The sequence below is a fragment of the Cynocephalus volans genome, chromosome 7, assembly GCF_027409185.1.
Source record: "Cynocephalus volans isolate mCynVol1 chromosome 7, mCynVol1.pri, whole genome shotgun sequence".
NCBI lineage: Eukaryota > Metazoa > Chordata > Mammalia > Dermoptera > Cynocephalidae > Cynocephalus > Cynocephalus volans.
This window is the reverse complement of record NC_084466.1, coordinates 126,753,431-126,818,172: the sequence shown is the minus strand read 5'-3', so window position 1 is coordinate 126,818,172 and position 64,742 is coordinate 126,753,431. Positions and strand designations below refer to the sequence as shown.

The window sequence follows — 64,742 nt, the reverse complement described above, 5'->3', positions numbered from 1 at the left end:
TTTGATGTGTTACTGGATTGTGCTTGCTAATATTTTGCTGAGGATTATTGTGTCTGTATTCATGATGAATGTTGGCCTGTGGTTTTCTTTTTTCTGTTGTATCTTTGGTTTTGTTATCAAGGTGATACTTGCTTCAGAAATTAGTCTGGGAGAATGGCCTGTGTTTTATTTTTCTGGAATACTTTTAAGAGAATTGGTACTAATTATTCTTTAAATGTTTGGTAGAATTCATCAGTAAAGCCATCTGGTCCTGGGCTTTTCTTTGTTGGGAGACTGGTGATTACTGCTTCAATCTCTTTTCTTGTTATTGTTCATGTTTTGTATTTCTCTTTGTTCAGTCTTGGTAGTTTTATCTGTCCAGAAATTTATCTATTTCCACCAGGTTTTGAAATTTGTTTGCATATAGTCATTCATGTTAGTCTGAAATGATTCTTTGTATTTCTGTGGTATTTGTTGTTATGTCTCCATTTTCATTTCTAATTTTTGTTATTTGGGTTTTATCTCTTCTTTTTTAGTTACTCTGGCTAATGCTTTGTCTATTTTACTTACTTTCACAGAAAAAGCTTTCTTTTGCATTAATTTTTTTTGGTATTTTTCTTTGGTTTTCTGTTTCATTTAGTTCTACTCTGATCTTTATTATTTCTTTTCGTCTACTACATTTGGGATTGGATTGTTCTTGTTTTTCTAATTCTTCAAAGTGTAATTTTAGGTTGTTAATTTGAAAACTTTCTATTCTTTCAATGCAAGGATTTATTGCAATAAACTTTCCTCTCAGACCTGCTTTTGCAGCATCCCACATGTTTTGGTATAGTGTTTCATTATTGTCAATAGCCTTGAGAAATTTTTTGATTTTCTGTTTAATCTCTTCTTGGATACATATGTCATTCAGGAGCATGTTGTTTAATTTCCACGTGTTTGTATACCTTCCAGAGTTTTGCTTGTTATTGATATCTAGTTTTAATCTGTTGTTGTCTGAAAAGATACTTGAAATGATTTCACTTTTTAAAATTTGTTTAGGCTTAATTTGTGACCTAGCATGTGGTCTATCCTGGAGAAAATTCGATGAGCTGGTGAGAAGAAACTGTATTCTGCAGTTGTTGGATGAAATGTTCTGTAGATGTCTGCCAAGTCCAATTGGTCTAAAGTGTAGTTTAAATCCTGTGTTTCTTTGTTGATTTGTTGCCTCAATGATCTGCCCAGTGTGGAGAGAGGGAGGTTCAGGTCATTTAGCCTTATTGTTCAAAGTTATCATTTCAGTTTTCTCATTTTATTGATTTTCATGTGGACGTTTTAAATATCTTTTGTTTCTTTCTTCCCATTTTGTTGTTCGTCTTTAGTGTTGTCAGTTTTTTGAGGTAGTAAGATACAGTTTCTCTTTCATTTTTGTTCTACCAGTGGGTTTTCTTCTTTCTCATTTATTCTTGGTAGTGATTATCATTTTTTGCATTCCAGATGCAGGACTCCCTTGAGGATTTCTTGTAGGGTTGGTTGTGTGCTGGTGTACTCTTGTAGTTTTTGTTCATCTGGGAAATACACTATTTCTCCTTCATTTCTGAATAATGGCTTTGCTGGATATAGTATTCCTGTGTGGCAGTATTTTTCTTTTAGCGTTTTGAAAATATCATCCCTTTCCCTCCAGGTTTGTAGAGTTTCTGTGGAGAAGTCTGTTGTTAGTCTGATGGGTACTATTGTGTAGGTGACTTTATGCTTTTCTCTTGCTGTTTTTAGGATTTTCTCTTTGTCCTTGACTTTTCACAGTTTGACTACAATATGTCTCAGAGAGGAACTTTTTGGATTCAATCTGTTTGGGGATTTTTGAATGTCTTGTATCTGAAGGTCGTTGCTTGTCCTTATACTTGGAAAGTTTTCTGCTATTATTTCGATGAATATCTTCTCAATGCCTTTTCCTTTTTCCTCCCTTTCAGGAATACCCATCATTCAGATGATTGTGTGTTATCTGCTCTCTCTTAGATTTTCTTCATTCTTTAAAGTTCTTTTTTGTTTTTTATCTGCCTGAGTTCTTTCAAACTAATGTATGATCCATCAATCCCACTACATACATCCAGAGGATTGGAAATCACCATGTTGAAGGGATACTTGCCCTCCCATATTTATCACAGCTATATTTCAATAGCCAAGGTAAGGAAACAAACTAAATGTCCATTGATGGATGATTGGATAAGGAACATGTGGTATATACATAGAATGGAATATTACTCAGCTATAGAAAGTAATGAATTTCTGTGATTTGTAGCAAAATAGATGATCTTGGAGAAAATTATGCTAAATAAAACAACCCAGATGTAAAACAAGAAATACCACACATCTTCACTCATAACTTGGAGCTGAATCCATAAGTAAACAGATTAACAACAGAGACCGAGAGAGAGAAAGAAAGACACAACAATCACAATAATACATCGAACTTTTAGAAGGAGAGAAAAGACCTGCGGTTACTAGAGGTGGAAATGGGAAGGGGAATGAAAAGGGAGGGGATAACGAGATATTGGATAACAGACACAAAGAATGATTATGTATTTTGATGATGAATAGGCTAACTATCCTGTTCTTACCATCACACATCATGCATAACTATTGAAATTCAACTTTGAAACCCACATGTGTGTATAATAAATTATCATGGTAAATAGATACAAATTGCAACATTAAGAAAAAAATATGCCAGGAAAACTTCTAACGTAATATAGTAATATGGGCAAATGATTTGATTTGATTGCACAGATTACAGAAGAGGAAATCGAGATGGCTGTTAAACATATGAAATAGCTTAAAAATAAGAAGGATAAATTAAAACTATACTGTATTTCTTTAAACCTTCTTGATAGGCAAATAAAAACATTTAATATGTAGCAAAGCTTTGGGCAAAGAGGCAGTCTTGTCCATTTTTCTAATATCCTATAATCAATGTCATTGATTTCTGCTCTATTTTTTATTATTTCTTTTCTTGTACTTACTTCAGACTTAATTAGCTCTTTCTTTGGACTTAATCACCTCTTCATTTTTAGGTTTGTTATGGTGGATCTTTAGATTTTGATTTTATATATTTCTTCTCTAATGCATGTGTTCAATGCTGTAAATTTTCCTTTAAGCACAGCCTTTGCTCCAGAAATCTCTCCACCACTCAACAACTAGCATGAATCTACTTTTAAGTATGCTGACATTTATTAACTACCAGAAGTATCTTCTGCTTTTACTTACCACAGTGGTACACAGAACATTAAAAGAGGGAAGAGTGTTTTGATATTTCAAATGATTCTGGTGGCTGGATAACATAGAAAATATTGTATCTAGGGAAGAGTGGACTGACTTGTTGCAATAAAATTTAGTGCTTGTAGAAAAGTTTCATGACATTGTATTTAGCAATGATTTCTTGCATATGACACCAAAAGCACAGGATACAAAAGAAAAACTATATTCATTGTCCTTCACCAGAATGAACCTTTTTCATCAAAGTGAAATAAGAGTGCAGCGAAGTGAAAAGGCAACATCGAACGGCAGAAGATATTTGCAAATCATATAAATGATTATTTATTAAAAAATAGAGAAGGGATTGAATAAACCTTTCCCCAAAGAAGATATAGAGTGATCAATAAGCCCACAGAAATATGCGCAACATGAATAATCATTAAAATAATTCAAATTGTAATGCAACAAAATACCACCTTCTACTCATTACGGGTCTGTTGCAGGGAAAAAAAAAAAACCCCAGAAAATCATGAGTGTGGATGAGAATATGGAGAAATTGGAAGATTTGTGCACTGCTTTTGAAAGTGAAATATGATGCAGTCACTATGAAAAGTAGTATAGTGCTTCCTCAAAAAATTATAAGAAAATCATTGTATGATCCAGCAATTCCACTTCTTGGCACATAGTCAAAGAAAATGAAAGCAGGATATCAATGAGACGTTTATACACCCATGTTCATGGCAGGATTATTCATAACAAAAAGGTGAAAGCATTCTAAATGTTCTTTGAAGAAGGAATGAGTAAACAAAGTGTGACACATACATACAACGGAATGTTATTCAGGTTTAAAAAGAAAGAAATTGTGACACATGCTACAACATGGATGAAACTTGAAGACATTATGTGAAGGGAAATAAGCCAGTCACACACCCACAAAAATACTGTATGTTTCCACTTATATAAGAAACCTAGAGTAGGGACACTCACAGAGAAAGTCTGTCACTTACTGACTAATGCTTCTCAGGGAGAGGCAGAAGTTGAGAATGGGAAGTTATTATTTAATCATACAAAGTTCAGTTCTCCAAGATGAAAACAGTTCTGGAGACTTCTTTGAAAGACGAAAATAGTTCTCGCAGTTGTTGCATAATAATGTGAACGCACTTCATTCTACTGTACTATACATGGATAATGGTTGAAATAATAAATTTTATGTTAGGTAAATCTTACCGCAATTAAAAAATACTAGTTACATTCCAATAAATTACTATTTATATTGGCAGGATAGTGCAATAGAATGAGAATAAATTAAATAATATTTATTTAATGAAGCTTTCCTGAAAGCTATAATACAATCGAGATGCAGGAGAGTACTAGTGAAACCACTCACAGGGCATGTGGTTGAAAATCTGTGCACTCAGAAATTTTACTACTTATAGTTTTTTTTCAAAGCAATCCTCTCCAGAATCTGCCTCATGATATGACTCTCCAGTGACTTCTGTAAACTGTTTTCTTGTATTTGATGATTATAGCTCATGGATGAGTGAAATGAATGACAGTAATGGTGCAAGAAATTGGAGCAGAAACTAGCAGTACTGTGGTAGAGGTAGGTGCACTACCAATAAAGCAGTATGGTGTTATTTGAAGTGAGCTTGAATTCATTGTAAATATATGTTGCAAATGCTAGGGAAAAAGCAAAAAATATCTAAGAAATAGGTTAAGGAAGATGAGACAATGGAATCATATTACATGTGCAATTCAAATCACTGAAGGCAGGAAAAGAGTTGAAGATGAAAACAGAAACAAAGAATGAGAGCAAAGGGTAAAAAACAGCAACAAATAAATGGTAGATATTAAACCAACTACATCAAAATGAGTTTAAACCTCACTGAATATACCAGTTAAAAGACAGACACTGTCAGAGTATTTCAGAAAACAAGACCCCGCTATTTGTATGGTTTTTACACAAAACCCAGTTGAAATGTAAATTCACATATGTTAAAAGTAAAGGAATGGAGAAACATATACCATGCTAACACCAACCCAAAGAAAGGTGGAGAGCTACATATGCATCACACAAATCCATCTTCAGAACAAGGAAATTTACTAGGTCTATACATATAATGTAATCCAAATCAAAACGAAGGATAGTTCTTTTTCAGATATTGATAATCTGATCATAAAATTTATGTGGAGAGGACAATAACCTAGAATAGCTAATATTGAAGGAGAAGAAGAGGGCCGAGCCCGTGGCGCACTTGGTAGAGTGCTGCGCTGGGAGCGCGGCGACTCTCCCGCCGCGGGTTCGGATCCCATATAGGAATGACCAGTGCGCTCACTGGCTGAGTGCTGGTCACGAAAAAGACAAAAAAAAAAAAAAAAAAAAGAAGGAGAAGAAGAAAGTCAGAGACCTGAATCAACTTGGCACAATCTCAAGACTTATTATAAAGCTACAGTAATCAAGGTCATGTGATATTGGTGAAAAAATAAACAGATTAATTAATGGAAGAGAATAGAGCCTGTAATACGTCCACACAAATATAGTTAACAAATCTTTGAAAAAGAAGCAAATTGGGAAAGGGTGGGTTTTTCAACAAATGTTGCTGGATCTGGATTCTCACGTTCACTAAAATATTATTTGTTGCCAAGGACTTAGGGGAAAGGGAGGGATGAATAGTCAGAGCAGAGAGGATTTTCGGGGCAGTGAAACTATTCTGTGTAATACTGCAATGGTGGGTGCATGTCATTATACATTGCTCAACACCCATAGTATGTAAGCTATAAACTTTGGTTAATGATAATGTGTCAATGTTGGTTCATCAATTGTAAATAATGAACCTCATTGGTGAGGGTTGTTGATTGTGGGAGAGGCTATTGGTTGGTGTGAGGATGGGTTCTGGGGGAACTGTGTACTTTCCACTGATTTTTGTTGTGAACCTAAAACTGCCTTAAAAAATCTGTTAATTGGAAAGAAAAACTTGCTCTAATTTACAACCCTAGCCAGAATGGTGTTTGCATTATTAGTCTGTGACTGAAAAGGAATTAATACTGTTAACATCATGATTATTTGGACTGAGATCAGAATTCTATGGGATGGATGTGAGATATGACTGAACTGGGAGCAGTAAACCAGCATTTTAAGACAAAGTCTTGTAGTGATGCATTGGTGAGACTTTATGTCACCCAGTGTCCAACTGCTCATTCCTAAAGAACAAAGCAAAGATTAGACTAGCTAATATCAGAAATCTCTTCTATCTTTAAATTATTTATGATTATTTCATTCTATAAAAAGAAAGGTCCAGGCAGGAACCTCAGCTCAACAGAAGGAAGGAGAAATAGAACAGAGACATCTGTATCTCAAGGAATGAAATCATTGCTCTAGAGACAACAACTGAGTTTATTTTATCCAAAATTAGGTGGACTGCTTAATTTAGAGTTTACAGCTATGTGAGTCAGTCAGCAATTACTGCTGCTCTTTGCCCTGGATGAAGGTTCACCAAGACTTGGACTCACTCAAGTCCTAAGGGTTATAAAGTCCAACTTTTCTGACCCGCATTTTAGTCAAGCGGTGCTGTAATCATTAACTAAATTAAGGTTTATTTTGAAAGAGGCTGATTAGGCTTAATCCAGAAATACTGAAGCGCAGCACGCAATCAGTAAACTTGGGTGAACCTGGTTGAACTGAATGCTTTTCTTGGAGGGGAGGGTGCAAGAGGGAGAGGACACGGGTTCTTATCTCAGCTGTATCACCTGCAGTCTGTGTGGCCTTGACAAAGGCACTGAGTCTCCAAGACCCAGCTTTCCTTATCCATAAAATGGTATCTATTTTACCGTCGGCAAAGGGAAGTCAGAGAATCAAAAGTGATATGGTGGATGTGAAAATTCTCCATATATCTGTAAATTGTCAAAATCCATATAAACATGACCAATAAAACATGGTGTAACTATGTCTCAATTTTTATACTAAAATGGCTTAGAAATAATTGTACTAGTTTTGTAAAGATATTAGTGTAGAATACAAACACTTTTTTTACACAACATGCTTTTGCACAAGTATCGTCATTAATGATCTCCTAAAGTATATATTCCAGTTGTATTTAGATCCTCATAAACACTAAGTGTCATCTACAGTTCAAGTCTGCACATTATGGTGGTTCTGTGCTGTGGGTTCATTAAATGGTTTCCCTATCTCCCCTCCTCTATTGAATCCACAACTCTTGTTCAGTCTATAACTTCCCTGCCTTGATGTGTAGTACCAATTACTATTATTTCTCACAATGGCAGACCAAGAACAATTGTTGTGCGTAGCTGTGTTTGGAGGCAACTAGGAGACACCATCGTTTCTCAAGCCCTCCCCATTAAATTCTCTCGGAATGCCTCTTTCCTCAGTTACACTGGGTGGATTTCATCTCTGCATTGATGGAAAAGAGAGAATTATATCTTTTATTTCTTTTCTTGAGCACTTCTGACCTGTTACCCTTGGAATGAAATAAGGGGCTTCTATTTAATGTGAAGCCTGTTGCTTTATGAAGTGAGTCAGTGAGATGCACATTCAGAGTAACTAATGTTTTGGGGGTTTGGTTTTGCTAAAATTCTTCTTGAGGTAGCTGTGGTGTAAGCCACAGTGCAACACAAGGAGCATCAGATGATCTCAGTTCAGATCCTATTTCTGCCACCTGTGAGCTGTGTGACACTGACAGGTCTCCTCCCAGTCTCCCTTCCCCCATTTTAAAAATAAAATAATATCTGACTTCTGTTGTTTTGATTTTAGATTTACTGGTGAAAGGTGTGTAAATTTATTACCCAATATCTTCATATGTATTTGGTCACTTAAGATGGATGAGTTTTGTTATTTACTTTATATTCTAGGCAACTGTAATGTTAGAAGAATATACTAAACATTTGAAAGGCTTCCGTTGTCAAGGACAATATCTCCTAGTGTTTGTTGTAGCATTACAATGCACATTTTTTATATACAAGGCACAGAAAACACTGATTACCCTTCAAGTCATAAATCCCCAAGTAGTCACTCATCTGAGAATCCAAAATTCTGTGTCATTTTCTTGCATAAACCAACTTACAACAGAGCTTCTCAATCATGTCTGCACATTGGAACTATCTGGGTTTGGGGACTTTTAAGTTTGCTTATCAATTACTGATATGTGGGTTCCAGCTCAGTACGGTTAAGCTGGAATGTCTAGGTTGAGCACTGATAAGGACAAGAAGAGTAAAGAACATTCTATTTTTATCTCTCATCGAATCAAGGTCCACTCATCAGCGTGCAAGTGGATCTAGCTTACTGATCACTTTATGTGCCAAAGAGGCACGTACTAAGTTAGAAGGGAGCATTATAAAAGCTTTGCATTGCAAGCACCCAGTGTCGTAGTAAGAAAAGAAGGCATCAATGGATCCAGTCGTGGTTCTGGTGCTCTGTCTCTCCTGTTGGCTTCTGCTTTCACTCTGGAGACAGAGCTCTGTGAGAAGGAAGTTCCCACCTGGCCCTACTCCCCTGCCAATTATTGGAAATATGCTGTATTTAGGTGTTAAGAACCTGAAAACATCCTTCAACAATGTAAGTACACTTTATGATTCTGCAGCATCTTGCAAAGGGTAAGTACATTTACCCATATTTTTAAGCAAAATACATTTTTGGAAGCACAGTATTATATCATTGTAAAGCATATTACTCCCTATAAATGCTGATGTTTCTTTCACCAATGTGTTATTGTCAGAAATAGCAGAGTGGCGTAATATATTCTGTGGGCAGAAGGCATTTAGGTCTTTGTATGGTAGAATTAAAATACCAAACTGGCAAACTTTGGGAGTGCTGCTTTCCTTACTTGTTTTATAGCCATTTGCTATGATTTTTTTTTTCTGAAGGTAAATGGTAAGGGAAGTTTGTGGTTAGAGATTTCACTCAAAAAGTCATCTATTATATTAGCCATGTGTTTTATTCAGTGTAGCCATGAAAATTGAACTGCTCTGAAGAACCAATTTATATGTGATGTCAAGGAAATAGCTCTGGGCTCAGAACCAGCTTAAGTGAATGAATTGGTGGTATCAGGATTCTTTTTAGTTCTGCACAAAGTGGCTGTCTGTGGCCAAAAATGCTGGAGGATGTTAGAAATTGTTCTTCCAGGAGATACTGCATGTCCTGGTGCTGCCTGTGTGGTGCTCACTCTTTCGGTGCTAGTAATACCAGCAGGTCCCAGAGTGGGCTGGGAATCAGAATCACCTGGAGTGACTTTATAAGTGTTCATCACAGGAATACTGAGTCAGGATACATATGCGGAGAGGTTTACAGGGGATTCTGAAGCCATCAGTTGTGCATTGGTCTCAACAAAATGTGTGGGGCTGATTAATTGCTCAAGCATCAGAGGTTGAATAAGCAGAGGTTCAAATTTGAGTCTTCTGTATATAAGTGTGTGGCACCTAAAATGAATTTGGACTTCTTTGGTCTCCGTTTCTCTGCTTGTAAAACAGGGCAAATAATCCCGCTGAATGTATCGGTGTGAATATTAATTGTTACCTGTATACCAATTGCCTGGGCATTGTGTGGCACATCATAGGCCATCCATAAGTGGCAGCTACAACAGTCACCTTTCTATTAATGAATGAATTTGACAAATATTTGAAGTTTTATGTGCCAAATAAAGATAAAAAATCACAATGATAATATCAGTTTGAATCAGGTACAATATTTGGACCAAATAGCATCTTGTTTTGCTATTATCTGCCTCTCCTTTTCTAGTTGTCAAAAGTCTATGGCCCTGTGTTCACTGTGCATTTTGGCATGAAGCCCATTGTGGTGTTGCATGGATATGAAGCAGTGAAGGAAGCCCTGATTGATATGGGAGAGGAGTTTTCTGGAAGAGGCAGTTTCCCAGTGGTTGAAAGAGTTAATAAAGGACATGGTAAGTGTGCACGTGTCTGTGTCAGTATTGGTAATGGGGGTGGGAGGATGTAAAACACAGACTCAATCATCTCCTCAGGCAGAGCTTGGCCCAACCATGTAGCTGCCAAGTGTCGGTTCACTCCTCCTTGCCTGGGATCTCCCTCCTAGTTTCTGCTCCCTGTCTGTTAGGGATTATTTTCAGCAATGGAAAGAGATGGAAGGAGACCCGGCGCTTTTCGCTCATGACCCTGCGGAATTTTGGGATGGGGAAGAGAAGCATTGAGGACCGTGTTCAAGAGGAAGCCCGCTGCCTTGTGGAGGAGCTGAGAAAAACCAACGGTGGGTGCCTCATTGCTCTGTAGTGCTGACTTTAACAGACTGCTCTCTCCTGCAACAACCCTCACATGGAGGAGGGCTGTTTTGAAGCAGAGACTAAGGGAGCTTTTGTGTATGTGTATTGTGTGTGCAGGTACAATTGTGTGTAGAGTGTGGTTTAATCGTATTTTCTTCCGAACTTTGTTTCTTTGACTTCAAATCAGAAATCATAAAATAGGTTTGATTTAATTTCTGAAAGAATTAATGAGAACTGTTTTCCCCGTAGCCTGCGTGTGGGTTACCTATTCCAGAATATTTCACCAGAAAATACTTGGAGACCAGACATGGTATGAATGACCCCATCACACCCTTATGTAACTGGAACAAAGTCACATATTATTTCATTCAATTGGGCTATATTTGTACCACCAGCATCACTGACATACCTGGGGGTTTCTTTCAGGGCGGTGCCTGTTCTGTCCACTAATGATGCTGTTTAGGGTTTTAATTGCTTAGGCATCTCTCACCACAATTCTCATCAGTTATTATTTCTCTGTGAACACCACACTATTTAAAAGCAGCCAGCATTAATTATTTCTTGTTACCCACTACTTACTGTACTGATTTATTTATCTTGAGCAAATATATGCTAGAACAGAATTCTCTAAAACATGCAAATGGGAATTTAAAAGACAGATTTATTCAACTTGATTTCTACTATTATCAATTACTCTTTACTCTGTCTTCCATAAGGATAGCTTATTTTCCATATTTCTTTGCTAATGTTCAGTGAATTTTGAGTTAGAAATTTGTGGTAATTCATGTTTATCACAGAAACTTTAGAAATACAGAAAGGATAAATAGCAAATAAACTCACCCCCCCCACCAAAAAATAACCATGGTTAGGACACTGTTTGATTATTTTTTAATGGCATGACATTTCCTTTATGAAAGAAGGATCATAGTTGTACAGAGAGAAATATTTAGTGACACAGAGATGAACACATGTTCTCTGCTATTAGGGAGCTTATAGCTTATTAAATCAGAAACAGGTAAGTTTGTAAATATGTGCAAGAAAGTGTTATAGGTATGATGACAGAAGGGTGTACAGAGCACAGTACATGCCAAAGGAGGAGTGGTTGCTTTTACCTGGGTCGGCTAGCAAGGCCATCATCAAGGAGATGCCATGAGCTGAGCACTTGGGCAGAAGATAGAAAGAGCATGTCCAAAGGCCCCAGAGGCATGGTACAATTTGTGCTGGTCTGAGAATTGCAAATTATTTAAAGTAGCTAGAATATGGGGTGGTGTGGGGGAAGGTGAGGTGCAATGAGAAAAAAGGCATGAATCTGAGATAAACTATCTGACTGTTGGAAGCTGACTTCTCTTCTTAAACTGCCATCTCTGCTTTTCCCCAGTCAATTGTCCTTCCCTCATTTTTTCATATAGTTTTGTCACTATTTTTTGAAAGCTCAGGAGTCAGTATTTATGTTATTATGATTATATAAATACTGTTTACCATTGAGCCAAATTGCATCTGTGATTACCTTTTCTTTCTTGTATAACTTGTTGTTTTTCTTTTATTAAAAATTAAAAAGTAAAATAGATAAAGAAAAAAAAAGAAATTTGTGGTAATTAATTTCCTCCCACTGCCAACTCTACTCAAGTATGAAGTGTTTGTCATAATGAATCTGATTATCAGCTTGGTTTTCAAATTCCCTTGTTTTTAAGTTTTCTCTTCCAAATGAAGTGAAAGGAAAGACTAAGAATCAGATCTTACCTGTGAATCACACACACACACACGCACACACAGGCACATAAACACACACTCCACCAAACATCCCCAATTACCCTTCTACCTAGTGGCTAAAATAAAACATTTCTCAAAACTCAAAGCCTAGATATTTTTAAAGTAACCTGGTATAGAACTCAGCAGGTTTCCTGCTGTTCAATGCCCTACCATTTATTCAGAACACTTTTGACTCAAGTCACCCTTACTAAGGTTCCATGGTGTGAATTTGGGAGCTCTTTATTTATAAAGTTTTTTGATCATTTGAATATAAGAAACCCATTTTATAGACTAGCCATGAAAAAAACAAAAAAACCCCCAAATAACAAACAAAAAAAACCCCACTTTCCTATAACTTAATTTCTTAACCTGTAAAATGATAAATTTGGCCTAACTAATGGACAAAAATTTGGTAAAACATACCATTCTGCTGACGGCAATGCAGAATAATATCCATAATCCACAAAAGAGTAGCTTTACCAGGCCAGCCCGTGGCTCACTTGGTAGAGTGCGGTGCTGATAACACCAAGGCCAATGGTTCGGATCCTATATAGGGATAGCCGGTTTGCTCACTGGCTGAGCGTGGTGCTGACAACACCAAGCCAAGGGTTGAGATCCCCTTACCGGTCATCTTAAAAAAAAAAAAGGGTAGCTTTACCAAATAAATTAAATTTGGATGATAAGTGGAATTTAAGGAAATTTAGTTCCTAAAGAAGGGAATGCATTTTCTTTCTTTCTTTTATTTTTTATTTTTTACATTGAAATGATAAATAAGAAGACTCCATTTATCACTTTAGTTTTTAAATTTTCCTTACCTGGAATTTATATTTTAAATATAAATTTCACATTTCTTTTTTTTAGACAAACAAATCCATCTTATACTTACTGTTCATTTATATGAGTTTTTCTTCTCATATAACATGGATGCATACTGCTTTTCATATTTGTTCCTTTAAATACATGAATTCAGGCATAGTCTCTCTCTACTTAGTTCCTCTTTATTGGCTCAACACATGATTCTTTCAGCTATTCAGTATATATAAATAGTCTTCAGTCCTCAAGTATTCTCTCTCTTTTTATCTCAAACCTTTATGGTCTACAGGCATCGCAGACAGCTGCGATTCTGCTTTGAAAACTTGAATTACTGGGTTTTTAAAAATGTTTTTATTTCTTCCAAATAACAGACACCTTGTGTTAAAAGGGTATAAAGGCAGGAGATGTGAATTGAGTGTTTGAAATATCATTATTTAACTAGCGAGATTCTAATGGTCAACTGAGGTTTTTTTGTTTGTTTGTTTCAAAAGATGACTGGTAAGGGGATCTTAACCCTTGACTTGGTGTTATCAGCACCACACTCTCCCAAGTGAGCCACTGGCTGGCCCCTAACTGAGGTTTAAGGTACAGGTGATGTGTTGATTTTATGCATGCTGAATTCTTTTTTGCTCTTCAGGGAATTTATAGGAAAGGAAATTTCTAAATTACCTTTACTTTTAATATAGTCAAAGTGTTCACATGTACATTTTTGTATTGTTTTCAATTTTTTAGCTTCACCGTGTGATCCCACTTTTATCCTGGGCTGTGCTCCCTGCAATGTGATCTGCTCCATTATTTTCCAGAATCGTTTTGATTATAAAGATCAGAATTTTCTTAACTTGATGGAGAAAATGCGTGAAAACATCAGGATTCAAAACTCCTTGTGGATCCGGGTGAGGTCAAAACACTTTCTTTTTGAGAAAGCACTAGTGCTCTTTTTTCTGACAGGTCCAAAATTCTATATACACCATGCTGTAGAGTGAGTGCACACCACAGTCCTGCCTGAGCCTGATGGAGCGCATATCAGGGAAAGATGCCATAGCAACATTTTTACCCACCGGAAAACAAGTGCACAAATACCAGGCTTTCTTTCAAGCCCATTGGATCCTTGGCCTGCAGTTTTTCCACTAACCACCAAAGCCATTTCTATAAAGTACTTTGTCAACTTTCCAAAGGATGCCCATATCACTCAATGGACATCCAGTCCATTTTGAAGGTCTCCATTACTCACAAGGCTTGTTGTACAATGAACACTTAGAGACCTCTTTGTCATACTATTTGGCCGAAATATTCTGATTTAGGAAGAGAATATCTCCTTCAAGGAGGGAGAATGCTGGGGACCATAGAAGCTGCCAGGAAACACTGAGTATTGTGGGGGTGTTTTGTGCTTCAGCTGGGATCCTAGCTGTCAAGTAACTGCGTTGGGAATGACAAAATAATTCACTTTATCTGTATGAACCATAAACAAACATCACAATTTTCCCTGTGCTGAATTGGCATGCCTTTCACTTGGCCTAAATACTAATTATGCGCTCTTAGAAAAGTCACTCTACTGCACTGATGCATCATAGTTTGGTGTCAAGATATCTTTGACCCTCTCCCACTTCTAAAATAATGGTTTTATTTCTGAGGCTGCTTTATAGAAATAAAAACAACAAGGTCTCGCTTTATGCTCAAGAGAAGGTTGGGCAATCTTTCTTAACCTCCGTTTTCATCTACAAAATATTAACCATAAACATTCACATCATTTTATATTTTCAGGTTGTAGGGCAGAATTAATGCAGAAAATGAGGAAGTTGATATAAAGATATTTTTAAACTATAAAAATGATGTCTGAGTCCAGAAAATAGTTATATCTTTGGTCTTCTATCAGAATTTTCACCCTCATATTGTTCTATAGGCAAAGAGAATTGCTCATGTATATACAATGTAAACTACCCTTCCAATATGGACACCACATTGCTTTCTTTTTATTTTTTTATTTATTTTATTCTTTACTTTTTTATGTACTAAAGAGCAATTTTTATTTTATTTATTTATTTATTTTTAATCTTATTTTATTTTGTCAATATACAATGTTGTTGATTATTGAGGCCAATTATCTAAACCTCCCTCCCTCCTCCCTCTCTCCCTCTCTCCCCTCCCTCCTAACAATGTCCTTTCTGTTTGCTTGTTGTATCAACTTCAAGGAATTGTAATAGTTGTGACTTCTTCTGTCCCCACCCCCCCGGTGGTTTGTGTATTTATTTATTTATTTATTATTAGCTCTCACAAATAAGTGACAACATGTGATATTTCTCTTTCTGTGCCTGACGTGTTTCACTTAATATAATTCTCTCTAGGTCCATCCATGTTGTTGCAAATGGTCGTATTTCATTCTTTTTTATAGCAGAGTAGTATTCCATTGTGTAGATATACCACATTTTCTGTATCCACTCATCTGATGCTGGACATTTGGGCTGGTTCCAACTCTTACCTATTGTAAATAGTGCTGCAATGAACATTGGAGACCAGGTATATCTCTGACTTGATAATTTCCATTCCTCTGGATATGTTCTCAGAAGTGGGATAGCTGGGTCATATGGTAGATCTATCTGCAATTGTTTGAGGAACCTCCATAACATGTTCCAGAGAGGCTGCACCATTTTGCAGTCCCACCAACAATGTATGAGAGATCCTTTTTCTCTGCACCCTCACCAGCATTTGTCATTCACAGTCTTTTGGATATTAGTCATTCTAACTGTGGTGAGATGGTATCTCAGTGTGGTTTTGATTTGCATTTCCCAAATGCTGAGTGATATTGAACATTTCTTTGTATGTCTGTTGGCCATTCATATATCTTCCTTTGAGAAATGCCTATTTAGCTCCTTTGCCCATTTTTTAATTGAGTTACTTGGTTTTTTTTGCTGTAAATTTGTTTCAGTTTCTTGTATATTCTGAATATTAGTTCTTTGTCAGATGTATATTTTGCAAATATTTTCTCCTGCTCTATTGGTTGTCTTTGAACTCTGTTGTTTCTTTTGATGTGCAGAATCTCTTTAGTTTGATATAAGCATATTTGTTTATTTTTCCTTTGGTTGCCCGTGCTTTTGGGGTTGTATTCCTGAAGTCTGTGCCCAGTCCCACTTCTTGGAGTGTTTCTCCTCTCTTTTCTTTCAGATGTTTTATTGTTTCAGGCTGTATATTTAATTCTTTAATCCATTTGAGTTGACTTTAGTATATGGTGAGAAGTATGGGTCTAGTTTCATCCTCCTGCCTGTGGATATCCAGTTATCCTAGAACCATTTCCTGAAGAGGCAGTCTCTTCCCCAATGTGTAGGCTTGGTGCCTTTGTCAAAGATCAGATGGCAGTGTGTGGGTTGATTTCTGGATTCTTTATTCTATTCCATTGATCAGTGTGTCTTTTTTTTATGCCAGTACCATGCTGCTTTGGTTATTATAGCTTTGTAGTATAGTTGAAAGTCAGGTTATGTTATGCCTCCAGCTTTATCTATTTATTTTTTTTGCTCAGCATTGCTTTGGCTATGTGTGGTCTTTTGTTATTCCATATAAATGTCTGGATAGCTTTTTCCATTTCTGAGATAAATGTCATTGGAATTTTGATGGGGATTGCATTGAATTTGTATATCACTTTGGGTAGTATGGACATTTTCACAATGTTGATTCTTCCAATCCAAGAGCATGTGATATCTTTCCATCTTATTGTGTCCTCTTTAATTTCTCTCAGCAGTGGTTTGTAGTTCTCATTATAGAGATTTTTCACCTCCTTGGTTAACTCAATTCCTGAGTATTTTATTTTTTTGGTGGCTATTGTAAATGGGCAGGCTTTCTTGATTTCTCGTTCTCCATGTTCACTATTGGAGAAAAGAAATGCTACTGATTTTTGTGTGTTGATTTTGTATCCTGCTACTGTGCTGAAATCATTTATCAACTCCAGGAATTTTTTTGCAGAGGCTTTAGGCTGTTCGATATATAGGATCATGTCATCTGCAAAGAGAAACAGCTTGACTCCATCTTTTCCAATCTGGATGCCCTTTATTTCCTTCACTTGTCTGATTTCTCTGGTTAGTAATTCCAACACTGTTTTGAATAGGAGTGGTGAGAGTGGGCATCCTTGTCTAGTTTTGATCTTAAAGGAAAAGCTTTCAGCTTTTCCCCATTCAGGATGATATTGGCAGTGGGTTTATCATATATGGCTTTAATGATGTTGAGATACTTTCCATATATACCTAAGTTATTGATGGCCTTTGTCCTGAATGAATGTTGAATTTTATCAAATGCTTTTTCAGCATCTATAGAGATAATCATATGGTCCTTGTGTTTGATTTTATTGATATGGTCTATCACATTTATTGATTTGTGCATGTTGAACCAAGCTTGCATCCCTGGGATGAATCCCACTTGATCGTGGTGTATAATTTTGTGTATGTGTTGCTGTATTCAGTTAGCTAGTATTTTATTGAGGATTTTTGCATCTATATTCATCAAGGATATCAGCCTGTCGTTTTCTTTTTTAGTTGTACCTTTACCTGTTTTTGGTATCAGGGTGATGTTTGCTTCATAGATTGAGTTTGTGGGAATTGCCTCTGTTTCAATCCTTTGGAATAGTTTGTAGAGAATTTACATCAATTTCTCTTTGAATGTTTGGTACAATTCTGCTGTGAATGCATCTGGTCCTGAGCTTTTCTTTGTTGGGGGCCTTGTGATAACAGCTTAAATCTCTTTGATTGTTATTGGTCTGTTCATATATTCTGCATCTTCTTGGCTCAGTTTTGGTAGCTTGTGTGTGTTCAGAAGTGTATCCATTTCCTCCAGATTTTCAAATTTGTTAGCATATAGTTGTTTATACTAGTCTCTAATGATTCCTTGTATTTCAGATGTATCAGTTGTAATATCACCTTTTTCATTTCTAATTCTTGTTATTTGGATCTTCTCTCTTCTTTTTTTAGTTGGCTGTGCTCATGGTTTGCCAATTTTATTTATCTTTTCAAAAAGCCAACTTTTTGATTCATTGATCTTTTGTATTGCTTTTTGGGTTTCAATTTCATTAAGTTCTGCTCTGATCTTAATGATTTCTTTTTGTCTACTAATTTTGGGTTTGGATTGCTCTTGTTTTTCAAGTTCTTTAAGGTGAAGTATCAGGTTGTTCAGTTGCCATCTTTCCACTCTTCTGAAGTAAGCATTTAATGTGATAAATTTCCCCCTTAGTACTGCTTTTGCAGTATCCCACAGGTTTTGGTATGATGTAACATTATTTTCATTAGTTTCAGTAAATTTTTTGGTTTCCTGTTTGATTTCTTCTTGGACCCATATGTCATTAAGTAGAATGCTCTTTAATTTCCATCTGTTTGTATAGTTTCCAGAATTTGGTTTGTTATTTATTTCTAATTTGAATCCATTGTGGTCTGAGAAATACATGGTATAATTCCAAGTTTTTTGAATTTGATGAGACTTGATTTGTGACCTAACATGTGATCTATCCTGGAGAGTGATCCATGTGCTGATGAGAAGAATGAATATTCTGAGGTTGTTGGATGGAATGTTCTGTAGATATCTGCGAAGGCTAATTGGTCCAGAATGTTTTTTAGATCTTGTGTTTCTCTGCTGATTCTTTGCCTAGATGATCTATCCAATATTAACAGTGGGGTGTTCAGGTTCCCTGCTATTATGGTATTAGTGTCCATTTCCTTCTTTAGGTCTAGTAGAGTTTGTTTTATAAATCTGGCTGCTCTGACATTGGGTGTGTATATATTTATGTTATGTCTTGATGGATCAATCCTTTTATCATTATGTAGTGACCCTCATTATCTCTTTTTATAGTTTTTACTTTAAAGTCTATTTTATCAGATGTAAGAATAGCTACTCCAGCTCATTTTTCATTTCTGTTTGCATGGTAAATCTTTTTCCATCCTTTCACTCTTAGTCTATGTGAGTCTTTGTGGGTGAGGTGGGTCTCTTGAAGGCAGCATATAGTTGCGTCCTCCTTTTAAATCTAGTCTGTCATTCTGTGTCTTTTGAGTGGGGAATTTAATATTTTTACATTAAGAGTTGTTATTGAAAAGTGTTGATTTACTCCTAGCATTTTATTGATTTTGTTTGGATGTCTTAAGTGTCTTTTGTTCCTTTCTTTCCGAATTACTGTTTGTCTTCTGTATTTGTTGCTTTCTTGGGTTGTAGATAAACATTTTTTTCTCTTGATTGTTACCATTTTTATTTTACTTGTGGGTTTTGATTTTTCTTGAGTTTTTTTGGCAGTAGTAGTTATTTTTCAGATACCAAACCCAGTACTCCCTTGAGAATTTCTTGTAAGGGTGGTCATGTTGTAGTGAACTCCCACAGTTTTTGTTTGTCTGAGAAATATACTATTTTCCCTTCATTTCAGATGGATAGCCTTGTGGGGTAGAGTATTCTTGGCTGGCAAACTCTGTCTTTTAGTGTTTTGAATATATTTTTTCATTCCTTTCTGGTTTTTAGGATTTGTGATGAAAAGTTGGATGTTAGTCTGATTTGGGCTCCCTTATAGGTGATTTGATGCTTCTTTCTTGCAGCTTTTAAGATTCTCTCTTTGTCTTTGAGTTTTGCCAATATGACTATAACATGTCTTGGAGAAGACCTTTTTGGGTTGAATATGTTTGGGGATCTTTGAACTTCCTGAATCTGAAGATATGTGTCTTTTCCTATACCTGGGAAGTTTTCGCCACTATTTTGTTGAATACATTTTTAGTGCAATCTCCTTTTTCCTCTCCTTTTGTAATACTTATGACTAGGATATTTGAGCACTTAATGTTGTCTGATATCTCTCTTCAATTTTCTTCAATGTTTTTAATTCTTTTTTATTCTTTTTTTTTTTTTTGTCTTCCTGTTTTATTTCAAACATCCCGTCTTCAAGGTGTGAATTTCTCTCTTCTGCTTCTCCAAGCCTGCTGGTTAAATTCTCTTTTGTGTTTTTTATTTCATTGAATGAATTCTTCAGCTCGGCAAGCTCTGCTACATTCTTTTTCAGGGCATTGATTTCCTTGTACATTTCTTCTTTCAGGTCCTGTATACTTTTCCTCATTTCATCATGTTGTCCAGCTGAGTTTTCTTGTATCTCACTTAGTGCCTTTAGAATTATCACTCGAAATTCCTTGTCAGACATTTCAAGGGCTTCTTGTTCAATAGGATCTAGAGCTTGAGAGTTATTACCCTTTGGTGGTGTACTTTCTTGATTTTTTATATTTCTGGTATCTTTCCTTTGATGTTTAGTCATTGTGGCATGGGATTTCACGGTCCACTGGTTTGACACGATTGTCTGGGTAGGATGCTGCTGGGGCTGTGAATTTGGTATGGCTGCCTCAGTGTCTGCTCAGTTGGCTACTAGTGCCTTTGGTGAGTGCTCACCTTGGGTCTTGGGCCTTTCCATAGAGGTTCCTCTCTGGTCAGCATGCAGTCAGGTGACCGAGCTGGGGATAGAGTTGGCCCGCGGGGGCAAGGCCTACCTGCTGAGTCGTGAGGTGGCACTACAGGGTGTGTGGTCTCTGTGGATCTTCCGCTTCTCAAGCTGTGCGCCTCCCTGATCCATGTGCAGTCGGCCAGGCTGGCGTTGAAGTTGGGCGGCAGTGGTGAGGCCTGCCTGCTGGGTTGCATTCTGGCACTTGCTTTCAAATTTATAGTTATAATTTCTAAGTAGGGCTTGGTATATGGCATATATCTTTATTATATGTTTCTTATTTAATAAATTATTGTTTTCTTTTTCAGATCTGCAATACTTTCCCTTTTCTCTTTGATTATTTCCCAGGGATTCATAAGACATTATTTAAAAATATTGCTGATATAAAAAGTTATATATTGGGGAAAATAAAAGAACACCAAGAATCTTTGGACGTTAACAATCCTCGAGACTTTATTGATTGCTTTCTCATAAAAATGGAGCAGGTAAGATTTTAGTGACAGCTCAGTCCTTGGTTCCTTGAACATTAGGTAGTTTATTGAATAGTTCTGTATTTACTAGGAATGTTTCAATGGTCAGGCCAGTAATGCTTGACAATCATTTTAAGTATCTATAGTGTACATAAAACTGCACTAAACATTGTGGAAAATATATAATTAAATTGTTAAGCAATTGGAATGCATTGAACCTGTTCTTCAGATAAAAATAATCTACCAGACAAGTAACACATGCACACTTCAGTCAGACAGTAAAAATTACAAGAAATTAGAACATACAAAATATACTGTCATAATATGAATATGTACAAGTATTTTTTCCTCTTCTATATTTTCAAAAAATTTGAGTAAGAAATGGTTTTAATTCTTTTTAAATTTTTTGGTGAATTTCAACAGTGTAGTCATCTGGTCCTGGACCTTTCTTTTTCTGTTTCTTTTCTTTTTTTTTTTTTTTTTTTTTGGAGTTTTTGTTTACTGATTCTTTACTTGTAGGTGTGTTCACATTTTGTATTTTACCTTGAATCAGTTTTGGTAATTTTTTGTTCATAGGAAGCTTTCCATTTATCTAGATTATCTACTTTGTTGATATAGAATTGTTTATAGTATTCTTTTATAATAGGATTATATTATTATTATATTAGAACTTATAATAGCTTTTAGTTCCTAACATCAGTAATAATGTCCCTGCTTTCATTTATGATTTATTTGTTTTTGTCTCCTCTTTTTTCATTTAGTGAGTTTAGCTGTTTGTCAATGTTTTCGATCTTTTCAAAGGACCAGTATTTGGTGTCACTGATTGTTCTAATGCTGTTCTCCTGTTTAAAAAATATCTCATTCATTCTGGCGGTTTTGAGTCTAGATTGCTGTTTTGTTTGTTAGTTTCTAGATTGTAAAGTTATGTTGTTGATTAGAGGTACAGTTGATATCTATTATTGTTCATATCTTGTATTTCCTTCTTGATATTTTGTCTAGTCTATCCTTTATTAAAAATTGGGTATTCAAGTCTCCCACTATTTTTCTGCAACTCTACTTCTTCTGTCAGTACTGTGCATTATTTGCTTTATATATTTTTGGGCTCTCTTGATTGATGCATATATTTTTGGCTCTCTTATAATGTTATATCTTCTGGATTAATTCACCTGTTTTCCAATATAAAATGTTTTTGCTTCCTTTAACAGTTTTCGCTTAACAACTTTCTGTTTGATATTAGTATAGCCATCCCAGTTCTCTTGTGCTATAATTCACATGCAAAAAATTTTTTCCGTTTTTTCACCTTTAACTTTTTGTACCTTCGGATATGAAGTTAGTCTTGTATAGACAGTCTATAGTTAATTTTTAAATCTGTTCTCTCAAGATGTGCATTTTAAATGGTAATTTTAAGCCACGTACAGTTTAATTAGTTATATTGAAAAACTTATTTGAGCTATAATGTTGTTTCTTTCTATGTGCCTCCTGTAATTTTGCTTTTTAATTTTCCAATATTGCTTTACTTTTCATTCGATCGATTTTTTGTAGTAAACTTTTTTGATTCATTCTTGATTTCTTTCTTTGCATATTTTAATTTTTTTAGTAGTTATCATGAGGATTACTGTTTACATCCTAATTAATGGCAATCTAGTTTTAAGTAATAGTAAGTTATCTTTAAATTATATGCATTAACTCTGCTTCCATCGAACTCCATTCTCCTTTTATGCTGTTGTTATCACAAATCACATCTTTCTAAATTGTGTCCCAGTAACAGTTATATAATGATTGTTTTATTTATTTTTAAAAATCATAGACAAACTAAAAAGAGGATCCCTTACAAAAACATAAAATATGCTTTTATATTTACATATACAGATATATTTAATATTTCACAATTAATAAAGATTTTTAGTTCTTACTATGGTTTTTATTTATTTTGTAGTGTCATTTTTTTTTTTTCCAGCATGAACGCTAAGTCCCTTAAACATTTCTTACAGGGCAGACCTACTTGGGGGGAATCTTTTTACCTTGGGTTTTATATTGGAATGTCTTAATTTCTTCTTTATTATGTAAGGATAGGTTTGCCAGATATAGAATTCTTAGTTGACAGTTTTTTCTGTCAGCACTTTAAATGTATCATTCCAATGATTATTTTACTCCTTAGTTTCTGAAGAAAAATCAATTATCTTATTGAGGATCCTTTGTATGTTATGAATCACTTCTTTCTTGCTGCTTTCAATATTTTCTCTTTGTCCTTGATTTTGACATTTTAATCAAATCATACCTTGTTATGAGACTCTTTGGTTTTACCATTTTGGGAATTTATTGAGCTTCCTAGTTATGTAGATTCATGTCTTTCATCGTATTTGGAAAGTGTTCAGCCTTTATTTCTTCAGCTTTTTTTCTGCCCCTTTTTTCCCTTCTTTTTCAAGTGCTCCCATATGTGTATATTGGTAGAAGTGATGGAATTTCATAAGCTCCTAAGGCTTTGCTCATTTTTCTTTGTTCTTTTTTTTCCCACCTGCTACTCCTGGGTATTTTATCTTGTCCTGCCTTTATGTTTGCTATTTATTTCTTCTGCCTACTCAAGCTTGCTGTCAAGTCACTTTGGTGAATTGCTTTTTAAACTATTGTCTTTTTGCTCCCAAATTTTTTAACTAGTAATTTCTTTCTTATCAGTGATAACCCCCACTTTTTCATACATTGTTCTCCTGATTTCTTTTAGTTCTTTGTATATGGTTTCTTTCAACTCTCTTAGCATATTTACAACATTTGACTTAAGGGTTTTACTTAGTAAGTCTGATGCTGAGCTTCCTCAGGAATGGTTTCTGTCAAATTCTTTTTTTTTTAGCTGCTAATGGGCCATATTCCTTGTTTATTTTTATGGTGTGCAACTTTTTGTTGAGAGCTGGATTTAATATATTATAATGTATTAACTCTGGAAATAAGATTTTCTCTCTTGTCTAACAATTGCCAGTGTTACTTGATATAGCCTGCAGTCATACCTTTATTTAGTGACTTTCCAAATTAATTTAGCAAAGAGTTGATCACTTGAATCTCTTTTCTGTTATGTCTGCATATACTCAGACAGGTCAGATTTCCTTAAGGTTTTAGAAATAAAGAAAGAAAAACTCTCAGGTTGTCTTTTTTAATAAAAATTTTGTCTTTTGAAATCCTCTTATTTATTGTCACTGTGGAAGTTGCTTTAGCCCGCAGGGATTGAAACAATGGCCAGCCTTTGTGTTAGCCCATCACCCATCCTCGACCCTGCGTAATCTCTCTGATGAAAGTATTTTGGGAATCTAGAATCTGGTCAAGCATCCAGAGGAGTGTTTGTTGAAAAAAGTGTCTGTTAAATTTAAGTAAATTTGGCATCTCACATAGAAGATAACATTCCTCATACACAAGCTCCATGACAGGCAGTTCGGGGGACAGTGTATTGTGCTGCTGTATTGCTATGCAACTTGCTCATTCCAAGCTGAGCAACAGGAAACTTTGCCTTCAAAAACTCAAAGTTGGGTCTCCAGACATTTCAGAGGTATTTGAGGCAAGCTATGAGCTTAAGGGCAAGGTTTTCAGAGAGGTGGCAGTGGAACATCAATATTTGCTGTCCTCTACCACCTTGAGGTCATGGTCCCCAAACTCTGGCATGGTGCTCCTCATTCACAACAGCCTTGGCAAAAGTGTGTCCAGGTGTTGATTATATGTCATACAAAGTTGCCATAAAGTTTGGCAGCATTTACATGATGCTGACTCTGGAGACATGCAGAATGCACCAGCTGTGGGGCCCTGGCAGGCTTCATCTAGATTTCAAAAGATTTCATGGACAGTCTTTGCACCCAGGTAGAGACATGTAGCAGGGGTGGAGCCACAGCAGAGACCCACTGCAAGAGCAATGTCTAGTGAAGCCATGTGAATGGAGCCACTCCCAAATCCACTACTCAGGACTGTAGGGCTGCCCAGATGCCACTCTAGACTTGGAAATCTGCAAGTATGATACTTCAGCCTGTGAGAGCTGAAGGCACTGAGCCTAGCAAAGAAATAGGAGTGGAGCTGCCTGAATTCTTGGAGGCCCTACCGTTGCCCAACTGTGCCCAGTATGTGAGATGTGGTGTTAAAGGAGATGACTCTCTAGCTTTAAAACCTAGTGCTCTTTTCCCTACTGGGCTTTGGACTTCCTTGGAAGTAGCTGACCCTTTCTTGTTGGCTGTTTCTCCCTTATAGAAAGGAAATGTTTATCCTATGTCTGTCCCTCCATTATATTTTGGAAGCACATAACTTGTTAACTCTGTTGATTTAAAGCTGAAGAGGAATTTGCCTCTGGATGAATTGTGCCTTGTGTCTCATACACATGTGATATAGACAAATTGGGACTTGGGACTATGACTTTTTGGACTGTTGGGATAGAATAAATATATTTTTCATTGTGAGAAGGGCATGCATTTGGGGGGCCTGGCATGAAATGTTATAGTTTAAATGTGTCCCACAAAGTTGATGTTTGAAAACTTAATCCCCAAATGAACAGTGTTGGGAAGTGGAACCTAATAAGTAAGTGGTGATCAGTTCATGAGAGCTCTGTCCTCATAAACGAGTTGTTGTCATTATTGAGGGAGTGGGTTTGTTGTTAAAGTGAGTTCAGCCTCATGTTGACCTCTCTCGTTCTCACCCTCTCTTCCCCTTTCACCTTCCACCATGTAATGATGCAGCACAAAGACTGTCAGCAGAGGCTATCACCATGCTCTTCAATTTCCCAGCCTCGAGAACAATTAGAAATAAACTTATTTTATTAAAATACATTACCCAGTCTGTTGTTGTGTGTTACAGCAACACAAAAAGACTAAGACAGGGCACCAACAGGCATCTGCTTATGTGTTTTTGGAAAGAAATATGCTGCATGGCAAACCTGGCTGGGAAGAGTCTCATGAATTTAATTTTTGGCAAGCAAGGAAGAAGGGGGTAGGAAATAAAGTTTGGGTCCACTGATCTACAGTATCTCCCATACTATATAGTAGTTTTTCTTGATAATACACTCTCCAGTTTCTGTGTTTGCTAACTTTATAAAAAAGTGTGTTATTTTCAATTCACTGTAATTAAATACTTTAATAAACAATTTGTCAGATAATGTATCAAATGATTTCTAGGAAAAGCACATCCAGCAGTCTGAATTTACTATTGAAAACTTGGTAATCACTGTTCGTGATTTATTTGTTGCCGGCACAGAGACCACAAGCACCACTCTGAGATATGGACTCCTGCTCCTGCTGAAGCACCCAGAGGTCACAGGTATGACAGGTGATGAGCAGAATGAATTTCAGCAAAGATGTTGGGAAAATGCTGTTACTTTCCTCCATCCTGTTTTATTTAGAAAAGCTTCATTATTTAAACAACTGTGCCAGCAGCTGCAATCTGCCCACATTTAAGTATATTATTAAAATGGGACATCTTTGCAGAATATGGGATGGTGACTGAGAGGAGTGAAGACTGCACTACAGTAGGAAAGGCAATAAAGCTCTTGTGCCATGTCGGGATTTCATGGTAGATGATGTGTCACAGGCTGAATTGGGATTGCATATTGGTTTAATTATGTTAAGCCCTCTTTGTACAGTAGATTCATTCTTGCAGATACCTTTTCTTATTCTGAAAATTTAGTTTTATAATGCTGGGGTAGGAAAAATGGAAATTCTCCTTACAGAAACATAAGTGAAAGAACTGGATATTTAGTGAGACTGTCTGAGATCATTTTCAGTAAGGGAATTATGATAAAAAGTTAAGTTCATAAGCAAGATATTTCTATTTAGGCTCAAGATAAAGCTAAATGAATTTTATATTTCCAGAGTTGGTTTTCAAAAAACTGGTATTTGACAAAGTAAGTATGGGGGTTGGGAAATGTCAGTCATTTTAACTTTCATGCATAGAGTTTCTTTAATAATTTACCTTCAAAGAATTCCAGTCATGCAGCTGGTAAAAACATACTTTTTCCCTTCTGTGTCAGGATCCCAATGAAATCGCAATAACCTGAATACCGATGAGGATTAGTCCTGTGAAAGTAGGAGGAGACGAGTGTAGGAAAAAGCCAAGAAGTCTTCAGCAAGTTTCTGATGCACAGAGAGCAGATCAAAGGGTGATAATTAACTCATCAGACAGGATGAAGTTGAAACCTAATTGTCAGAAGAGGAAGATAGATCAAGGAACGAAAGCTAATCTGTCTTCCTGCATTCCCACACGGTTCCATATTTGGAAGCAGCAAGTGTTAGAGAAGGTAGAGAATGAGGCTCTTCCTGTCCAAGTTCCATCTGTGACTCCTTTTATCACATAACTGATTTTTTCCTACAGGAAAAGGGAGGCTCATTCTCTAGAGAAACTGAGCCCAAGAAGCCCTATGTTCAGGGACACTGGGCAGTGAGAGAGAAACAGTGAGGTGTGGGGCTGGAAAGGAAGGTTTGCTAAGAGTCCTGTGCTTGAATTCTGAGGCTCTTAGCTTTTCCCTCCATCACTCTTCTGGAAATTCAGCAGCCAGAGTTATCCTTTCCAAGAGTGAATAGCTCTAGGAGAAAGATCTTATTATTTTGCCATCTAAATTGAAAATTCTTGCCAAGTTTCCAGCACAGTGAGGGAAATAAAATTATGCTCTCTAAGACACAGGATCGTAGAATTTCAGAACACCAGGATTAAAGAGAATATCCTAAAAATTTTCAGAGAGATATGTCACGCATAAAGATTAGGATTCAGACAGCACCAGAATTCTCGAAAGTGACCACTGTCTTGCATTTTATGAAAAAAGGTATTTTCAGACCTGCACATTTTCCTAAAATTTCACCTTCATTTTTACTTTTTCTAAAATTTCTGGAAGATGTGCTCCATCCATATGTCTGAAACCAAGTCAGAGGAAGTCATGGGCTGCAGGAATCAGTAGGCCTCATGTAGGAGGATGCGAATGTCAGAGAGGCTGCTGGGCACCAGCCCTAGAAAACACCCACCTCAGAAAGGACCAGTTGGACAATTCAGGTGTGAGGACAGACACCGAGAACAAAGGAGAAGTGATGGATTTTATGAGGTTTCCCAATAACTGGGAAATTGTTATGAGGAGTTTCAAACATCTACCTGAGCTTTTGGGAATAATTCTAACTTGGGAAATAGAAAGTTATGAATTGAAATAAAAAGACAGTTTAAGTTCAATAAAATACCATGTATAATACATAAGCACACTTGACTTACTAGGGAAGAATATTTATGTAGTTAGAATGATGTAAAATATGACCAAAACTTGTAGTCTATATATATTCTGGAAAATGGTGTGCGGGGAAGTGCAGGAGGCTGTGTGTCTCTGTGTGTATGTCTGTGTATGTGTGATATCTGTGGGTGTGGGTGTGAATATATGGGCTGGAGATGAAGTTGAAAATTCTCAACTCACATAGCAGTAAATTGTTAAATATTGTCTAAAATGGTTAAGTAAGAAATACAGAGTCGTTCTTTAGAAATATGACTATAAATTTCAGAAGAATGCTCAAAGCGGCCACTTTTGGGAAGTGGGAAGATGAGGAGAGTGCCTTTGCAAATTTATACACAAACACACACACACACACACACACACAGATGCAGACACACAAAAACATGTACATATATAGATCCATTACAATTTAATTTTAACCCCCGTGTATTATTTTGATATTAATTTAATATTAATATTTGATTCTAATCTATTAATTTAATATTAATATTTGACATAACAATTTCAATTCCTTGAAATTGATATGACAAGCAAACTGAAAGGACATTGTTGGGAGGGTGGAGGGAGAGGGAGGAGGGAGGGAGGTTTCGGTAATTGGCTACAATAATCAACCACAATGTATATTGGCAAAATAAAATAAAATAAAATATTTTTTAAAAAAAGTCAGTGATATGGCAAAAAAAATTAATATTTGATTCTTGTTTTACTTTGTGCAAGACCATGATTTTTAATTGTTTCCCCCTTATTTGGAGGAACATTTTATTACTTCTTTTTCTATTAGTTATCATTTATGATAATTTGTAGGCATGTACCAATGTATCATAATACCTAATTGGTAGGACAGTGATATGTATCTACATGATGGCAACTCTCTTTACATGTCTAAGTGTACTTCTGTACATATAACTCATGTTTATATTGCTGTTGGGACACCTTTTCATGCTTCATGTAGCTGTGAATTTTCATGGTAAATGTGCCATTTTTCTCCTTTTCTATTGTTCTTACTTCTGTCTTATCAGCTAAAGTCCAAGAAGAGATTGACCATGTGGTTGGCAGACACCGGAGCCCCTGTATGCAGGACAGAAGCCGCATGCCCTACACAGATGCTGTGGTGCATGAGATCCAGAGATACATTGACCTCGTCCCCAACAGTGTACCTCATGCTGTGACCCATGACATTAAATTCAGAGACTACCTCATCCCTAAGGTAAGATGGTTCCCCTATGGCACAAATCAGTGCTCTTGAAGCTCCCATATTCACAGTATGGTTCCAATCCTCTATCAGCATGAGATGAGAGAGGGCAAAACTCATGTGTTGATGGACTTTGTGCCATTTACAGTTTGGGGTTCTAAAGCTTCATAACAGGTCTTGGATTCTGGTAGTGTGTGTCTTTCAAACTTGTTCTACCTGTTTAATAATGTATTGGCCATTCTTAAGTTTTTACATTTCCAAATAAATGTTGAAGGTGTCAGTCAATTTTACAATACCTGCTGCTGGAGTTTTTATTAGGGTGACATTAAATCTACAGATCAATTTGTCAAAAATTGACATCTTGACATGCTGAATCTTTCAAATCCTGATTGTGATCATGCTCCCAATTTATTTGGATTTCTTTTACTTTCCCAGTAATTTTGTTTTCAGTACAGAGGTTTGCAAATCCTGTTAGATTTCTCCTAGATAATTACTAGTTTTGTTGTTATAATGTTTTATTGTTTTATTATTATTTTAATTGACATATTTCTGAGATTCAGTGTGGTATTTCGATGCATGTGTCAAATGAATATGTTTTTCATTTCCTTGTACCTGATGTATGGAAATATAATTGATCTTATCCTGATGACTTTATACTCAGCAATTTTGCTCAATTTACTAATCATTGCCAATGATTTCTCTGTAGATTCATTGGAATTTCTATATATATTTTCCTGCTGACTGAGGTATTATTTGCTGTTTCTTATTTTTCCAATTCATGGGCCTTAATTTCTTATTTTATTATAGCACAGGCTAGGATTTCCAGGACAGCTTTGAACAAAACTGGTGATAGTGTCCTTGTTTCCTTTCTGACCTGCAGGAAGAGTGGACTTCTAATATCTCACTATTGAGAATGATACTTTAAGTAGATTTTGGTAGATATTCTTTATCAGATTAGGAAATTTTGCCCTCTTCCCTTATATTTATGTGAATTTTTGTCATAAAGATGAGTACAACCATATCAAATTGATTATCTGCTTTATTGGTATGGTTGTATACATTGGGCTCTATTTCCTCAACATACAAATTATAAGTATACACACACAGCAGGGTTTGATTTGCTACATATTGTTCAGGACTTCTGTATTTATATTCGTAAGAGAACTGGTCTGTGATATTTTTCCCCTCAAAATTTCTTTTCAGATTTTTTGATACCAAGATTATGCTGTCCTCACAAAATTAGGTGAGAAGTGTTCCCTAATGAGGTCTGTTTTTATTACCTTCACCTTCCCCCAGTCTTCTGGAAGTGGACACGTAGCTGTATCTTTGAATGCATAGTAACCTTTGGTTTAATACAGATGTTAAACATGAAAAATGCAGAGTTTCAGGTGATGTTTATGTTTTTCCAAAGAGAATTTATGCCTTTCTGATATGCAGTCATAATGAAGTAACACTTCCTGCCCTGATTTAGCACTAGACATCACATGAGAGTTTCAAGATGGCGGTGGCTGCGACGGTTGGCGCGGAGTAGCTGAGGTGGAAAAGGCGGCCACTGGGCCTCAGGCAGCCAGGAAACTTGTGGACCTTCCTCTTGCCATCTCTTAAGGGAGGACCGCAGCTGCTGGCCGGTCATGGGGGCTGACCACTACTTTGCCCCTGGCAGGAGAGGCTGCCTCATTTACAGGCAACAGCTTTGAAGTGTGGAGCAGGAAAAGAACTGTTTCTTAGCTGCAAAAGCTAGTCTCGAAACAGGGAACACGGCGCCAGGGATGCTGTGGATGCAGACAAGATCCCACAGGCCGGAGCCACGCAGAAGGCGGCCAGCAGCCCTATTCAGGATTCGAGGTTTCAGGCCGGCATTAAAGAAGATTCCTGGGAGCTCCCGAGCCGTGCCGTGACAGAACAGCCTGAGGCAGCAGCGGCCGAGAACAGGAAAGGTGACAAACCAGAGGCAGAGAGTGAGCACCCAACCTGGCACAACCCTGTGAGTGACCCCTGGCCCAACTCTGTTCGGGGGGCTGACGCCCACCCGGCTCCTGCCTGCATCACCAGGGCACTCACCGCCCCAGGGCTGCCTCCATTTTCCCAGGTACTGGCAGCTCCGCTGGCTCGGCCGTCACTGTGCCTTCCGACCTGCTTGGCCCGGCGCGGTGCTTTCCGGAGCCTGTAGGCCGGCCTCCCCTCCCACTCCCTCCATGGTTCTCTGGCGGGGCTGGTGGAGGGGGGCGTCCCCGGCCAGTGTCGGGAGGGCAAGGAAGTACAGGCGGGCCGACTGTCACTCCACCACACCCTGGACTCTGGCCCCCAGTAAACTTCCTGTTACTGGGAGGCAGATACCATCTCAGCGGCCACCTGTTCGGAAAAAAACCCTAACCAATTTCTGGTTGGGAATAGTGTGCTAGGAGAGTTCCCAGGTCCGCTTGAACCTACCGGAGAGCAGGCTACAGTTGGGCGCTAGATTCGGTCTATGCCGGGGGATACAAAGGTGAACAAGACCCGAGAAAGATCTACACAGTGCTACAAAGGCACCCAGAGAGAGAGGTCATCTGTGCCTAGCAGAAACCTGGTAGACTTCCTGGGCGAGGTGGTGCCGAGCAGGGTCTTGAAGGCCCAGCAGATAGACGAGGGGTGCAGAAGACATGCGCCAGCACAGCACAGTGCGCACAGAGTCGGGAGATGTGTGGCCAGGGAGGCTGAGACACGACAGAAATGACACACGCGGTGGGGTCGCCACTGCATGATCCAACAGCCTGGGCCAGAGCACATGGAACAGGGAGAAGACCTTCACAGGAAGTCAAAGTTCAACAGAGATCACACACCCTGTGGTACATGATCCACCAGCCTAGCAGAGTCCAAGCTGGACAGAAAGGTGGCTCCCTGGAGAAGCCCAAGACCCAAGGCAACCACACACACAAGGCACTAGAGGCCAACTGAGCAGTCACGGAGGGAGCCATACGAAATTGGCAACCACAGCAACATCCTAGTTAGTCATTAGTCTCAAACCGGTGGACTGTGAAACCCCCTGCCACAATGAATAAACACCAAGAAAAAGATACCAGAAATTCAAAAATATCAAGAAAGTACACCACCAAAAGTTAATAAATTTCAAACTCTAGATCCTATAGAACAAGAAGCCCTTGAAATAACTGACAAGGAATTTCGAGTGAAAATTCTAAGGAAACTGAATGAGATACAAGAAAACTCAGCTAGACATCATAATGAAATGCGGAAAAGTATACAGGACCTGAAAGAAGAAATGTACAAGAAAATCAATGTCCTGAAAAAAAATGTAGCAGAACTTGCTGAACTAAAGAAGTTACTCAGCGAAACAAAAAACACAATGGAGAGTTTAACCAGCAGGCTTGTCGAAGTTGAAGAGAGAACCTCTGAACTTGAAGATGGGCTGTTTGAAATAACACAAGCAGACAAAAAGAAAGAAAAAAGAATCAAGGACATTGAAGAAAATCTGAGAGAGATATCAGACAACCTTAAGCGCTCAAATATCCGAGTTGGGTATTCCAGAAGGGGAGGAAAATGGAGATTCAATTGAAAACATATTCAACAAAATAGTGGCAGAAAACTTCCCAGGTAGAGGCAAAATCACAGATCTTCAGATCCAGGAAGCTCAATGATCTCCAAACGTATTCAACCCAAAAATGCCTTCTCCAAGACATGTCATAGTCAAATTGGCAAAACTCAGAGACAAAGAGAGAATCTTAAAAGCTGCAAGAGAGAAGCGTCAAATCACCTATAAGGGAGCCCAAATCAGGATAACATCAGACTTTTCATAACAAACCCTAAAAGCTAGAAAGGAATGGGATGATATTTTCAAAATACTAAAAGACAAAGATTGCCAGCCAAGAATACTCTACCCTGCAAGGCTATCCTTCCGAAATGAAGGGCAAATAGTATATTTCTCAGACAAACAAAAACTGCGGGAGTTCACTACCACACGACCACCTTTACAAGAAATCCTCAAGGGAGTACTGGGTTTGGTTCCTGAAAAATAACTACCACTACCATAAAAACCCAAGAAAAATCAATACCTACTAGTATAATCAAAATGGCACTCATGAAGAGAAAACAAGCTAACAATAACACTACCTACAACCTAAGGAACCAACAAACAAAGAAACCAAAGAGTAAATCAGAAAGCAAGGAACAAAAGATACCTTAAACAACCAAACAACCAATAAAATGCTAGGAATAAATCAACACATTTCAATAACAACTCTTAATGTAAAAGGCTTAAATTCCCCAATCAAAAGACACAGACTGGCTGACTGGATCAAAAAGAAGGACCCAACTATATGCTGCCTACAAGAGACCTACCTCACCCATAAAGATTCACACAGACTAAGAGTGAAAGGATGGAAAAAGATTTTCCATGCAAACAGAAAAGAAAAACGAGCTGGAGTAGCTATTCTTATATCTGACAAAATAGACTTTAAACTAAAAACCATAAAAAGAGACAATGAGGGACACTACTTAATGATAAAAGGACTGATCCATCAAGAAGACATAACAATCATAAATATGTATGCACCCAATGTTGGAGCAGCCAGATTTATAAAACAAACTCTATTAGACCTAAAGAAGGAAATAGACACTAATACCATAATAGCAGGAGACCTGAACACCCCACTGTCAATATTAGACAGATCATCTAGGCAAAGAATCAGTAGAGAAACACAAGATCTAAACAAGACTCTAGACCAATTGGAATTGGCAGATATCTACAGAACATTCCACCCAACAACCTCAAAATATTCATTCTTCTCATCAGCACATGCATCATTCTCCAGGATAGATCACATATTAGGCCACAAATCAAGTCTCAATAAATTCAAAAACATTGGAATTATCCCATGTATCTTCTCAGACCACAATGGATTAAAACTAGAAATTTATAAGAAATGAAACTCTGGAAACTATACAAACACATGGAAATTAAACAGCATTCTACTTAATGACATACGGGTCTAAAAAGAAATCAAGCAGGTAATCAAAAAATTTATTGAAACTAATGAAAACAATGATACATCATACCAAAACCTGTGGGATACTGCAAAAGCAGTATTGAGGGGGAAATTTATTGCATTAAACGCTCACTTCAGAAGAATGGAAAGATGGCAAGTGAACAACCTAACACTTCACCTTAAGGAACTAGAAAAACTAGAACAATCCGAACCTAAAGTTAGCAGACGGAAGGAAACATTAAGATCAGAGCAGAACTGAATGAAATTGAAAACCAAAATACAATTCAAAAGATCAACGAATCAAAAAGTTTGTTTTTAGAAACGATAAATGAAATTGACAAACCATTAGCATGGCAAACAAAAAAAAGAAGAGAGAAGACTCAAGTAACAAAAATTAGAAATGAAAAAGGCGATATTACAACTCATTCATCTGAAATACAAGGAATCATTCGAGACTACTATAAGCAACTATATGCCAACAAATTTGAGAATCTGGAGGAAATGGATAAATTTCTGGACTCACTCAAGCTCCGAAAACTGAACCATGAAGACGTAGAAAATTTGAACAGACCAATAACAAAAAAGGAGATTGAAGCTTTTATCAGTAGGCTCCCAACAAAGAAAAGCCCAGGACCAGATGGATTCACAGCAGAATTTTACCAAACATTCAAAGAGGAACTGACACCGATTCTTTACAAACTATTCCAAAAGAATGAACATGCAGAACAAGAAATCAAGAAAGCCTGTCCATTTACAATAGCCACCAAAAAAATAAAATACTTAGGAATTGAGTTAACCAAGGAGGTGAAAAATCTCTATAATGAGAACCACAAACCACTGCTGAGAGAAATTAGAGAGGATTCAAGAAGATGGAAAGATATCCCATGTTCTTGGATTGGAAGAATCAACATAGTGAAAATGTCCATACTACCCAGAGTGATATACAAATTCAATGCAATCCCCATGAAAATTCCAAAGACATTTTTCTCAGAAATGGAAAAAACTATCCAGACATTTTTATGGAACAATAAAAGAGCATGCATAGCCAAAGCAATGCTGAGCAAAAAAAATAAAGCTGGAGGCATAACACTACCTGACTTTAAGCTATACCACAAAGCTATAATAACCAAAACAGTATGGTACTGGCATAAAAACAGACACACTGACCAATGGAATAGAATAGAGAATCCAGAAATCAACCCACACACTTACTGCCATCTGATCTTTGACAAAGGCACCAAGCCTATTCACTGGGGAAGGGACTGCCTCTTCAGCAAATGGTGCTGGGATAACTGGATATCCATATGCAGGAGAATGAAACTAGATCCATACCTCTCACCATATACTAAAATCAACTCAAAATGGATTAAGGATTTAAATATACACCCTGAAACAATAAAACTTCTTAAAGAAAACATAGGAGAAACCCTTCAGGAAATACGACTGGGCACAGACTTCATGAATACGACCCCACAAGCATGGGCAACCAAAGGAAAAATAAACAAATGGGAGTATATCAAACTAAAAAGCTTCTGCACAGCAAAAGAAACAATTAACAGAGTTAAAAGACAACCAACAGAGTGGGAAAAAATATTTGCCAAATATACATCTGACAAAGGATTAATATCCAGAATATATAAGGAACTCAAACAACTTTAGAAGAAGAAAACAAGCAACCCAATTTTTTTCTCCGCAACCTCGCCAGCATTTATCGTTCAGAGTCTTTTGGATTTTAGCCATCCTAACTGGGGTTAGATGGTATCTCAATGTGGTTTTGATTTGCATTTCCTGGATGCTGAGTGATGTGGAGCATTTTTTCATATGTCTGTTGGCCATTTGTATATCTTCCTTAGAGAAATGCCTACTTAGCTCTTTTGCCCATTTTTTAATTGGGTTGCTTGTTTTCTTCTTGTGAAGTTGTTTGAGTTCCTTATATATTCTGGAAATTAATCCTTTCAATCCTTTTTCAGCATCTATAGAGATGATCATATGGTACTTGTGTTTGATTTTATTGATATGGTGTATCACATTTATTGATTTGTGTATGTTGAACCAACCTTGCATCCCTGGGATGAATTCCACTTGATCGTGGTGAATAATTTTATGTATGTGTTGCTGTATTCCGTTTGCTAGTATTTTAGTGAGGATTTTTGCATCTATATTCATCAAGGATATTGGCCTGCAGTTTTCTTTTTTGGTTATATCTTTACCTGGTTTTGGTATCAGGATGATGTTTGCTTCATAGAATGACTTTGGGAGATTTGCGCCCGTTTCAATCTTTTGGAATAGTTTGTAAAGAATCGGTGTCAGTTCCTCTTTGAATGTTTGGTAAAATTCTGCTGTGAATCCATCTGGTCCTGGGCTTTTCTTTGTTGGGAGCCTTCTGATAACAGCTTCAATCTCCTTTATTGTTATTGGTCTGTTCATATTTTCTACATCTTCATGGTTCAGTTTTGGGAGCTTGTGTGTGTCCAGAAATTCATCCATTTCCTCCAGATTTTCAAATTTGTTGGCGTATAGTTGTTTATAGTAGTCTCGAATGATTCCTTTTCAGATGAATCAGTTGTAATATCGCCTTTTTCATTTCTAATTTTTGTTATTTGAGTCTTCTCTCTTCTTTTTTTTGTTAGCCATGCTAATGGTTTGTCAATTTTATTTATCTTTTCAAAAAACCAACTTTTGATTCGTTGATGTTTTGAATTGTTTTTTGGTTTTCAATTTCATTCAGTTCTGCTCTGATCTTAGTGATTTCTTTCCGTCTGCTAACTTTAGGTTTGGATTGTTCTTGTTTTTCTAGTTCTTTAAGGTGAAGTGTTAGGTTGTTCACTTGCCATCTTTCTATTCTTCTGAAGTGAGCATTTAATGCAATAAATTTCCCCCTCAATACTGCTTTTGCAGTATCCCACAGGTTTTGATATATGTATCATTGTTTTCATTAGTTTCAATAAATGTTTTGATTTCCTGCTTAATTTCTTCTTGGACCCATATGTCATTAAGTAGAATGCTGTTTAATTTCCATGTGTTTGTATAGTTTCCAGAGTTTCGTTTCTTATTAATTTCTAGTTTTAATCCATTGTGGTCTGTGAAGATACATGGGATAATTCCAATGTTTTTGAATTTATTGAGACTTGATTTGTGACCTAATATGTGATCTATCCTGGAGAATGATGCATGTGCTGATGAGATGAGTGAATATTCTGAGGTTGTTGGGTGGAATGTTCTGTAGATATCTGCCAATTCCAATTGGTCTAGAGTCTTGTTTAGATCTTGTGTTTCTCTACTGATTCTTTGCCTAGATGATCTGTCTAATATTGACAGTGGGGTGTTCAGGTCCCCTGCTATTATGGTATTAGTGTCTATTTCCTTCTTTAGGTCTAATAGAGTTTGTTTTATAAATCTGGCTGCTACAAAATTGGGTGCGTACATATTTATGATTGTTATGTCTTCTTGATGGATCAGTCCTTTTATCATTAAGTAGTGTCCCTCATTGTCTCTTTTTATGGTTTTTAGTTTAAAGTCTATTTTGTCAGATATAAGAATAGCTACTCCAGCTCGTTTTTCTTTTCTGTTTGCATGGAAAATCTTTTTCCATCCTTTCACTCTTAGTCTGTGTGAATCTTTATGGGTGAGGTGAGTCTCTTGTAGGCAGCATATAGTTGGGTCGTCCTTTTTGATCCAGTCAGCCAGTCTGTGTCTTTTGATTGGGGAATTTAAGCCTTTTACATTAAGAGTTGTTATTGAAATGTGTTGATTTATTCCTAGCATTTTATTGGTTGTTTGGTTGTTTAAGGTATCTTTTGTTCCTTGCTTTCTGATTTTCTCTTTGGTTTCTTTGTTTGTTGGTTCCTTAGGTTGTAGGTAGTGTTATTGTTAGCTTGTTTTCTCTTCATGAATGCCATTTTTATTATACTAGCAGGTTTAGAGTTTTCTTGGGTGTTTATGGCAGTGGTAGTTATTTTTCAGGAACCAAACCCAGTACTCCCTTGAGGATTTCTTGTAAGGGTGGTCATGTGGTAGTGAATTCCCTCAATTTTTGTTTGTCTGAGAAATATACTATTTGCCCCTCATTTCGGAAGGATAGCCTTGCAGGGTAGAGTATTCTTGGCTGGCAATCTTTGTCTTTTAGTATTTTGAAAACATCATCCCATTCCTTTCTAGCTTTTAGGGTTTGTTATGAAAAGTCTGATGTTAGCCTGATTGGGGCTCCCTAATAGGTGGTTTGACGGTTCTCTCTTGCAGCTTTTAAGATTCTCTCTTTGTCTCTGAGTTTTGCCAATTTGACTATGACATGTCTTGGAGAAGGCCTTTTTGGGTTGAATATGTTTGGTGATCATTGACCTTCCTGGATCTGAAGATCTGTGATTTTTCCTATACCTGGGAATTTTTCTGCCACTATTTTGTTGAATATGTTTTCAATGGAATCTCCATTTTCCTCCCCTTCTGGAATACCCATGACTTGGATATTTGAGCGCTTAAGGTTGTCTGATATCTCTCTCAGATTTTCTTCAATGTCCTTGATTCTTTTTTCTTTCTTTTTGTCTGCTTGTGTTATTTCAAACAGCCCATCTTCAAGTTCAGAGGTTCTCTCTTCAACTTCAACAAGCCTGCTGGTTAAACTCTCCGTTGTGTTTTTTTATTTCACTGAATAACTTCTTCAGTTCAGCAAGTTCTGCTACATTTTTTTTCAGGACATTGATTTCCTTGTACATTTCCTCTTTCAGGTCCTGTATACTTTTCCTCATTTCATTATGATGTCTAGCTTAGTTTTCTTGTATCTCATTCAGTTTCCTTAGAATTATTACTCGAAATTCCTTGTCAGTCATTTCAAGGGCTTCTTGTTCTATAGGATCTAGAGTTTGAAATTTATTAACTTCTGTTGGTGTACTTTCTTGATTTTTTGTTTTTGTGGTATCTTTTTTTTATGTTTATTCATTGTGGCAGGGGGTTTCATAGTCCACTGGTTTGAGACTAATGACTAACTAGGATGTTGCTGTGGTTGCCAATTTTGGATGGCTACCTCCATGACTGCTCAGTTGGCCTCTAGTGCCTTGTCTGTGTGGTTGCTTCGGGTCTTGGGCTTCTCCAGGGAGCCACATTTCTGGTCAGCTTGGACTCTGCTGGGCTGGTGGATCATGTACCACAGGGTGTGTGATCTCTGTTGAGCTTTCACTTCCTGTGCAGGACTTCTCCCTGTTCCATGTGCTCTGGCCCAGGCTGTTGGATCGTGCAGTGGCGACCCCACCAGGTGTCTCATTTCTGTCGAGTCTCCGCCTCCCTGGCCGCACATCTCCGCACTCTGTGTGCACTGTACTCGCTGGGGCGTGTCTTCTGCACCCCTCGTCTATCAGCTGGGCCTTCAAGACCCTGTTTGGCACCACCTTGCCCAGGAAGTCTGCCAGGTTTCTGCTAGGCACAGACGACCGGTCACTCTGGGTGCCTTTGTAGCACTGCATAGATCTTTCTCGGGTCTCGTTCACCTTTGTATCCCCCCAGCATAGACCGAATTTAGCACCTGCCTGCAGCCAGCTCTCTGGCAGGTTCAAGCGGACTTGGGAACTCTCCTACCACACTATTCCCAATCAGAAATTCGTTAGGCTTTTTTCCGAACAGGTGGCCGCAGAGATGGTATCTGCCTTCCAGTAACAGGAAGTGTACCGGGGGCCGGAGTCCAGGGTGTGTTGGAGTGACAGTCGGCCCGCCCGTACTTCCTTGCCCTCCCGACACTGGCCGGGGACACCTCCTGCCACCAGCCCCACCAGAGAACCATGGAGGGAGTGGGAGGGGAGGCCGGCCTGCAGGCTCTGGAAAGCCCCACACCGGGACAAGGAAGTGGGAAGGCTCAGTGACGGCCGAGCTGGGCAGAGCTGCCTGCATCTGGGAAAATGGAGGTAGCACTGGGGCGGTGAGTGGCCTGGTGATGCAGGTGGGAGCTGGGTGGGCATCAACCCCCTGAACAGACCTGGGCCAGGGGTCACTGACAGTGCTGTGTCAGGTCGGGTGCTCACTCTCTGCCTCTGGTTTGTCGCCTTCCCTGTTTTCATCCGCTGCCACCTCGGGCTGTTCAGTCGCAGCGCGGCTTGAGCGCTCCCAGGAATCTTCTTTAATGCTGGCCTGAAACCTCGAATCCTGAATAGGGTAGCTGGCCGCCTTCTACGTGGCCCTGGCCTCCGGGATCCTATCTCCATTCACAGCAGCCCTGGCGCCATGTTCCCTGTTTCGAGACTCGCTGTTGCAGCTAAGAAACAGTTCTTTTCCTGCTCCACACTTCAAAGCTGTTGTCTGTAATTGAGGCAGCCTCTCCCGCTGGGGGCAATATGGTGGTCACCCCCCACGACTGGCCACCAGCTGCGGTCCTCCCTTAAGAGATGGCAAGAGGAAGGTCCACAAGTTTCCCGGCTGCCTGAGGCGCAGTGGCCGCCTTTTCCACCTCAGCTACTCCACGCCAACCGCCGCAGCCATCGCCATCTTGAAACTCCCCGAAGACTATTTTTAAGTTAATACAAACAAACTGCTTGACCATGATAAACACTCAATAGTTTCAGACTTGTTTCTGTACTTGTTATTTTCATTCCAGAACAAGTACCTCGTAGCTAGATCAGATGTCTGTTTACTGAATCTCTAGAAACAGATATATTTAAATGCCAACAGAGACTTCCATTTTAAACCATACTCTATATATGATGTATGTGAAAAGTGAAGTGATGAAATAGAGCAGCAAGTAAGGACAGAAAACAATTTCCAAGCTTGATGATAGGGTGAACAGATTTAGAAGGTTTGGCACCTAAGTGCCCATGTACTCAATACTTCAGATGCTATTGGAGGCCACATGAGCAAGATCACAGCCACTGGCCTTAAACTCATCCCTGTTTATGATGTGGTCTGTCTGTCTGGAAATATCACTGCTCTTCTTCAGACACTGGTTTTCTCATCTGTAAATCAAAGAGATTGGACCAAATGATTTCCATTCTTCCTTTCATATCCATGATTTTTTTTATAACTCAGTTTACCTATGTCTGTTCATTCCAGGGCACAACCATATTTCCATTACTGACCTCGGTGCTACATGATGACAAAGAATTCCCCAACCCAGAGATGTTTGACCCTGGACACTTTCTGGATGAGTGTGGCAAGTTTAAGAAAAGTGACTACTTCATGCCTTTCTCCACAGGTAATAGAAATTCATTATCATTTGTACATCAGGAGACAAGATCACTTTTTGAGATCAGTTGGAACTCACAGTGGGCCCCATCTGGGCTGGTAGAATTGTTCTTTGTACCTGATCACAAGCACCATTCCCAATACCAATGTGCTTTCCCTGCTCATGATACATCCTCATTCTTGGGGAATAGTTGTGGGGCTTAGAGGAGTTAACCCCACCCTTTTAAATTGAGAAAGGTGGAATATAGACTCATTGAATTCTGACTGTAGAAGCATCACTGAGCTACCCAAGAGCTCCTCTTAGAAGGTGAAACTCCTTTAGACTTTCCTCACCTGCCATGAAAGCTTCCTGACTCCACAACTTGGATCATTGTCTGTGGGATGTTGATCACCCTCCCCCACTCCTAGACAAGCTTTGGGAATCAAAGTATCCACAGGCATAGATTAGGTACCAAAGGGTTTCACAGAAATTAGGGAAGCAGATGAGTAAAGAGATCATTTAATCCAGTTGAACTAAAGCTGTGAAAGTGGAAAGAACAGCCTGCTGGTGGGGTAGGGTTAAGATAAAATGTACCTGCGTTTTGCTCTTTCATACTCCTCAGAGATGCATAACATGGAGTAAGCAACATTCTAGTAGCAGAAATGACTTTTGAGCTGTCCCATCGGGGCAGAGAGTATGGGAAGTAGAAAAGGCAGGACATTTTTAAGGAGATAATGAACGACAAGAGCAGAATATGTGCTCCAAATCAAAGATGTCAGAGCCTCTTCCAAATAACCATGGAGTCAGTTGAACATGGAGAATGTCACAGGATACCTTGCAAAGTTTCTAGAGCACCCTGCTCTTCCTCCAGTCCTGATCATTTATCTTGGATGTTGGTTCTCCACACCTGCCACATGTGTGATTCCTCTGGTCATGGAATCTGATTCCTTTATTCTGTGATCTTTGATATCTGCTTTATATCTAGTACTGTGGATACCATGGCAACAAGGACAGAGACCTCCCCTCCCTTCAAGAATTTACATTTTAGCACAACAGAGATATAAATAAATAGAGAATTATGACTCTCAGTTACTTACATTTGAACAGAAGCATGAATTTATGTTGAGATAACACAGACGGGGCAAGATTTTATAGCTTGAGAGGATCCTGAAGAGTTTAAAGAGGAAATAAAATTTGATCCAGAAGCTGAACATAGTATAAGAAATTCCATCTTGGCAAGAAGGACCAGCATGAGAGAAAACGTGAAACTGCATGGCATGTTAGAGATTGCTTAATAGTGTCCATGGCTGCAGCTGAGAATAGAGGGTTTGAAGAGTGGAAGGAAGGATCAGGGAACTTCAGACTGGGAACAGGATACACACTGTGGGTGTGTTTCTAGAAAAAGTATAGATGGAAATTCAAAATATCAAAAAATCAGTTATAAAGTGGAAATACGTAATAAAGTGCTTGGCATCGAGCTGATAATCAATTTTCGTTGAGTGAAGGGTGCCTGTTAAAAACAGATGTGAAGTGGATAATAACTGTGTACGTCCTTTGTCCATTTGTGTCTTCAACCATTCTTCCCGCCATTCTGCATTCTATCTACCTGTGCATCCATCCACCCATCCATCTATCCAATCATTCACCAAACAGTTACTACATATTCCTTTTGTGCCTTCCACAAACACAGTATTTGTTACAATCACAGTTACACACAGAAAGTAACTACCCTCTGTGCTTGTTATTTTCAGGCAAACGGATCTGTGTGGGAGAGGCCCTGGCCCGCATGGAGGTGTTTTTATTCCTGACCACCATTTTACAGAACTTTAACCTGAAATCTGTGGTTGACCCAAAGGACCTCGATATCACCCCAGCTCTTAGTGCATCACTTTCTTCGCCACCCTCGTACCGGATCTGCTTCATTCCTGTGTGAAGAAGAGCAGACTGCCTCCCGCTGCTGTGCTGTTTTCTGCAGCTCCCTCTCCTCTGAGGCATCGTTCACCTCCTTCCCAAACTCAAGGATGCCTTTCTGACCTCTCTTTGCACATCTCCCATTCCCTCAAGATCTAGTGAACATCTGAACTCCAATGAGATTTCCTGAGTTTCACTGCACACATCCGCATGCTATTTTTTTTTTCTTTTTTTTTCTTTCTTTTTTTTTGTGACCGGTAAGGGGATTGTTACCCTTGGCTAGGTGTCGGCTGCACTGCGCTCAGCCAGTGAGCGCACCGGCCATCCCTATATAGGATCTGAACCCGCGGCCTCCGCGCTCCCAGCGCTGCTGCGCTCCCAACGCCCCACTCATCCGAGTGTGCCACGGGTTCGGCCCCATATGCCTACTATTTCATACACTTGTTAATACTTGTAATTCCCAACAAATAAGCCAATCCTTATATACTGTGAATTTGTTAATATGGTGTCACATAAAACAAAGGAAAGCGATTTGTATGTCATACTTCAAGCCATTTCTCTTCTGTGTTTTCTAAATAAAAAGTATTATTAATTGCTGTGTTAATTCTCAGCCTTTCCTTCTTTTGTGCATATTGTTGGTAAGAAAGGAAAGAAAATAGAGTCTCAAGAAGCCATGCTGGTCCTCACAATGATAAGCACAGAGAGAGACAAAGGGGACGAAGGTAGAGACGCTCTCTTGCCTGAGTATCACTGAGAGGTACTCGAGGTTTGGATTTAAAAGAGAGAAACTATGTCCAGGAGCAGCTCTAACCTACAGGGAAACATTGACAAAGTTAGTCATAGGCAGATATGAACATTGCTTGAATTCATGACCCTGCTTTGGCGTTACTGAGAGCACTAAATAATAATTTCAAATATTCTTTGTACTCTTTACAACTTAGAGTCAAGTGTAAGTATATGATTTCACATTGCTAATCATGTGTTCTTGGTGTTATTCCTCTCTTTCCAAACAAGAATAAAATCTCTTGAAAACCTTATCAGATTTTATTATTTTTCTACATTCCATCATATTGTTTTATACTTTACATTAATGGGGTGGTAATTTGATTCTGTGCACCTGAAATAATTATCTTCGTTTCATCTCCAAAATATGCACAGCTGAACATCTAATGCCCATCAAATTCTAGTCATATTTTTTCCTTCCTTCAATCATGAAGTGTGTGATTTTGAGAAATGACATCACTCATTACCCTGAGCTCATCTCGCTTACATAAAGTCAACCTCTCCATGAGGACAATCCTGAACATCTTGCTGAAATTTGAAATTTCCTCTCCAACAGCACATTCCCCAATCAATCAACTTCTGAATTTTTAAAACTTTTTTTGAGATATTGCATGTTGTATATTTCTTAAAATTTCTCATAAACCTAGAAAGTAGCTAGATTTGTATTAGTTGCCAGTGCTATTTTAATAAATTATCATGCACTTAGTGGTTTAAAATAATATGTACTATTATTTTACAGTTTTTTAGCTCAAAGGTCCAGTATCAGTTTCGTTGGCCTGAGATCAAGGTGTTGGTAGGTCTGATTCCTTCTGGAGGCTCTAGATGAGAATTCTTTCCCTGACTTTTTCTGCTTCAGGAAGCTGCCAACATTTCTTGGCTTATGAATTCCTTGCATCATTCCAATCTCTTGCTTGGGGTATCACATCTTCTTCTACTGACTCTTATCCTATTCTTTCCCTCTTATAAGGATCATTGTGATTACACTGAGCCCACCCGGAAAATCTGCTATAGTCTGCTCACGTCATGATCCTTAGTACAATCACATTTGCAACATCTCTTTTACCATGTGAGGTAACTTATTTATAAGTTCACTGTTCCAAGGATTAGGACGTGGATATCTCTGGTGGGAAATGAGGTCATTATCAGTCTACCAATCTATTCTTATAGCCATTTATGCTGCCAAATGACTGAGATTATGTTTTGTTACATTATCTGTTCAAGGTCACATGGCTTTTAAGTGGCAGAGCCATGAGTTGAACTGCACAATATGACTGAAGAGGCTGCTAACTAGTTTTCTATTAATTCTCTTTCCCCCAATTATATAATGCAGTAAAATAAGCATAACATACAATTTACTATTTTCACCATTTGTAAAAATTTTAATTGACACAGTCATTGTACATATATAACGCGCACAGTGTGATATTTGTTCGTTTTGTTTTTTTAAAGATTATGCATATTCATGGGGTACAAAGATGACTGTCACCACTTGTGTCCAATATGGATGGCCAGATCAATACTCTAAGCATGCCCTTTACCAAATATTGCTATTATTCCCCATGTCCCCCACCCAATTAATCCCCAAACTCTCTCCCCTTCCCTCCATTCCCTACCCCACTCCGCAATCCCCTGTATACTCTCTCCCTGTGCAAGACCAATGCACCACTATGGCCTTTCTTTCATTCCTTCTTTGTCTCTTAGCTCCCACTTATGAGGGAAGACATGATGTTTTTCCCTCTGTGCCTGACTTATTATACTCAACACAATTTTGTCCAAGCTCATTCGTGTTGTTGCCATCAGCAGAATTTCATTTTTTTTTATGGCAGAGTAATATTCAATGGAGTATAAATACCACATTTTCCTTATCCAGTCATCCATTGATGGCTTTTTAAGTTGGTTACATATCTTGGCTATTATAAATAGAGCTGCAATGAACTTGGGAGTGCAAGTACCCCTTCAACATGATGATTTCCATTCCTTTATGTATTTACCTAGAAGTGGGATTGATGGATTGCATGGTGAAAAATGTCCATACTGTTTTCCATAGTGGTTGTGGTAATTTACAGTCCCTCCAGCAGTGTAAGAGTGTTCCCTTCTCTCCACATCCTCAACAGTATTTGTTATTCTCTGTCTTTTTGATTATAGCCAGTCTAACACACACAAGGTGATATCTCAATGTGCTTTTAAGGTGCATTTCCCTGATGATTAGTGATGTTGGGAATTTTTTAAAGTGCCTGCTGGCCATTTGTATGTCTTCCTTAGAAAAATGTCTATTCAGCTGTTTTTGACCATTTTAAAAATTGTTTGTTTGTTTTTTTAATGTGTGGGTGCTTGAGTTTCTTGTATAAACTGGATATGAATTCTTTATTGGATGTATACATTGCAAATATTCTCTCCCACTCTGTAGATTGTCATTTCGCTCTGTTGATTGTTTCCTCTGCTGTGCAGAGATTTTTCATTTGATATAATTCCATTTATTATTTTTTTCTATTTTTGCTTGTACTTTGGGGTCTTGCTGACAAAGTCTGTGCCCAGTCCTAGTTCCTGAAGTGTTTCCCCTTTACTTTCCCTTAGTAGCTTTACAGTTTCAAGTCTTATACATAAGTCTTTAGACCATTTTGAGTTGATTTTGGTATATGGTGAGAGGTGCAGGTCTTGTTTCATTCTTCTGCATGTGGATAACCAATTTTCCCAGCAGCGGTTATTGAAGAGGCAGTGTATTCCCCAATGTATGTTTTTGTTGCCTTTGTGAAATATCAATTGGCTGTAAGTCTGTGGTTTAATTTCTGGGTTCTCAATACCGTTCCATTGCTCTGAATGTCTGTTTTGGTACCAGCACCACACTGTTCTCATTATTATAGTTTTGTAGTATAATTTGAAGTCAGGTAGTGTTACACCTCCAGGTTTTTCTGTTGTTGTTGTTCAGGAATGCTTTGGCTATTCAGGGTATTTTGTTGTTCAATATTAATGTTAAGATTGTTTTTTCTATTTCTGTGAAGAATGTTATCGTTATTTTCATGGGGATTGCATTGAATCTGTACATCAGTTTGTTTAGTATGGACATTCTCACAATGTTATTTCTTCCAATCCAAGAGCATGGAATGTCTTCCCATCTTTTTGTGTCTTCTTTAAGTTCTTTCAGTAGTGTTTTGTAGTTCTCATTATAGAGATCTTTCACCTCCTAGGTTGAATTGATTCCTAGGTATCTTATAATTTTGGTGACTATTGTAAATGGGCTTACTTTCTTGATTTCTCTCTTTGTTAGTTCATTGTCAGAGAATATATACACAATTTACTTGAGGGTGTTGATTTTTATCTTGCAACATTCGTGAAATTATTAACCATCCTCTAAGAGTTTTTTGATAGAGCCTATATTTTTCTATGTATAGGATCATGTCATTTGCAAATAGGGACAGTATGACTATGTCTTTTAATCTGGATGCCATTTCTTTCTTTCTCTTGCCTGATTGCTCTGGTTAGTCCCTCCAGGATGATGTTAAATAGGAATGGTGAAAGTGGGCATCCCTGTCTTGTTTCTGTCATTTAGTGAAAGTCCCTCAGTTTCCCCCCACCAAGGATGGTATTGGCAGTGTGCTTGTCATATATGGCTTTTATTGTGTTGAGATACTTTCCTTCCATACTTAGTTCACTGAGAGTCTTTCTTATGAAGTGATGTGGAATTTTGTTGAATGCTTTTTCTGTGCCTATTAAGGTATTCATATGGATTTTCTCCTTCATTTTGTCGATGTGGCTTATCACATTTATTGATCTGCATATGTTGAACCGTCCTTGCATCTCTGGGATAAATCCCACTTGATCATGGTGTACAACTTTTTTTTTTTTTTTTTTTTTTTTTTTTTTTTTTTTTCCGGTGACCGGCGCTCTGCCAGGGAGTGCACCGATCATCCTTATATAGGATCTGAACCCGCGGCGGCGGGAGCGTCGCCGCGCTGCTAGCGCAGCACGCTACCGAGTGCGCCACGGGCTCAGCCCTGGTGTACAACTTTTTTGATGTGTTGCTGTATTCTGATTGCTAGTGTTTTATTGAGGATTTTTGCATCTATATTCATTACAGATATTGGCCTGTACTTTTCTTTTATTGTATCTTTGTTTCATTTGGGTATTGAGGTGATGCTGGCCTCATAGAATGAGTTTGGAAGAGGAGCATTTGTTGCAATTTTTTGGGATGTTTCGATGAGAATTGGTATTAATTTCTCTCTCTTTTTTTGCTATCTATCTATTTATTTATTTATTATGAATATTCATGAGATACAAAGCTGGTTGCCTCCTCATCCTGCCCATGATGTGAGGGCTAGATTCATACTGGGGGCATACCTATTACCCAAAATTACTTTTGTACCCTTTGTCCCCTCCCAGTTGTCCCCCAAGCTCCCTCCCACACCCACTCTCCCCTCCATTCCAATTTGTAGCCCCAGGAATGTTCCCTCCCTCTGTTGGTTCATGGCACTACTGTGTTCTTTCTTTCCTGCCTTCCTTTCTGTCTTAGCTCCCACATATGAGTGAGCACATGTGGTATTTATCCCTCTGTGCTTTGTTCATTTCACTCAATATAAGTTTCTCAAGGTTCATCCATGTTGTTGCAAATGGGAGTATTTCATTCTCTTTTTATGGCAGAGTAGTATTGCATAGGGTATATATACGACAGTTTCCTTATCCAATTATCTATTGATGGATATTCAGGTTGGTCCCATATCTTGGCTATTGTAAACATAGCTGCAGTGAACATGGGAGTGCAGTTATCCCTTTGACATGATGATTTCCATTCCTCTGGATATATACCCAGAAGAGGGATTGCTGGATCATATGGAAGATCTATCTGTAGTTGTTTGAGAAACTTCCATATTGTTTTCTAAAGTGGTTGTACTAATTAACAGTCCTACCAACAGTGCAGTGATGTTCCATTCTCCCTACACCCTTGCCAGCATTTGTTATTCACTGTCAATTCTTTGAGATGGTTTGAAGAGAATTGGTATTAATTACTCTTTAAATGTTTGGTAGAATTCAGCAAGTTTTCTTTGTTGGGAGACTGCTAATGACAACTTCAATCTCATTGCTTGTTATTGGTGTGTTCTGGTTTTGTATTTCTTCTTGGTTCAGTCATGGTTGCTTGTATGTGTCTGGAAATTTTTCCATTTTCTCTAGGCTTTCAATTTATTGGTGTACAGTATTTCAAAATGGTGTCTAATGGTTTCTTGTATTCCTGTCGAATCACTGGTATTATCTCCTTTTTCATTACAGATTTTTGTAAATTGGGTCTTCTCTCTTCTTGCTTTTTGTTAACCTAGCTTATGGTTTGTCTGTTCTGTTCATATTTCCAAAAAACAACTTTTTGTTTCATTCATCTTTTGTTTTGTTTTTTAGGTCTCTATGTCATTTAGTTCTGCTCTAATCTTAATGATTTCTTTTTGTCTACTAATTTTGGGATTGGATTGTTCTTGTTTTCTAATTCTTTTAGGTGCAGCTTTAGGTTGTTTATTTGAAGTCTTTTTATTTTTTTTGATGTAAGCATTTATTGGTATAAAGTTCTCTCAGTATTGCCTTTGGGGGTATCTCACATGTTTTGATTTGAAACGTCTTTATCTTCATTGTTTTCTAGGAATGTTTTGATTTCCTGTTAAATTTTCTCTTGAACTCATAGGTCATTCAGGAGCATGTTGTCTTATTTCCACATATTTGTACAGAGTCCTGAGTTTCACTTGTTATAAATTTATAGTTATAATCCATTGAGGACTGGAAAGATAGTTGAGATGATTCTAATTTTTTAAACAGGTACTGAGGCTTGGCCTGTAGTTGTTCACAATAGTGTAATGATTCTTTTCATTTCTGTGGTATTGGTGGTATGTCTCCTTTTTCATCTGTAATATTTCTTTTTTTTAAATTTTATTTTATTCTGTCAATATACAATGTGGTTGATTATTGTAGCCCATTACCGAAACCCTCTTCCCTCCTCTATCTCCCCCCTTCTTTCCCAACAATCTCCTTTCTGTTTGCTTGTCATATCAACTTCAAGGCTCATACCTCTCACCATATACCCAAATCAACTCACAATGGATTAAACAATTAAATATACACACTGAAACAATAAAACTTCTCAAAGAAAACATAGGAGAAACATTTCAGAAAGTAGGGCTGGGCACAGACTTCATGAATATGACCCCAAAAGTATGGGCAACCAAAGGAAAAATAAACAAGTGGGATTATATCAAACTAAAAAGCTTCTTCACAGCAAAAGAAACAATTAACAGAGTTAAAAGACAATCATCTGTAATTTTCTTACTTGGCTCTTCTCTCTCCTTTTTTTAATTAGTCTAGCTAATGGTGTATCTATTTTATTGATATTCTCAAAAAACTAACTTTTTGTTTGGTTGATATTTTGTATTGTTTTGGGGGTTTCTATTTCATTTAGTTCTTCTCTGATCTTAACTATTTCTTTCAATCTACTACATTTGGGATTGGACTGTTCTTGTTTTTTTAATTCTTTGAGGTGTAGTGTGAAGATGTAAATTTGAAAACTTTCCATTCTTTTCATGTAAGCATATAAAGCAATAAATATGCTTCATAGACCTGCTTTTGTAGTACTCAGCATATTTTGGTATGATATTTCATTAGTTTTGAGAAAGTTTTTGATTTCCTGTTTAATTTGTTCTTGGAACCATATGTCTTTCAGGTGCATGTTGTTTAATTTCCATGCATGTGTATAGATTCCTGAGTTTCCCTTGTTGTCGATTTCTAGTTTTAATCCATTTTGGTGTAAAAAGGTACTTGAAATGATCTCAATATCTTAAAATTTGTTGAGGCTTGATTTGTGACCTACCATGTGGTATGTCTTGGAGAATGTTCCAGGTGGTGATGAGAATAATTTATATTCTGTAGTTGTTGGATGAAATGTTCTGTAAATATCTGCCTTGTCCAATTGGTTTTAAGTGTGGTATAATTCCTGCATTTCTCTGTTGATTTGCTGCCTGGATAATCTACTTAATGATGATATGGGGGTGTTCAGGTACCCCAGTGTGATCATATTGGGATCTATCTCTTTCTTTACGTCTAATAGCGTTTGCTTTCTAAATCTAAGTGCTCCAGTGTTGGGTGCATATATATTTATGATTGTTATGTGTTCTTGTTGGATAGATCGTTTTAGCATTATATAATGGCCTTCTTTATCTGCATTTATGGTTTTTTGGTTAAAAGTCTATTTTATCTGATATAAGAAAAGATACTCCTGCCCATTATTGGTTTCCATTTGTGAGGTATTTCTTTTCCATTCCTTCAGCATAGTCTGTGTTCACCTTTAACAGTGAGATGAGTCTCTTGACAACAGTATATGTTTGGTCTTTCTTTTTGATGTCATCTGTCAGTCTCTGTATTTTGAGTGGGTATTTTAACCTATTTTCATTTATGGTTGTCATTGAGAGGTACTGTCTTATTCCAGGTATTTTATGGTTTTTTGTTTATATATTTGAGTATCATTTGTTCCTTTCTTCCTCTTTGATCATTGGTCTTCAATGTTTGTGGGGATCTTATGAGGTACTAAGATTTAGTTTCTTTCATCTGTCTCATTTGCATTTCTGTTTTATTAGTGGGTTTTGTTCTTACTTGTGTATTTGTGGTAGTGATTATTGTTTTGTGGATCGTAGATGCAGAATTCCTTGAGAAATTCTTGCAGGACTGGTCATGTGTGACAAACGGATACAGGTTTTTTTTGTCTGGGAAATATACCATCTCTCCTTCATTTCTGAAGGATAGTCTTGCTGGGTGTAGTGTTCTTGCTGGTAGTTTTTTTCTTTTAGTATTTTGAATATGTCATCCCATTTTCTGCTTGCCTGTAGAGTTCCAGTTGAGAAGTCTTCTGTTTGTCTGATGGGGGCTCCCTTATTGTTGAGTGACTTCATGCTTTTCTCTTGTTGCTTTTAGGATTCTGTCTTTGTCTTTCAGATTTGCCAATTTGACTATACTGTACTTCTATAAAAATATTTTTGTATTGAAACTCCTTGGGTTTCTTTGAGCTTCCTGGATCTGAAGGTCTGGTCTCTCCCTATACCTGAGATGTTTTCCATTATTATTTCATCGAATAGATTTTCAATGCCTTTTTCTTTCTCCTCCCCTTCAGGAACACCCGTGATTCAGAAGTTTGTGCACTTAGGGTTGTCTGCTTGCTCTCTTAAAGGTTCTTCATTTTATAAATTCCTTCTTCCTTTTCTTTTTCTATCTTCCTGGGTTATTTCATAAAGGCCATCTTTGAGTTTGGAAATTCATTTTTTTGCTTATTCCAATCAGCTGCTTAATTTATCTGATGCGTTTTTTATTTCACTGAATGTCTTCCTTTTCCAGAAGTTCTGCTACATTCTTTTTTAAGGTATTAATCTCTTCGTAAATTTCATCCTTCATAACCTGGATATTTTTGTCATTTCATTATGTTGTCTTATAGAGTCCTTTCTTATTTTATTGAGTTTCCTTAAGATAGTTCTTTTGAATTCCTTTTCAGTCATTTCAAGGGTTTCCTGTTGTATAGAGTCTGGTACTTGAGAGTTATTTAATTCCTTTGGTGATGTCATATTTTCTGATTATTTCATATTTATCATATCTTTCCATTGATTTCTGGTCATCTGGCAGATCAGTTGCTTCTTCTATTACTTGAGAGTAGACTTTGAGGAGAAAGACTTCATCATCTTTTCTCCGGTTCCTCCACTGACTCTCCTTGTCAATGAAGTCAAATATGTGATGGGCCACCTGCATGGTGGTCATGGATGTTACTAAGGCAGCGAGCAATCCTTGCAACAGTATTAGCTGTGGTTGTGGCTGTTGTGGACTGCCTCCACATAAGTTCTGTGAAGCCTTGTGGTAGTGCACAGTTTGTGTTTTCCTGTTCCTTTGCAGGCTTCGCAGGAGTGTTGGGGGTGACTAGCCTGCTCTCTTACCTGTCTGTCTGCCTCCCCCTTCGGTAGCAGCACAGCGTAGGGTCCTGCCTTTTCCATGGTTGGAGTGTGGGTCTTCTTGCATGGCTAGCCAGTTCTCTTGCCTGCCTGAGGGCACAGCCCTCATAATCTAATCACCTCTTAATGGCCTTACCTGCCACAATCATATTGGGGGTTAAGTTCCAAGATAAACTTGGGGGCACATTCAATTCACATCATTCTGCCTCTGGCCTTGCAACGTTCATGTTCTTTTCATGTACAGATATAATCATTTCATCCTTTGGCCCAAGAGTCAACTTGTTCCAGCACCAACTCAGAAGTCTAAGTCTACAGTATCATGTATGATCCTGTCAAATCAAAACATATTGTCTACATTCAAGATACAATGCTGGGACAAGCATAGGGTACATATTCCCTTTCCAAAGGGGGCAACAGAAAAGAAGAAAGGAGTAAGTGGTTCACAGCATGTCTGAAACACAGCACAGGGCAGGCATTAAATCTTAAAGCTATAGGATAATCTCCCTTGACTACAAGTCTAGCATCCTCTGCACACTGGTGTGGGGGTTGCACCACCAACTCCTGGGCAGACCTACCCTTATGGCTTTACTGAGCTCGGCCAATGCTTCAGGTCTCTCAAGCTTGCATTGCAAGTTGGTAGCTGTACAGTTCTGGGGTCCTGCTTTCACAATTCCATTAGGCATGCCCATGGTTGGAGCTCCCTACTGAAACTCCAACCCCACATTTTTGCTTGGCATTGCTCTTGTGGGGGCACTCTGTGGTGACTTAGTCCCTGTGACAAATCTTTTCCTGGGTCCCAGGCTTTTCTATATGGCCTTTGAAATCTGGGTGGAGGCTGCCATACCTCTACAGCTCTTGCATTCTATGAGCCTGCAGTTAACACCACATGAATGCCACCAAGGCTTTTGGCTTGTATCTTCCAAAGCAGTGAGTTCAGCAGCACCAGGGCCAATTTAGCCATGGCTGTAATAGTCAGAACAGCTGGATTGTGGGTGCAGGTAGCAATGTCCCAAGGTGGCACTGGGCCATGAGCCTGTAAAGGGTGCCCGAACATGTTCCTGGAAATCATTCTGTCTTCCTAGACCTCTGAGCCTGTTATGGGAGGAACAACCTTGAAGGTCTGTGAAATGCCTTCAGGGTCATTTTCCCATTCTCTTTATGATCTCCTCTCCCTGTAATATCCTTAGCAGATGGTTACCGGGCTTCACCCTTGGTTTTCTCTCCTGAACACACTTTTTCACTTTTTATGTGGCCAAGCTGAGATTTTTCTAATATTTAACTCTCTTTCCCCCCACCAGTTTCTTTTTGCAGCTGGCTGGTACTTGGATCTAAGTGCTTGGCCTGCATGTTACCAACACTGGGCTCTAACCAGGTGAGCTAATTGGCCAGTCCCCTGCTTCCCTTTTAATTAAAAATTTCATCTTTATGTCATTCCTTTGCCAATTTAATTCAAAGCGGGCTGTTAGAAGTAGCCACACAACTGTTTCAAAGCATTGAGCTCAGAAATTTCTTCCACCAAGTACTCTGGTTTATCTCTTCTAAATTCTACATTCCATGAATTCCTCAAGCATGGACACAATGCCGCCAAGTTTTTTGCCAGTTCATGATGAGAGTGAACTTTACTCCAGTTTCCAGTAAACTCCTTTTCACCTACATCTCAGACAGCCTCAGAATGGTCTTTCCAGCTCATATTTCTATTAGCATTCTGCTCACCACCACTTAACAAGTCCCTCAGAATTTCCAAATTTTCTCTTGTCTTTTTTTTTAAATTTTTTTATTTTTTTATTTTTTTTTTTTTTGCAATATTTGTTTTATTTTTTTTTTTATTTTTTTTTTTTTTTTTTTTTTTCACAAGTTGTTCTGCTTTTTATTACTATCATGTGCCAACAATTCTAAACAATTCTAGAGATAAAATAATCCACCCCCAAACTATGTCTTATTGGTCTAAATTCTTTTTTTTTTTTTTTTTTTTTTAAATTTTATTTTGTCGATATACATTGCAGCTGATTAATGCTCCCCATCACCAAAACCTCCCTCCCTTCTCCCTCCCCCCCTCCCCCCCAACCATGTCCTTTCTGTTTGTTTGTTGTATCAACTTCAAATAATTGTGGTTGTTATATCTTCTTCCCCCCCCCCCCGGTTTGTGTGTGTATGTGTGTATGTGTGTGTGTGAATTTATATATTAATTTTTAGCTCCCACCAATAAGTGAGAACATGTGGTATTTCTCTTTCTGTGCCTGACTTGTTTCACTTAATATAATTCTCTCGAGGTCCATCCATGTTGTTGCAAATGGCAGTATTTCATTCGTTTTTATAGCTGAGTAGTATTCCATTGTGTAGATGTACCACATTTTCCGTATCCACTCATCTGATGATGGGCATTTGGGCTGGTTCCAACTCTTGGCTATTGTAAAGAGTGCTGCGATGAACATTGGGGAACAGGTATACCTTCGACTTGATGATTTCCATTCCTCTGGGTATATTCCCAACAGTGGGATGGCTGGGTCGTATGGTAGATCTATCTGCAATTGTTTAAGGAACCTCCATACCATTTTCCATAGAGGCTGCACCATTTTGCAGTCCCACCAACAATGTATGAGAGTTCCTTTTTCTCCGCAGCCTCGCCAGCATTTATCGTTCATAGTCTTTTGGATTTTAGCCATCCTAACTGGGGTTAGATGGTATCTCAATGTGGTTTTGATTTGCATTTCCCGGATGCTGAGTGATGTTGAGCATTTTTTCATATGTCTGTTGGCCATTTGGATATCTTCCTTAGAGAAATGCCTACTTAGCTCTTTTGCCCATTTTTTAATTGGGTTGCTTGTTTTCTTCTTGTAAAGTTGTTTGAGTTCCTTATATATTCTGGATATTAATCCTTTGTCAGATGTATATTTTGCAAATATTTTCTCCCACTCTGTTGGTTGTCTTTTAACTCTTTTAATTGTTTCTTTTGCTGTGCAGAAGCTTTTTAGTTTGATATAATCCCATTTGTTTATTTTTCCTTTGGTTGCCCGTGCTTTTGGGGTCGTATTCATGAAGTCTGTGCCCAGTCCTATTTCCTGAAGTGTTTCCCCTATGTTTTCTTTAAGAAGTTTTATTGTCTCAGGGTGTATATTTAAATCCTTAATCCATTTTGAGTTGATTTTAGTATACGGTGAGAGGTATGGATCTAGTTTCATTCTCCTGCATGTCGATATCCAGTTATCCCAGCACCACTTGCTGAAGAGGCAGTCCTTTCCCCAGTGAATAGGCTTGGTGCCTTTGTCAAAGATCAGATGGCAGTAAGTGTGAGGGTTGATTTCTGGATTCTCTATTCTATTCCATTGGTCAGTGTGTCTGTTTTTATGCCAGTACCATACTGTTTTGGTTATTATAGCTTTGTAGTATAGCTTAAAGTCAGGTAGTGTTATGCCTCCAGCTTTATTTTTTTTGCTGAGCATTGCTTTGGCTATTCGTGGTCTTTTATTGTTCCATATAAATGTCTGAATAGTTTTTTCCATTTCTGAGAAAAATGTCTTTGGAATTTTGATGGGGATTGCATTGAATTTGTATATCACTTTGGGTAGTATGGACATTTTCACTATGTTGATTCTTCCAATCCAAGAGCATGGAATATCTTTCCATCTTCTTGTATCCTCTCTAATTTCTCTCAGCAGTGGTTTGTAGTTCTCATTATAGAGATTTTTCACCTCCTTGGTTAACTCAATTCCTAAGTATTTTATTTTTTTGGTGGCTATTGTAAATGGGCAGGCTTTCTTGATTTCTCCTTCTGCATGTTCACTATTGGAGAAAAGAAATGCTACTGATTTTTGTGTGTTGATTTTGTATCCTGCTACTGTGCTGAAATCATTTATCAATTCCAACAGTTTTTTTGTAGAGGTTTTAGGCTGTTCGATATATAGGATCATGTCATCTGCAAACAGGGACAGTTTGACTTCATCTTTTCCAATCTGGATGCCCTTTATTTCCTTCTCTTCTCTGATTGCTCTGGCTAGTACTTCCAACACTATGTTGAATAGGAGTGGTGAGAGTGGGCATCCTTGTCTAGTGCCTGTTCTTAAAGGAAAAGCTTTCAGCTTTTCCCCATTCAGGATGATATTGGCAGTGGGTTTTGCATATATGGCTTTAATTATGTTGAGATACTTTCCCTCTATACCTAACTTATAGAGGGTCTTTGTCATGAATGAGTGCTGAACTTTATCAAATGCTTTTTCAGCATCTATAGAGATGATCATATGGTCCTTGTGTTTGAGTTTATTAATATGGTGTATCACATTTATTGATTTGCGTATGTTGAACCAACCTTGCATCCCTGGGATGAATCCCACTTGATCGTAATGAATAATTTTTCGTATGTGTTGCTGTATTCTGTTTGCTAGTATTTTAGTGAGGATTTTTGCATCTATATTCATCAAGGATATCGGCCTGTAGTTTTCTTTTTTGGTTATATCTTTACCTGGTTTTGGTATCAGGATGATGTTTGCTTCATAGAATGAGTTTGGGAGATTTGCGTCCGTTTCAATCTTTTGGAATAGTTTGTAAAGAATCGGTGTCAATTCCTCTTTGAATGTTTGGTAAAATTCTGCTGTGAATCCATCTGGTCCTGGGCTTTTCTTTGTTGGGAGCCTTCTGATAACAGCTTCAATCTCCTTTATTGTTATTGGTCTGTTCAAATTTTCTATGTCTTCACGGTTCAGTTTTGGGAGCTTGTGTGTGTCCAGAAATATATCCATTTCCTCCAGATTTTCAAATTTGTTGGCGTATAGTTGTTTATAGTAGTCTCGAATGATTCCTTGTATTTCAGATGAATCAGTTGTAATATCGCCTTTTTCATTTCTAATTTTTGTTATTTGAGTCTTCTCTCTTCTTTTTTTTGTTAGCCATGCTAATGGTTTGTCAATTTTATTTATCTTTTCAAAAAACCAACTTTTTGATTCGTTGATCTTTTGAATTGTTTTTTGGTTTTCAATTTCATTCAGTTCTGCTCTGATCTTAATGATTTCTTTCCGTCTGCTAACTTTAGGATTGGATTGTTCTTGTTTTTCTAGTTCTTTAAGGTGAAGTGTTAGGTTGTTCACTTGCCATCTTTCCATTCTTCTGAAGTGAGCATTTAATGCAATAAATTTTCCCCTCAATACTGCTTTTGCAGTATCCCACAGGTTTTGGTATGATGTATCATTGTTTTCATTAGTTTCAATAAACTTTTTGATTTCCTGCTTGATTTCTTCTTGGACCCATATGTCGTTAAGTAGAATGCTGTTTAATTTCCATGTGTTTGTATAGTTTCCAGAGTTTCGTTTGTTATTAATTTCTAGTTTTAATCCATTGTGGTCTGAGAAGATACATGGGATAATTCCAATTTTTTTGAATTTATTGAGACTTGATTTGTGACCTAATATGTGATCTATCCTGGAGAATGATCCATGTGCTGCTGAGAAGAATGAATATTCTGAGGTTGTTGGGTGGAATGTTCTGTAGATATCTGCCAATTCCAATTGGTCTAGAGTATTGTTTAGATCTTGTGTTTCTCTACTGATTCTTTGCCTAGATGATCTGTCTAATATTGACAGTGGAGTGTTCAGGTCCCCTGCTATTATGGTATTAGTGTCTATTTCCTTCTTTAGGTCTAATAGAGTTTGTTTTATAAATCTGGCTGCTCCAACATTGGGTGCATACATATTTATGATTGTTATGTCTTCTTGATGGATCAGACCTTTTATCATTAAGTAGTGTCCCTCATTGTCTCTTTTTATGGTTTTTAGTTTAAAGTCTATTTTGTCAGATATAAGAATAGCCACTCCAGCTCGTTTTTCTTTTCTGTTTGCATGGTAAATCTTTTTCCATCCTTTCACTCTTAGTCTGTGTGAATCTTTATGGGTGAGGTGGGTCTCTTGTAGGCAGCATATAGTTGGGTCCTGCTTTTTGATCCAGTCAGCCAGTCTGTGTCTTTTAATTGGGGAATTTAAGCCTTTAACATTAAGAGTTGTTATTGAAAGGTGTTGATTTATTCTTAGCATTTTATTGGTTGTTTGGTTGTCTTAGGTGTCTTTTGTTCCTTGCTTTCTGATTTACTGTTTGGTTTCTTTGTTTGTTGGTTCCTTAGGTTGTAGATAGTGTTTTTGTTAGCTTGTTTTCTCTTCATGAATGCCATTTTTATTGTACTAGCGGGTTTAGATTTTTCTTAGGTTTTTATGGCAGTGGTAGTTATTTTTCAGGAACCAAACCCAGTACTCCCTTGAGGATTTCTTGTAAGGGTGGTCTTGTGGTAGTGAACTCCCGCAGTTTTTGTTTGTCTGAGAAATATACTATTTGCCCCTCATTTCGGAAGGATAGCCTTGCAGGGTAGAGTATTCTTGGCTGGCAATCTTTGTCTTTTAGTATTTTGAAAATATCATCCCATTCCTTTCTAGCTTTTAGGGTTTGTGATGAAAAGTCTGATGTTAACCTGATTGGGGCTCCCTTATAGGTGATTTGACGCTTCTCTCTTGCAGCTTTTAAGATTCTCTCTTTGTCTCTGAGTTTTGCCAATTTGACTATGACATGTCTTGGAGAAGGCCTTTTTGGGTTGAATACGTTTGGAGATCGTTGAGCTTCCTGGATCTGAAGATCTGTGATTTTTCCTATACCTGGGAAGTTTTCTGCCACTATTTTGTTGAATATGTTTTCAATGGAATCTCCATTTTCCTCCCCTTCTGGAATACCCATGACTCGGATATTTGAGCGCTTGAGGTTGTCTGATATCTCTCTCAGATTTTCTTCCATGTCCTTGATTCTTTTTTCTTTCTTTTTGTCTGCTTGTGTTATTTCAAACAGCCCATCTTCAAGTTCAGAGGTTCTCTCTTCAACTTCGACAAGCCTGCTGGTTAAACTCTCCGTTGTGTTTTTTATTTCGCTGAATAACTTCTTCAGTTCAGCAAGTTCTGCTACATTTTTTTTCAGGACATTGATTTCCTTGTATATTTCCTCTTTCAGATCCTGTATACTTTTCCTCATTTCATCATGATGTCTAGCTGAGTTTTCTTGTATCTCATTCAGTTTCCTTAGAATTATCACTCGAAATTCCTTGTCAGTTATTTCAAGGGCTTCTTGTTCTATAGGATCTAGAGTATGAGATTTATTAACTTTTGGTGGTGTACTTTCTTGATTTTTTGTATTTCTGGTGTCTTTTTTTTGGTGTTTATTCATTGTGGCAGGGGGTTTCACAGTCCACCGGTTTAAGACTAATGACTAACTAGGATGTTGCTGTGGTTGCCAATTTGGTATGGCTCCCGCCGTGACTGCTCAGTTGGCCTCTAGTGTCTTGTGTGTGTGGTTGCCTCGGGTCTTGGGCTTCTCCGGGGATCCACCTTTCTGGTCAGCTTGTACTCTGCTGGGCTGGTGGATCACGTACCACAGGGTGTGTGATCTCTGTTGAGCTTTCACTTTCTGTACAGGACTTCTCCCCGTTCCGTGTGCTCTGGCCCAGGCTGTTAGATCGTGCAGTGGCGACCCCACCAGGTGTGTGGTTTCTGTCGAGTCTCCGCCTCCCTGGCCACACGTCTCCCCCCTCTGTGCACACTGTGCTGGGTTGGGGCGTGTCTTCTGCACCCCTCGGCTATCAGCTGGGCCTTCAAGACCCTGCTCAGCACCGCCTCGCCCAGGAAGTCTACCAGGTTTCTGCTAGGCACAGACGACCGGTCTCTCTGGGTGCCTTTGGAGCACTGTGTAGATCTTTCTCGGGTCTTGTTCACCTTTGTATCCCCCCGGTATAAACCGAGTCTAGTGCCCGCCTGCAGCCTGCTCTCCGGCAGGTTCAAGCGGACCTGGGAACTCTCCTACCACACTATTCCCAACCAGAAATTCGTTAGGCTTTTATCCAAACTGGTGGTCGCAGAGATGGTATCTGCCTCCCAGTAACAGGAAGTTTACCGGGGCGGAGTCCAGGGTGTGGTGGAGTGACAGTCGGCCCGCCCGTACTTCCTAGCCCTCCCAAAACTGGTCGGGACGCCCCACACCCCCAGCCCTGCCAGAGAACCGTGGAGGGATTGGGAGAGGAGGTCGGCCCGCAGGGTCCGGAAAGCCCCGCGCCAGGCCAAGCAAATGGGCTCAGTGATGGCCGAGCAGGGCGGAGCTGCCCGCACCTGGGAAAATGGAGGCAGCACCGGGGCAATGAGTGTCCTGGTGGTGCAGGCGGGGAGCCGCGTGGGCATCCAGCCCCCGAACAGAGCTGTGCCAGGGATCACTCACAGTGCTGTGCCAGGTCGGGCGCTCGCTCTGTCTCTGGTTTGTTGCCTTCCGTGTTCTCGGCGCTGCCGCCTCGGGCTGTTCAGTCGCGGCGCCGCTTGGGCGCTCCCAGGAGTCTTCTTTAATGCCGGCCTGAAACCTCGAATCCTGGATAGGGCAGCTGGCCGCCTTCAGTGCGGCCCCAGCCTCCGGGATCCTGGCTGCATCCACAGCAGCCCTGGTGCCGTGTTCCCTGTTTCAAGACTCACTTTTGCAGCTAAGAATCAGTTCTTTTCCTGCTCCACACTTCAAAGCTGTTGCCTGTAAATGAGGCAGCCTCTCCTGCCTGGGGCAAAGTGGCGTTGAGCCCCCACGACCGGCCAGCAGCAGCAGTCCTCCCTTAAGAGATGGCCAGAGGAAGGTCCACAAGTTTCCCGGCTGCCTGAGGCCCAGTGGCCACCTTTTCCACCTCAGCTACTCCGCGCCAGCCGCCGCAGCCGCCGCCATCTTGAAAACTCGCAATCTTGTCTTTTTTTTTTTTAATAAGGGACTTTCCACACTGGACCCCAGTCATGGTGCATGGTGGGCTGCATCAATCAAGTGCTGAGGTTGGCCAGTGCGGATGGCAGGGGACTGGCTATCCAAGGCCACTTATCTTCCTGTCTTCTAAGCCCTCACCAGAATCTAGGCTTTCTCTACACTGCTCCTCCAAACTTTTACAGTATCTGCTCATCACCCAGTTCCAAAGTCATTTCTAGTTTTCAGGTATTTGCTATTAACAACAGCCCATATCTTGGTACCAGTGTTCTGTATTAGTCCATTTTTCTGTCATTTATAACTGAATATCTGAAACTGTGTGATTTATCAGGAAATAAAGATTTAATTCTTACAGTTTTAGAGGCTGAAAATCCATGGTTCATGGGAGCATGTCTGGTGACTGTCTTCTTGATGGGGGCTCTGTACAAAGCCCTGTGGCAATGCAGGGTATGATGTGGCAAGAATGGAAAGAGTAAGTTAACCTTATTCTTTTTCTCTTCTTATGAAGCCATCATAACCATGCCCAAAATAACCCATCAAACCTTCAACTCATTACTCTGTGAATAGATCAATTCATTCATGAGGGACCAGTCTTCATGATCCAATTGCCTTTTAAAGGCTCAATCTTTTACCATCATATTGGGGGTTAAATTCCAACATGAGCCTGGAGGGACATTAAAACCACAACAATGCGTGTTGGTGTGCACCTATTTCTTTGGATTTATCTTTTTTGGTGTCATTTGAGCTTCCTTGATCTGGATTCTATTTCCTTTCCCAGGCTTGGGCAGTTTTCCGCCATTATTTCTTTGAATACATTTTCCATTCCTTTAAATTTCTCTTTTCTTTCTGGTGTGCTGATGCCTAAGTTGTTTCACTTGATAATGTTCAGTAAGTCCCTTATGTTCTCTTCACTTTCTTTTTTTTTTGTTCAGGTTCATTTCCAATGACATGTTTTTGATTTCACTGATGTTTTATTTGTTTAATCTATTCTGCTGTAGAACGCCTCTACTTAAATTTTTAGGTCAGTTATAGTATTCTTCAGCTCTATAATTTGTTTAGTACTTTTTAATACTTTCTATGTTTTTGTTGATATTCTCAGTTTGTCCTTGCATTGCTCTCCTGATTTGGGTAAGCAACTTTATGACCACTGTTTTGAATTCTTTGTGGGGTAAATCACATATGTCCATGTGACTAGGGTTAATTTCTGGAGATCTATCTTGTTCTCTTATTTGGAACATATCTCCCTATTTCTTAATTTTCCTTTACTCTTCGTGATCTTTTCTGGGCATTAAAAGAGACAACTGCCTCTAGAAGTCTTGTCAAATGAGCCTTGTGTAGGAGAAAGATCTCACCAATCCATTCAGCTAGAGATTCTAACCTGCCTCTCAAATCTCTGTGTTTGTCCAAACTGCTTTCTCTGTTTCTTTCTTTTTTTTTTTTTGGCCCCTAAGAGATGTCCCATGTCCTGTCAGTACCACCATACACTTAATTTATGAGAGCAGGTGTTTATCTCCCACTCCTTCTGCACTAAGCTGAGTAGGGGATCTGTGTCAAATGCCTGCATCACATTAAAACTACTCCTTCTGATCCTGGGGAGATACCTGCTTTAAGTTGACATGACATATGTCCATTTCTTTTCTTTTCTTTTTGTTGTGTAGAAGGACCCAGGAATGCAGAGCAACATCACTTCTAGTACTAGGTGGTTTTTTTTTTTTTTTTTTTTTGTCGTTTTTTCGTGACCGGCACTCAGCCAGTGAGTGCACTGGTCAGTCCTATATAGGATCCGAACCCGTGGCGGGAGCGTTGCCGCGCTCCCAGCGCAGCACTCTACCAAGTGCGCCACGGGCTCGGCCCCTAGGTGGTTAAGATGCAGTACTTTGGGTGAGAGCTATAGAAGTTTTGGTACTAGTGTACGGACCTGCTCCTTCCAGGATGAATGTGTAGTCCTGGATTTCTCACTGGAGGGAGCCTGGGAAGAAGGCTCAGGAAGGCCAAACTCCTGCTCAGGCTGTGAGATGTCTACTGCTCTTTGGCTCAGTTAACTCCATTATGCAGGCGAGTAAGAAGCTCAACTGTCAGCAGCAATAGTAGGCAGACTATTCTAGCAAGTAACTGGGATCTCTGCATTTTAGCTCCTCTGTGCGCTGATACTAGGAGATGAACACGTGGAAGTACTTGTGTGCTTCTACAATACCATCACCTTTTTCTGTGATCTGGGTAGACTTGTATATGCTTACTCTCCTCTTCTCCTAGTGTTGGCAAATTAAGAACCAAACCATGAAGAACGTTAGGGTTAGGACATTTTATGTGTAGTTTAAACCCTTCTTTCCTTGAGGACAAGCTGGTTATTGGGTATTCCTTCCAGATTGTGTGGTGCGGTGCCTGGAGTGGGGTCTGTGCCTGAGTTTGCCAGAGCTTTTCCTGTCTGTTCCATGTGGATATTTTCTTAGTTGCCCAGTGTGTAGGAGTCTCTCAATGCATTTACAACTTTCTTTCAGAGGGAATTTATTAATAAATAGATGTTTATTTGTGGCATCCACGGGTGGAGGGAGAGTCAGGAGCCTTCTATTCCACATGTTGTTTATGTCACATTTTAAGAATTGCAAACTCTTGATTCTGGCTTGTAAAGTTTTAGAGATATAGCCCTAATTTGCCCATTTCTATCAATTAAGATTGTGTGTGCATACAAACAAGAAAAAGTCCAATTAACAATGGCTTTTGAAAAGTATGTTTATTTATCTTACATACAGGGAGTCTCATGTTGGGAATTCTAGAACTAGTACAGTAGCCCAGAAGCATCATGGACTCAAGTGCCTGCCATTCTTTATCACCCGACTTAGCACATGAGCCTTCCTATTGATGGTCAAATACTCATGTTCAAAGGTGATGTCTATACCACCTCCACCTTCATATAT

The 64,742-nt window shown here is 38.5% G+C and overlaps 1 protein-coding gene across 3 annotated transcripts; it reads left to right on the top strand.

The window, feature by feature from the left end:
* Positions 1 to 8,789: 8,789 nt before the first annotated feature.
* On the top strand, positions 8,790 to 43,376 carry LOC134382632 (cytochrome P450 2C18-like). Of its 3 annotated transcripts, none has more exons than XM_063103348.1 (8): positions 8,790 to 8,814; positions 10,289 to 10,438; positions 13,746 to 13,906; positions 20,751 to 20,927; positions 26,048 to 26,189; positions 29,154 to 29,341; positions 41,332 to 41,473; positions 43,195 to 43,376. In XM_063103348.1, exons 1-8 carry the CDS (start codon positions 8,790 to 8,792, stop codon positions 43,374 to 43,376), a joined length of 1,167 nt encoding a protein of 388 aa, XP_062959418.1. The 3 variants fall into 3 exon arrangements, with proteins under 3 accessions (XP_062959418.1, XP_062959416.1, XP_062959417.1); XM_063103346.1 differs by lacking the exon at positions 8,790 to 8,814 and adding an exon at positions 9,983 to 10,118; XM_063103347.1 differs by lacking the exons at positions 8,790 to 8,814; positions 20,751 to 20,927 and adding an exon at positions 9,983 to 10,118.
* The last annotated feature ends 21,366 nt before the right edge of the window (positions 43,377 to 64,742 follow it).

What these genes read in the sequence shown, in the direction of transcription:
- LOC134382632 (XM_063103346.1), top strand. Translation starts at nt 9,998, where the DNA reads ATGAAGCCCATTGTGGTGTTGCATGGATATGAAGCAGTGAAGGAAGCC. An exon ending in GGAGCTGAGAAAAACCAACG is followed by an intron (nt 10,439 to 13,745) that starts GTGGGTGCCTCA and finishes TCAATTTTTTAG; the next exon opens with CTTCACCGTGTGATCCCACT. An exon ending in GAAGCACCCAGAGGTCACAG is followed by an intron (nt 26,190 to 29,153) that starts GTATGACAGGTG and finishes CTGTCTTATCAG; the next exon opens with CTAAAGTCCAAGAAGAGATT.